Source organism: Pempheris klunzingeri, chromosome 7, assembly GCF_042242105.1.
Source record: "Pempheris klunzingeri isolate RE-2024b chromosome 7, fPemKlu1.hap1, whole genome shotgun sequence".
Lineage (NCBI taxonomy): Eukaryota > Metazoa > Chordata > Actinopteri > Acropomatiformes > Pempheridae > Pempheris > Pempheris klunzingeri.
The window spans coordinates 13617655-13689743 of NC_092018.1; the positions used below are offsets into that span (position 1 = coordinate 13617655).

The following is a 72089-nucleotide window of genomic DNA, read 5'->3' on the forward strand; positions in this document are numbered from 1 at the left end:
GTGAAGTGATACACTGCATATCAGCCTATACAAACCTCTCAGATTACGCTTTTTAATCACATATCCACACCAGCAGGGCATTAGATGGTGTATCTCATTGCAATGACGAAGCAGGACTTCAGTTGCGTGGGATATTCCATCACTAAATATCCCCGCGGCTGTCCAGAGGCTCTCTCTGCTGCCGAGTTTATCATAACAGCTTGAGAGTAGATGACCCGCCAGATGTTTGTAATCTCACACCGAGAAGCTTGTGACTGGGGTCGCAATCAGATAAGGGAACATAGGAAGGGATTATAGATGGTGATAGTGGGGAAAAAGGCTATAGGTTCAACCACAATTGCTGATTGACACCGAATGTCCTCTTTCAACCCCATCAAAGGCTACTCAGTGAACAGCACCCCACTATCTGATATATATATATATGCCTGTTTATTTTTCCAGTGCATCTAAAAAACCCCCCCTTGATTATGTTGGTGCAACTGTAAATAAAGTGAGCGAATTTAGAGCTCACACACGCGCAAGCTCATTTCTTCTTGCTAGTTTGCAAAGCCCCATTGAGAGTGTATGGTTGTGTGGGCAGGTTAATGATATCAGCTTGAGAGTAGTTTTTAATCACAAACAGACTAATGAGATAGGTTGGGCTGGAGTTACTCCAGCAATAAACGGCATCATAAGCTGCTCCCTCCCTGCCTCCCGCCATTTCTCTCTTTCTTATTTTTCTTTCTGCTTTCTTCGCTGTCTAAACCCAAGAATGAAGACATGATGAATGAGTATACAATGGTGCGGATTAAAAGGAATCAGTCATATCTACAGAAGCGAACAGCAGGACAGATTCACCCTGTGGTGAGGCACGAGCAAGTTATTGGCAGGGGAGGAGGAGAATTGAGAACCAATCTTGCTGAAAAGTAGAAAAGAAAAAAGAAAACCCCCAAAAAACAAACAAATATGTCCTGAGTGCTTTTGACAGAAAGAGGTCTTTGTTTTTTATACATATCTAACAAATACATGAATAAATATTAATGATGATATTACAGGATTTAAGAGTAAAAAAAAAGTAAAGTCTCTGGTCAAATGGCTTTAAAGGAACATCATTTATTCATTGAAGTATTTGCTGTAAATCAACAGAATAAAATAGATCCACTTATGTTTTTACTGTTTTGCGACTCTACAGCCCTACATTGCTGTAGGGAACGGAAGCTCCTTTTTTTTTTTGAACTCCTTAGTACTGAAACATGTTTCACTCCATTAGAGAGTGAAAATTGGAGTCACAGAAGTGTAAAGAATTGGACATCAGTCCCCCTAAGCCCCTGAGGTACATCAAGAAATGTTGGCTTGCCAGGCTCTCTCAGTTAAGAGCATGTTCTGCCCGTGAAGATGGTTTCGCAGTAGAGAGTACATTAATGCAACATGTTACTCCATGCCGACTGAGTCCTGCTTTATATTTCATCCTGCAACTTATGGGTTTGGATGGTGGCTGATCTTGATGAAAAGGCTTACATTTTCCAATCTTGTAGTCCTATTTAAAGAGATAATCCATGGTATTTTCATATAATAAATTATCTTTTTGGTACTCTCTACCACCAACTGAGATAAGGCTTAATGATTCAACCTGTATCAGGTATATAAATGGTATTTTTTTTAAGCATCCAGTGATGGTAGTCAGTATAAGACTAACTGCAACACCAAAAGTAAATAGAAGAACTGAGTTATTGACATGAGCAACATTGCAGCTGCTTTATTTGTTCTTCTTTCCCACAGTTTAGCAGTGGACTGGCATTCTTTGGCTACAGTCAAGACAGTCCAATCTAGAATTTGAGAAAATCATCATATCCATCATTTTTAGAGAAGACACCCACAAGGTGATGGTAATCTGTTACTGTCAATCACTTATCCTCTGTTTAAATGATTGACGTCTTGAGTCTGTCACTTCATTAATGCTCCAAGTTGGGCACGTGTGACTCCTGAGGCTGCATTTGTTGCAAATTTTATCAGGCATCAATGTTTTTGTCTAAATTAATGATTAATGTATGTTGAGAGTGGTTTTGTAACTTCATGAGCATATTGTTCTTCCAGCTGTTCCACATCTTATGTGCTTCTATCCACCTTCCTTTGTTTGGTTTTCAACTGGTTTGAATCACTGTTGATGCTAAAAAAAAAAATTGCAAACTGCATCAACACAAAGTATTGGACTGATATGGTCAACAGGAAGTGGACATTTCAGGTATGTAGGGAAGTAAACTTTGGCTTCTGTATAAGATGCAATTACCCTCACTGTGTCCTGCTGCAGAGACAATCATCATCACAGAATTATATATTGAGCTTAGTTCCTGAGCAGACAAGGAAAGGAGCCGCAACTAAAAGTGAAATCACAGTACTGGTAACATTGTCCATCCATCCATCCATTTTCTATACCGCTTATCCGTCAGGGTCGCAGGGGGAGCTGGAGCCTATCCCAGCTGACTTCGGGCGAAAGGCGGGGTACACCCTGGACTGGTCGCCAGCCAATCGCAGGGCCACATACAGACAGACAGACAGACAACCACTCACTCTCACACTCACACCTACAGGCAATTTAGAGTTACCAATTAACCTGGACCTTCTTGCTGTGAGGCAACAGTGCTAACCACAGCACCACCATGCTGCCCTGGTAACATTGTTTGAGTGACAAAATATTTTATTTGCAGTGCAAAAGCCTCTTAGCAACAACCATTTAACACCAAATATATTGCATAAGGAAAAAAAAAGAAATGAATTATAAATTCATAAATAAGTACACGAATTTGCAGATTATCACTTTGCATTCATCCCGGTTGGTTTGTGTTTGTGTGTTACATCACAATGGATTAGCTGCTCAGAGAGCTGGTGGGTGTTTTTCAGTAGGCGTGGTGTGAGTCCTGCTCACGGATTGTGGACATTTGGTTTGGAGCAGATTATGGGACTCTGCATGTGCTGTTTGCCTTGTGAGGATAACCACACATCAGCACGAATCACCGCACAAACTGGCATGGAACTGGGTAATGTGAAGGGCCCTGGGTAATGCTGTGCGTGTGTGTGTGTGTGTGAGACGGACCAACAGAAAAAGAGAGAGAGGGAGTGAGAGAGATCATGGTTATACAGTATGGGTAGCTTTATTCATTTTAATCATATTAAGTTGGATCATTAGATGGACCCATTTACACAGTGCTTTCATGAGGTGTATGGGACTAAATCCTATTGGATATCAGCCTAATCTACTGCAAAAGCTCTGCAGCTTCGGTGGGGACTCTATGTCCCTCGGCACAGGCCTGGGAATGAACATACGTGCAGCATTAATTTGTCTGAATTAGGATTGAGAACAAATTGCCACTCTACATTCCCAAATCCAGGCGTGATTGAGAAATAATGAGCAGCTCAGCCCACATAAATGGTTCACCAGATTATCCCCCTCTAAATTATACAGCTCACCTCTTTGCTGGCCAGGAAGTCAAACTCTTTCATAACATTCAGACGTATCATGAATGTGACAAGCCCAGATAAAGCCTTGGAGTCAGAGAGGACCGCCCTCATCAGGCAAAGGTCATAGGTACTGATGTCAATCTAACCATATTTTGGCTACTCTGAAATGAACCTTGTGATATTTGCAGAATGTTTTGTTGTGTCCAAAAGCATCAGATTCTGCATCATTTTCAATGTGATACAATAAATGTGAGCCCCGTAGACTCGTAGATTAGAGTCCACTCCTATCTAAAATACTCAAAGATTATCCCTTAGCAGCATTTCATGCTATGATAGCACTAATGGCAAAAATAGAATCATGATCCTCATCGTTTAAAAGAGGATCAGGATGAAGGTCCTGCTGATATGACCTTTTGAGTGGGGGCTAAAGCCAATACAGTCACAGTTCTGGAGTGGCTTCCAGAGACCACTGAAATTGGTGGTGGTTGGCAGGATTACAAGACCTGAGAATTTAGCCGCTATGTTCATAATGTGTGTGAACCACTTGCATGATGTATGAAATACATTTAAAATATAAACCACAGCAAAGGAAAAGCCCAAAAAATATATACAAAGAAAATTAAAATAATGGCTAATTTATCTGGTGCGACCACAGGGCTTGTGGTGACACTTACCATCTTGGAATAAACTCTGATCGTCACACCCTCTTACAACGAGATGTTCTCCATTCCTACCATAAGTCTTTGTCACAGGCGATTTGGCTAACAATGATACTTACAATGGCTCCTTTCTATTCAAGAGTCCCAGTAAGCCATTATTGACAATGCCAAGACCCTGAGCAGTTAAATGGATGGAATTCAGCCACAATCAATTTTATAATCTAAGCAAGTTATTTTCCTTCTGTGCCTGGTCAAAATGCCCTCAGTGGAAACAAAAACAAACTTTTTTACCAAGACGCAGTCAATGCAGCATATTTCTAAAGCTGTATTCAGAACGACAAAGTTATTGGCAAGTTGCAAGTAGGTGGGAATAGATTTGGCTCAGATCTTGTAACATGAGGCAAAGACACAAGTTTCTATTTGAGCAGCCAGGACATCGGCTGTTTGTGTGGCCTGTTTATTTGCCTCAATCAGCCCAGAGGCGAAATTTGCAAACGCTAGAATTTTTACAGATGCTTTAACCAAACATAAAGAGTTATATGGCAAAGTAACTTATTAAATGTGTATGGGTTATCAAAGTTCTTAATGAACCTTTACTTATGCTTATACGCTCTATGGATGAGATTGATACCATTCTCATGTCAAATATGTAGCAACAGCTGCAGTTTTGCAGTCGGTTATGTTCTGGATTATGTCTTGGCCAGGCACAGTAGCTTCCTGGAGTCTCTGCTGGTTGTCAGGCAAAAGCAAAGAGCAAACAAACACACTTGCTCGTAAGCCCCAAGTAAAGCAGCGAAATAATGATTTTTCAGTTTTGTATGAATCAAACAAAAGTTATAATGTGCTTTTTAGATCCTGGCAGATTTTGTTACAGCTGGACAAAGGCAGGCTAGCTGTTTCCCCCTGTTTCCAGTCTTTGTGCTAAGCTAACTGCCTGCTGGCTGAAGCCTCATATTTAAACACACCTGAGAATGGTATCAATCATCTCATCTAACTCTCTCCGCCAGACAGCAAATTAGCAAAAATAAGCCAAAATGTCAAACGTGTGCTGTAAATAACTTTAGTGAGAAAGTCTAGCATAGCGTGATATATTTTTTAAGAATTATTTTATTTGTTTTACAGTTTGAATTAATGACTCACTTAAAACACTTAACTATTAGATTATAATTATACTTTTTCAACTTTTCTGACCTCCTTGGTTTAATTTTCATGCAGTGTTTACAAACGCTGCAAACTCAAACAGCCTCAAAACACATCAAACACTTGTTTGAGTGGGTGATCCTTTATAGATGTTACTCAACGAGATTTTCCAAGCATGAATTATATTATGTGTGTGCTGGTTGAGAAAGGTGAGCAAGAGGAGGAGAGGCATAGAGTGGCAGAAATAAATAGACAGAGATAGAGAGGGAATTGCGGCAAGATTTGATAGAAAGTGTTTAGTATGCAGAACGGAAGGCAAACACTTTTAGCCCTTCTGTCGAAGTCTGGGACTCCTCTGCAGTGAGCGGTCTAAACTTTCTCATATAAGCCTTTGCCTGGAGCCATGAACTCAAATATTTCAGTCACATTCACTGTAGCTAAAGAAAAAAATGCCTTATTACTTATGATCAAAGGTTGGTGTTTTCTGGAGGAGACATGGAGCGTCTGCTAGAATTTGCATTAGGAGTTGAAGGCAGGTCATTTTCAGTGAATAGAGAGACATCGAGAAAAAGGCAAGGATTCGTTGTTTTCCCCGCTTTTAAGCTCACTTCCTTAGAAAAAAGGTTACATGAGTAAACAGAGCTACATGAAATCTACATGTTACTATTAGGAATGAAATGTTGAATCTTTCTCCCAGGAAAGTCACATGACCTTGTAACCTGTTACATTTACGACTGGTGCACTCACTGTTGTCTTTTGCAAGTCTTTCTGGTCTTGTGAGAATACATAAATACAGAACTCTTGAAAAATACTTGTCCTCTCCTGGTTACATGAGCCATGCTTAGGATATGTTCTGTTGTCATGAAAAGTATGGAAGTCAAAAATGGCCAATATTACATAAACAATAAGGACATTAAATACAGATACATTATTGGAATGGAATGAACTGCAAATGTGTATTTTCATGTCAGAACATTGATTTATAAAACGACTATACATGTGATGTGTTGTTGTCAAAGTTGCAAAATTGACAAAGAAGACAAAACTAAAATGCAATTATATTATGAGGGTTAAATCCACTTGTAATAACAGGTGAGATAATGCATTCTGTGTGGTTTGGGTGGAAGTTACATATTCTGTTGATTTGGTGTTTGTTTGTTTGTGTGTGTGTGTTTCAGTCAGCCAGTTTGTCTAGATGTGCTTGAGAGTGAAAAGAAGGAGAAAAAAAAAACGAGGAATGTAAGTCTAGTGCAGGGAAAAATGAAATGGGAAATAAAATATTAATAATAGTAATACTGATGAAATAAAGACAGGCCAAGGCAGAGCAGCAGTGGTGCTGAAAACCACTGACGCTGGTTAACTGCCAGTTTAATTGTAATTACTGTTTTCTGTCATCACCATTAGCATGTCCCCCAATTCTAGAAGCATTTTTCCAATACTTCGGTTACATTATGATATTACGCATGCATGTCCAGATATAGGAATTATGACTATGGTCCATGAGGGGAAAAAAAGGGAAGACAGCTGACATTACTAAAGAGCCACAAAGTCCATATACTGAAGAGGTCAACAAAAGGTGGGACTTTGCCACAGGAAACCATTGATTGCTTCTTGTTTCCTAGAAACAGCCCACTTAAGTTTTTTATTAACCATGACCATGAATGTTCCTTAACCTAGGTTATTGCATTATTGTGACCATGATGTTGAAGGTCCCATAACTTTAGTAAAGTAATAAATTTAACCCAAATGAAGACAAAATACTTATTTCTAAATACTTATTCTAATCCAAATTTGCTCTTTTGCCAACCAAATCTAAGCCTAACCAAATGCAGGGTTTTGTAACGGTTTTGAAAGGAACTGACAGATGATGCTGCCGTAATGATAGGGGTATCAGAGTAGGAGACATGTAAATGATTTTGTGGTTCAGATTGGATGACTAGTTGAAGGAGAGAGGTGCCCTTACTGAATTTTCTCACTCCAACTGACTGCTACAGGGCTAAAGCACCAAAAAAGAGAAGGTTTAAGATGGCGCATTTTTTTTCATAGTGACATTTTGGTTCACATAGGTTCACTTTTATAACATGCCACTTTTCGTGACTTTGTTGTCACCAATCCCATCCCCTCGCCCTTCAGCCAATCATTTGCCCCCGTAGCCTGGCAGCAGCTGTCATCATATTAACTTAAATGAAAGACATCACACTCTTTTTGTTACAGTGAAGATAATAAAGAAATAACATTTCAGCTGAGCTTTAATAATTTACTAGATTATTTCATGTATTGGTTAATTTTTAAATACATTTATGTATTAATATGATTATTTCATAATGTTTTATTTATGCATTTAATATTTGCTATTTTGCTATTTTGGAGTTTCAGCAGCACTCTGGAAGTATTACTACATGGTTTTTGAGCAAGTTGCAGTGAAAAACTTTCAATTGCTGCTGACTTTATGGTATAAAAAAGTCAATCAGTATTACTCAACCTGCTTTGGAATGGGCAGTTAGTGACATTTTCTTCACCCCTGCTTAAAAAATAATTTTCATTTGTTTTTTATAGCAAATTTTGATGGAAAGCTTTAATGTGTCATGAAGTCCATCCTGTCTTAAAATGTTACGTCTGCCAGAGTTCAAATGCTGGGAAGAAAACAGATTCTGTTAGAATGGTTAGTTGGATGAGATTGAATAGCTTCTTCTGTCCAAAAATAATAACATCCAACCCATTACAGTCAAGTTATGGATTAACTTACAATTGTTGAGCTATAGTTACACTATAAGTATACTTAGCTGTAGCTAAGTACAACACATGTCTGTTGGTGTATGTTGAAGGCACGATTCACAGAGATACCAGCTGCAGAGTGCAGGATAACAGCTAAACGCAATATTTTTCTGTGCTGATTATTTTCCTTTACCACAGTTTCTTCCATGGCCCTTAGTTATTTTGATTCCTTGCCAAGATGCTAATCCATGTTGCATCCGGACCCTCACTGCAGATGGAGTGCCCATAATTAGCTTCATTTCCCTTCATCAGTGCAAGAGGTGGGTAAAGCTGTTACTGAGACCAAGAAATGCACTCTTACTGAGGGGTGGGTTTCGGCTGATGAGAAAGTTTTTGACGTCCAGCAGGAGCCTGCCGGCTTAGGTCACCATGTTTCTAGGCACAGTTAAATGGAGCTGTGGCCCCAGCATGGCTCTGCTGTCAGACCTCACAGCCTCTGCCGACAACTTAGGGGTTTGTAAAGAGGCCAGTGCTGATGGGTTTTTAGTCTCCTTGGGTGGCCAGCTGGAAGAAAATTGGAATGATCCCGTGGTGTGAGTGTGTGTGTGTGTGTGTGTGTGTGTGTGTGTGTGTGTGTGGCAGCGAGACACACTTATCAACTTTGAAGGTCCAGAAATAAGAACGTATATATACTTCCCTCTGGCTTGGTTGGGAATCCCAGCTAACACAACTGTCAACATTTACTATTGGGAAGCAAGTGAGGGGTCATGTCCATGTAGCTGTATGATTTGAAATTGTTAGCAAACCTGAAGGGAGAAACAAGGGAAGAATAGTCGAAGCTCCATGTGCATTACACCGTTTTCATATCAAAAGAATTGCTGTATTAAAAGGAAGCTGATTTAGTGTGGGTTGTCGATACAGGTAGTGGGCAGAGGACACAATGTATAATCTAGAAAGTTCAGTGTTGACATGGAAAGAAGAATTTGAGTTACAATTTCAGTAACAGTCAGACAATTGAAAGGAATCACACAGGAAAATCCACAGAAAGCTGCATGAAACCCAGGAATCTGTTGAGAGAAAAAAGATGTCTGAGGGAGGTTGAGAGACACCATAGAAATTATCATTACATATGTGAATGTAAACTGAAAGTATACTCCAATGTGTCAATGAAATGTGATGTACTCATAAGGCCAGATCCTTGTATTTTGCCAAATGTTCCAAATGTTATTCATGCCAGGAGGAACTCTAGCTCCCTCTCAGCGTGTGTCTCTTTTTCAAAGTCTCAAATCCACAGTCCTAATGTTTGCCAGCATGGAAATGCTTCTGATGATCAAGCTAATTTAAAAGTGTACTCTTGAAGTCCAGACAGTACATAATATTTTTAGCAGAGAAGTGCCTTTTAAGTAATAATCCAGGACAAGGACTTCTTTCATGAAACACAGTTGTGATTCCTCCCAGTGCATGTTTGCAACAGCATCAGCAGTGATTTATATTAAATGAAAAACAGCTGCAGTGATTTATTCAAAATAATCAGAAGAATATATATGGTAGCATAAGCAGTGATGGCAACCATAGCCACACCCCCGTCGCTCTGAGGGGAAAGGGGGAAGCTTTCTGAGGCCCAGTTGCAAGGGGAACCTATGTCGGTCAGCATTAACCTTGTTCATCTTTAATACAAGTAATTATACATTTTATTTTGAACCAAGATAATAACCATTACTCATTAAAACAACACAATAAACATTTTATTCATTGTTGCTTTAGTAATATATTGCCTGCTTCATTAAACCTCATCTGAAATGGTACATTTGTTTTGTATGCAACATCAAAGATCAAAAATCCACTGCGGTCGATCAGCCAAATGATTCGAGAAATTCAGCAATGGAAATATGTATGTCTTGATTTGTGCAGTACAATGCATCTGAGATGTATTCTAAATTGTGTCAATATAACATTGTATGAAATAGGAGTGAATTTTAACAAATTAAAGGTTCACTTGCCAGCTTTTTTCTAGAGCTTTTAACCACATCTTAAATGTCTGTCATCTGCTACATCAGGCCAGGTTTCGTGTGATAGGGACAGAGCAGAGGACAAAAAATCCTTCTGAAGGTATGCAGGCATACCAAGGAGTGTGCATTAAAAAATGCTGTTGAATTTAAGATCAATATCTTAAATTCAGCAAACATTGAAACACATTGAAAAAAGTCATTTTTCTCGTTTTTTTTTTCATTTATCACAGCTTTACCAGACCTGTTGAACTCTTTTACACATTACAGTAGAAGTAGTTGTCATTGTAGAGTAGGGGAGTAGCAGGCCTTTATGCACATGACAGTCATTTTATCATATGAATGGGACTCACATAGGGAGCGCTTTTTATGATTTCTTACACAGGAGAGGTTAGACTGAGTAAGACACAATTACTGGCATTCTCTCTGGCTGCAGCTGCTTGTATATCAGCAGAGGGCAGTGGGACTGTTGGAGGAGCCTTGTTGATTTTCCCTGTTGATTCCTACTCAAGATCAATATCTTTTGAGGTCCCCCTTAGTCCTCTTACTTTCCAGGGTTAATCGACGACACTGGAAAACCCCAGGGGTTTGTGGAGACCCTGCCTCCTAATCCTTTCACTTTGTGCGAGATACATTGAGGGCTGTTGACAAGATCTTGACTTAATTTGGTACAAAATATAAGTCTCAACATTATCCTGGCTTGTGGACACACCAGCAGAGACCCACCACAGGCAACTCACCTCAGTAGAACTGTATGACAAGGTGACATTCAGAGGCTTAAATTGTTCTGTAATTAAATGTTTCATATTGTATTTTCCATGTCAAGAAAGTAAAACAGTACTTAATATGATGCCTCGAGGGTTTCTTCTGATCTGCAAGTGAAGGTTGTGATGTCACTTTTTGAATATTCCTACAGCACTGTTTAATAATTCACTTAAAATTATAGGAAATGTGTCAGTGTTTGTAATATACATAACTAGATCCAATCGTATGCTGAATTTGTTAGGCCCGGGGCATTTCATTCCAAATCATCACGCTGCATGTGCAGCAGTCACTTCAGACATTCAAATATATTGCATGGTTGGATGCTGTTGTTGACCTTGTTTTGAATTACATATTATATCATAATTATTGATTTGTTTGATCTTTCAGAAAGCCTTAGGAGACTGGCCCAAGAACAGAAAGTTACAGCTAATAAAGATCAAACAGAGGCTGTAGATGTTTGTCGTTTTTTGAACAAGCACCACTATGTGGTCATATCTGCATTACTGGGAACGACAAAATGAGAGGCTTATTAGTGTACTGGAACACAAATCCTCAATAAATATGGGGATAATAATGAGGATGATAGGATTTTGTATGCTATGTCAAGACTATTATATATGGGTGCAAATTTGCTTATTTTTGTCTATACGCCATCCCAACATGAACAACAATCAGTTTAACAATCTTAATGCATCTTCAGGATTTCTGCTTAGTGCATACATGAACTCTTTTGTTAACTTGACATTAAAATAATCTGTTTATTGCTCCATGTCCACCCAGTTACCAGCATCTGAAGATTTTCAGAACTTTTTGTCAGCACTTGGTATAACAGACGTATAATGCGCTATAAATCCCAGATATAAACAATGCATTTTGTAGAAGTGAAGACTTATTTAACTAAATGTCCTCTTCATTTTATAGATTTAGATCCAGGCTATGTGGATGACCACAGCTTTTTATGAGCTGTATTAGAGAGTTAATCACATTTTCATTTCAAATTGATAGAAGTAGACTTAGCAAGTCACATACTAACTGTAGAACAGCTCTGACAAGAACTGAATTGAAATCGTTGTTAAGGCATGGAGCAGAGATCTTAATGCAGAGGACCAGGGAGAATATATTATTTTAAAGGAACCGGACCATCTTTCAGCTTAAAGACTGAAAAACCACAACAGATATCTAAATATCATGGTATTTAAAGTCCTCTTCATATTTCGATCTACTGTTGTGAAATCATCACTAAATTTGAAACTTTTTATTCTGTCCCCTATGAATTACAAATCACACTCCATACAGTTGCATATAGCATTTTCCTCAAGGACTCAATCTGGCCTCTCTATGTGATAATGAACTGGAGTCACTCAGTAACCCCATTTTCCTTGAAGAGTTAAGGATAAATAGAGAGTTAATGATATAGTTTGCTTTTGGGGGTGAACTGGGCCTATCACTGTTGCATATGATTAATGCATTTTATTGACAAGAATGTATTCAACATAAGTGCTAAAACAGCCATTATCACATTGTTTCCTGAATACAGCTCTGACTCAGTGTGGTAAATATAGATCTCTCTCCCTTCTAAATGGGGAGGTTAAATTATTCACTTAAGTACTTGCAACCTGATTAGAGGCACATCCAATGAAACTGATACACAATGATCAAACCATTTTCATCAAAACTCATCTGGCATCTAATGTTGCTGTTGCCAGTTGCATGGCGGGTGGTATTGACTCCCCCTGCTCAGGTCTATTTCTGGATGCTGAGAAAGCATTTGAACAAGTTGAAATGGGATTATCTTCGTGCTACTTTGGATATATTTGAGCTAGTTATACAATTCATCAGCATACAAAGTCTTACATGCAAACCCCTCAGCATTGGTCAATACAGGCAACATTTACTCTGCCCAGTTTGCTCAGGGATGCCCCCTTTCACCACTGCTTTTGCGCTTTCCCTTAAACCATTACTTTTTGTAAGATCAATGGATATCATTGTATGCTGATGATAACCTTCTTTACTTAGGTGACACAGGTTCTTTCATATGATATTTGCTTTCCAATTTTGATTTGATGTGTTTATCTCCAAATTCATATGGGAAAGAGAGAGGCCTAATTTAAAACTCCAGTGAGACAAGACACAGAGAGGGCTGGCCCAAACAAATTTTAAGGTGCACATATGTTTCGTTATGCTAGCTCCTCACCCTACATAGTTCATCCCTTGTTTTTCTGTCTCTTGAAGACCAATTGAGGTCTGCTTCACAGATTGTTGGACCTAGTGTATTCCAACATAACTTTGGAAAGAGCTAAATTACATTTAGACCCTGTAATTTACTTTTTACTCACAACTTTCGGTACTGTAATGCATGTGTAGATCTTAAATGGCAGAACCGTTCTCTGATTTTGAACATTTTTTTTCTTTTTTCTGGAAATATACTTTTCTCATTCCCACACTGGAAGAATAGGGGAGTACGGTTAATGTTCTAAAGGACTTGTATGGTGATAGTGGCTAACACTTTGAATGATTTTCACATTCACATATGTGGTCTGGGCCACTTATGATCATATTCTTCTAGCAGTGTGTACACACATGTAAGCCCATTTGAACTTTAACCAATTTACTGTTGGAACTAAGATTCTATGAACATAATCTCTAGACTCTGCACCCTACTGTTCATTTAGAAATGCTTCTGGTGGAGTGGCATGTCTGCCCACAGAAGCCCATTAATCTGCACGTTGTATAAGTGCATCTTAACTCCGTAATGCCACATTTCCATGGATCTGACATCCCACATTGTTCTCCATATGCCTGCTCAAAGAAAACCTTGCTCTGCACTTCATAACAGCGAGTAATATTATGGATGTGACTTGGATTGTGATATCAAATATTAGAAAATTAAACGGAACATTGTTTTCTGTGACAATGTTGCACTTAACACTGACACACAGACTTTTAAAAGGGAGCCATTGCTTGAATACAGCAGAGATAGCTTTTACATAGATGTGTTCAATGTCTACATACTTTAAATAAAATGTTCACAGTCCTTTATAAATGTTTGTACAAATGATTTGCTTAGAGGGCAGGGAATAGATAGGGAAAAGGTAAATTCTAATGTCAGGTGTGAAGTGATGTACTTAGATCTGTCTATTTGTGATCAGATCATCCAGGGTGCATGGTAATGCCATGGCAAGAGATACAATCTATGGGGTGGTTTCTCTGTAGCCAAGAAAATGTTGGCTCTGAGGAGGCAACTGCCACATTCTTTGACTTGGCAAAAGTGGGGGCAAAAATACAGGGGATTAGTTTTGGAACAATTATCAACTACAGTGTATATACAATAAATCCCAGGAGATTTTCTTATTACAAACACAACCCTAGTTTGTATGTGTGTGTCTGGGGGAAATGTCTGTACAGTGTTTATTTTTTTCAATAACAAAAGATTTCAAAAAGATCTAACAGAGATCTAATTTGATTTCAATTAGTTATTCTTAGCCCAATAGTTCATTGACCAATATGGTCAAAGTTAAAAAAAAAAAAGTGGATATATGAAACAAAAAGTAGAGTTGGAGAGTTCAGAATGCATATCAATGAAAGGGTAATTTATGTTGTCTCTTTATTTTGTTTGTTTCACAGCAACCAAGCTCACACAGGTCACCTCTGGAGTATTTGAAGCACTGCAATGCCAATGTCTTGAAAAGGCTGAGAAGAAAAACAAAATCTGGACGCCTGAGGTTTGAGAGGAGGCCGGATTTGACAAAGCAGTCGGTCATCACTCTCCCAACAATCCTGAAAACAATGAATATGCCGCAGTGGGCCCACCATCTGTTTAGGAGGAGGAATGCTGTTTGGCTCTCAATATGGTTAGTGAAACATATTATGAGCTGCTGTTATTGCTACATTCAAATGCATTTTGTAAATTCAAATGCCTTTTGGTACTCATTTAGAACAGTTTTGCTGACACAATCTTAGAATACAGTCCCCTCTAATGAAGCTTTTCTTCAACTCATTAAAACAGTACACCAGCAATTGACCACAAAATAACCTCATGAGCTATGAGTATTAAGTACAAAAAGTACAGTAACTGACGTTAGTATTTTTATCAAATAATCTATTGATTGCTTTTGAGATTATTTAGTCAATGAAAACAAAACAATTTTTTTTCATAATAACCCAAGTTAATGTCTTCAATGTTCTTGTTTTTTGTCCAACCACCTATTTAAAACCTATAACTTAATTGTAATTTTTATAAATCTGTGTGTTTATAAAACTGTGCTGTAATACTGGAAAATACCACACAATATCAAAAGAGCTACGAAATAAGAACTTTTATTCATAATATATTCATACTTGTACACAAGTAAAATAAAATGCATATCTATGGTTCATTGCAATCTCCATAAACAAACTGACAGCATTCTTTTGGTAAATGCTACCCATATAGCCTTTCAGTCATGAAAATAGAACTAAAATTGGGGGAGGTAAAACATTTGTTTTTATAAACATAAAAAAACATAACATTACCCAACAAATGCATCACTTTGAATAAATAATGGGGGAAGATCATTTATCTTCATTAAACTGACCAAACATTCTTCATGTGCGCTCTGTCACGTATTTCCTGTATTTGTTTTTTGTTTTTGTCTTTTTTTATTCTTCCAGTGGTCTGTCTAAGCAGTAAAAGCTTTTGAGAGGGAAAAAGGGAGGAGTCTCCGAAGTGTAACTTAGACACAGTACAGTTAAGTACATAGAGAACAAACAATTTTGGGCACCGATTCATTATATACATTAGATCTGTAGTGTTCTGTAAAGGCATCCATTTTGTTAAATGTACTCTAATGTCCTCATCATTGTTTGTCCTCACCCATTTTGGGTCAACACAACTCCTTGCTTTTCAGTCACTGTCTGTTATAGATGTCACTGCATCTTCTGTTATCATTGTCATGAGCATCAACAATCTTGTGTCCTGTGTTCAGAATGAGATCATGAGTCCTAAGACATGGCTAGAGATATCCAGATCATGGGGATAAGGAGAAAGCGCAGCACTTGCAAAGTAGAACCCCGGCCTTTGATGCAGTGGGTGTCTGATTTGGGCTTTTTGGAACACTTCTTTTTCTTTTTGTTTGATGCTGTAGATGATTCCATATTGTCTATAAGCTCAGGGTTTAGATTCTCCAAAGACTTATCCAGGGTGTTGGACAAGGTTCCCAGTGGTCCATCGTTCTGCTTGTTCTGGGTCTCGTTTTTCGTTCGTTCTGGCTCTTTATATTTAGTTTTCGACATGTTCTCCTTTTCCTTAAGGGGGTTGTTAGTGATTTGGCGGCTCTTGCCAGACAGGATGGAGGACTTGTCGTTATCTCCAAGACAACACCTGGGAATGGTGTCTCCGAGAGGATTTTCAGTGGAATGGAATTTCCCAGATTGTGCCTTCGAGCTGAATAGATTGGTCTGGATTTGAGGAGTTTCCACACACCCCTCTAAGTCTTCACTTTTCAGTCGTATCAGGTCCTTTCCTGCCAGGAACTCTGGAACATTGCACTCCAACTCGGAGCTGGAACCTTTGAATCGTTTGAACCAGTCCCACAAGGTCCTCGCCCGGCAGTCACAGATCCACTGGTTCCCATTTAAACGCAAATACTGGAGAGACACCAGTGGGTCCATGGTCTCTCCTGTCAAGACAGTTAGATTGTTGAAAAACAAGAACAAGGATTTCAGCTTACCAAGATCACTAAAAGCCCTTGGTTGGACATAGATAACCCGGTTCTGGTGTAGTAGCAGCCGGTCCAGATTGATTAAGCCTCGAAACATGTTGTCCGTTACTATCTTGATCTTGTTATTGTGCAGGTAGAGATAGGTGAGGTTGGCAAGGTCCAGAAAAGTGTCATCATGCAGGGTTAGAATGTTGTTATCCTGCAGGTAAAGGTACTGTAGGGAGAACATTCCACGGAAAACCCCAACGGGTAGCTCTGACAGGCCACACCTGTGCAAGTGGAGGGTGTGCAGCTTTGTTAAGCCCCGGAAGGCTGTAGGGCTGATGGTGCGGAGGTTGCTGTTGTCTCCAATGTCCAGTTCCTCCAGTTTTTCCAAGCCGTAGAAGGCTCCAGCCTCAATGTAGCTGATGTTGTTGGAGTAGAGCCAGAGAACAGTGAGATTGTGGCACGAGCTGAAGCTGGTGGACCTAACCACCGTTAGCTTGTTGCTCTGGAGGAATATCCTCTGGCTCCGCACAGGGATCTCAGTAGGGATGGAAAATAGTCCTTGTTGTTGGCAGGCCACAGTGGGCTTGGGCTCACTGTAGCACACACACTTGGCAGGGCAGCTGTCAGTTTGAGGCACAAGGTTCAGCCACATCACCAAAAACAGGAGTCGCCCCCCTGCGGAAACAGAAAATACATCATCAGTGGATTAGCAAATGATATATGTAAATATTAAAAGTCACAGTTCTAATATAGTTTCAGAAATCTGTAGAAATAGACAAATTCAGGTCAGAATGTAACATGCATAAACCCTTGAAAGAACACCCAACATTTTAATCAGTCAATGTAATTGGAGAATCAGTCTGATAAAGAGCATGAGGGTATATTTAAGTGTAGATAAAATACATGTGTAGTTTGGTTTTTTTCTTATATTCAGATGCCTGAAAATACATTTAAAAAAAAAAAAGTCATTATGCCACTGCATGAGCAATATTCAATTTGCACAATTTAAGCCAATGACACTAAAAACACCGTCAAATTACATAACCATCAAAATTCAAAACATTTTCTTGCCTAAAGTGTTCAGCTTATTACTACAGAATAGGGAATCCTCTTCATAACAGTGATTCAGCATGTATTTTAACAGTGATGTTATTTCGATCTGGGGACACATCTCCTCCCTGCTGCCTCTGCTGACTTGGAGACCTAAACAGCTGAAGGTGTCCTGTGAAGGAAGACTCATTTAAAATTGGGTGGGTGGCTTTCATGTGGAATTATCTAGCTCTAATAGGGTGGACATAACTAATGGTGTTTCAGTGTTCTTGACGTTGACATTTAGCCTGACGCTGGGAGATAAGCTTTCATGCCAGGCTAAGAGATTGATGCCTGGGGCCAAGGTGGAAAGAGGGCTACAGAGGCCCTTGCTAGAGTTTCCACTGCATAGCCATGACTGAAGCATTTTTTTCTTTGTGCAGCATGAAGATGAGATATAGAAGAGGTGTGGTGGCACCCGGAGCAAGGCTTGTAAAGATTCTTGTATGTATTTGCCCTGAAGGCATCCATGTTTGAAATAAGGCATATTCTGCATTTGCTTGCATTAATTATTTCTGCCTCTCTTCTGCCATGGTTCGGACCAGATTAGCGAAATGGCCGGATTACTACAAGTGAATAATCTCTTGAGATATTATACTGTTGTAGGTACAGCTGAGGGAAAAATGAAGTGCATCTATTGGGGCTCACTTATTCCTTCATGTAGAGATGATGGTGTCTAAGTGTCACAGACTAGTGACAAGTCTAGTATCAGAATATAATGACAGACACTCCAAATCTCTGAATCCTCTTCAGCTCCTGTCCTTGCTGAGGATTTCCAATCTCTGCTCCCATGCACATGTGAGGAATCCCAGGCTTGCAGTCATGACAGGTAGTGAGGCTCTGGAAAAATGCATGAGCCTTACTCAGCCCTCCCTCCATCCCCACTCTCCCTCTTCTCATTCCCTTGCAATGTGTTGTGGTGCAGCTCATCTCTGGACCTTGTTAAACGGAGCTCTGGTGTGGCCTGACAGCAGCCCTCTGCTGCACTTTCCTTCCAATCTCCCTGCTCAGCCGTCAGACTGCCACCGGAAAGCTGTCAAGACTTTCCACTCTTTCTGCATCGCAGCACTTTTCCCTCAGTACTGCCTAACAATAGCAATATTTTATCGCACAGCACGCTTCGTGTATCTCCTCTGCCATCTTCATTTTTTCCCCCTCTGCCGGCTATTCATTAACAGGCTATTTCCACCCACGCGTTGCATGTCAAAGCGTGGTTTCCTCAGCTCTCGGCATAATATGTCTTGTCTTTGTTAGCATTTGTTGAATGACAGCATAAGCCCCACAATGTCATCAACTCCATCCCAATTATTTTTTGCTCACTAACAGCGTCTTCACATCTGCACCGCACTGATTGCATTACCATATGTTCTAAGCATACATCTGAGAGTCATGGCTTCCTGACACCTTTCTGCTATTTCACTCTTTTCATAATCATACTTTAGGATAACCTCTGCATGACTTCACAATCAGAGATCTCACCTTCCACTCTAGAGACTTGTATGTTGTGTTCACACTATTGATCGGTCAACAATACTGGTCTTTCCCCTTTTATTTTTATCACTACTTTTTTGTCTTTGCTTCAGATCTAAACTGCAGCAAAGATTACATAAAAAAGAACTTATGTTTAGCCGTTTGTCCTCACAGCTGTTGCTGAGCTGTTGACACAAACTTAGTAATATCTTAAAATACAGTACCATGGTTGTGGGTGAAAAAAAATCCATTCCTTATCGTTTTCTGCCAGCTTTGGTTTAAACACTTAATCTTCCCCTATCTGCTGTGTCAAAACAAGGCCCCAGGCACCGCCTTCCTGTTTCAGACCCTGCCAGTGGCCTCTTTTCTCGAGAGCTATATTATTGCACACTAGCAATCATCGCTCTATTTAAGAGGAGAAGAGCCTCTTTGTTTCTTGACTGACACTGTAGCCCTTCCAGCTTTGACTAAAGTACATCACTTCACCCTTGCCCTCTCCTTCAAGACACGAACTTGGATTTACATTTGCAGTCTAACAGTATATGGCAGATTAAAGGATTGAGAGCGAACAGTGTTCTTTGGTGATACAGCTTCATTGCTTGACTAATTAAATTGTCTATCAAAACAAAATCTCCAATCCAATCTCAAAATTGTGTGATGTTGCTGCGGACACCCTGGTAAGGGCATTAAATTGGGATGATATTGGTTTCCAACCGAAGATTTGATATTGGCCTCTGAATGTCCCATGCTTGTATTGGGAAGGTGAAGATATTGTTTTATTTAGCCAGCTTCAGGCATGACAATCTGAAAGTCCTGCAACAAAACCTACTCTGTCCTTCCTGAGCGACCCACCTAAAAGAATTTCATTAGTATGGATTTTAGGATAGTTTTGCCCAATGGTGAAATAGAAAAATAACCACTGAGAAAAATGGGGCATGAAGGTGATGTAGTTAAATAATAACAGCTAACTGAAACTTCAGTCCAAAAACCCTGGCATCAGTGCAGCTCGAGCAGCAGCTACAGGACATTACATTCGGTAGCGAAACTGAGAGATGCCCACAGGAGAGGTATGAGTCGGCACAGAAAGCTTTGTCCACTTATGAGTTCACCCTTTGGCTAGACTCTTCACTCATTTGCATGTGTGCCTGGCATGATTGGAGGTCTAAACAAACTCCCAGCACTCCTTTGTCTTATTGTGAATATACAACACACATTTAAACCCTTCCTCATGCTCTGAAATCCACAATGAATACAGAGGGCATGTCGGGACAGCACATTCAGAGGGCCTCCGATTCATCACGGTGGCTTTACTTTGAAGGGCTGGGGATTGGGCAGGGACGGCTAACATGACAGTCTTATCCCCTTGGCCCAGAGTGGAAGTGATGTCTCTGTCAGAGATGAATCACAGTTGCTCTCCAGAGGGACCTCCTGGCCTGTTTCTGAAATCATACATTATTGTGTTGCTCAGAGGCAGGCCTGCATTTAATGTAGTCATGATCCCTCGCTCTAAGGTCATGTATCTTGTGTGAATCCATCCATGCATACATAAATTGTTTTTATATAATGGTGAAAAGAATAACTACAGAGACTACATTGGATATGACAGTTGTATGCAGCCCAATTTTAGCACAGCCACGGCAGCTATAAATGAATTTTCTTGAGCTGAGAGTAATAAAGGGCAATAACTCAGCGCAGCATGGACTCACAAACACAAAGTTATTATGAGAAGTGCACAACAAAATGCGAAGATTACATTTCTCCACTAAGAAAAGATTATGTTTTGATTTTTTTCCTTTAGAAAAGAGAATTTTGATGTTTTGTTTTTTTTTCCCAAATTTGGCATTTATACCTTAGTTAGACAGGCAGGTGACTGGTACTATTACACTTTTGTATCAGGTATTAAAACGGTGTTGTTGAATAATCGTTTCAGTTTTCTCTCTCAAGCTGTTCTGCTTGCTTCGGCTCTCCCTTCTGGTTCTCATTGCTATTTTTCGTGGAAAAACAAATATGACATATGGCCAGACTGGCCATCTAACCATATTAAACCATTTTAAATGGTGCATAAAGCAGGTGTTTTATGCACAATGTTCTGTAAACACACTCACAGAACACATCAGCAATTTCATTTCAATTTCGAGTTCAGGGCCCTTAAAGATTATAATTGGTTAATGATTGGTTTCGTTTGAGGGATGCTGTCCCAGATGTAAAGCAACTAATTAAATGTTACTTTAAATGAATTCCTTTTTGTCTCCTTAAACTTTTCATATTTGAAAGTAGTTCTTCTACTTTCACTCATGTAGAGCTTTTGATAAAGTGCTAGTTTTGGAAAGGCGAGATTTACAGTGTAGCCTACAGTTACACTGTCATGGCAGACCAGGAGAATATTCCATTTAGGTTTGCTTTGAACCTCTTTCCCCTCATAAGCCTGTGAGAAAGTTTTATTATAGAGAAGAAATGGTTTTCACTTTCAAGAGAATCACTGAATTGCAGAGGGATTGGTTGGTAGGGCATATTCATATGGAAAAGGTTATGATTAGAGGGCCACATTGGCCCTTTTTTGGCTACCATATTTACCATGTCAGTGAAATAATAGTATTCAAAAGGGCTATTTTTCTGCTTTTTACGCCGTTTTCAACACAACTATTCCCACTTTTAGGTCAAGTATGTTCCGTCTCGTGTACATTCCAGTACTTTTTCAACCTTGATGCTTAATGCTAATTTTGCTTCCTGGTGTCTTTGCTACTACAATGTGATTCTGGTTGTAATGAAGAGTGCATAACCATGTACCTTTGACTTAAATAATAAGTGGGTTTAAGATTTATTATTGAAAATGTTTCTATATTTCCAAATCCAAATCATGATTCATCCTCAACACACTCTGTAGAAGAACACTAACACACACAACGAGCACACAGACAAGCACACAAAGACAGATTTGTGCTTGCCCTTACAACATTGATGAACCAGATGCTACGATCTTAAATAAAGATGCATGCATCAGATTAAACAGGTTATTTAGGACATGATGGACCAGACAGTCGAGCTGGAGTCCCTTGGCTAACCATGGAGTGTTGCAGGGACATCAGTGGTGGCTTTAGCATGCAGACGAGGACACAATTACAAGATGAACAGGGGGGACAGATGAGGTCCTGTTTGACACACATCTGACACAGTACTTGCCCAAGCAGATGGCTCATGAATAACTGAGGGAACCGGAGGTCGGCAGGCAGAAGGAGAAACAGAGCCAGGCAACAGTGTGTGTATGGAAAAGGAGGGTCTATATAGATCTGTGTGTGCGCATACAAGGAAGTATCTTCTTGTCTACGAGAAAAAAAAAATCAATAGCAATGCATATGTACAGTAAATACTTCTGGTTCGGCATATCTGCAGTTGGCAGATTGTTGTCATGTCATACTACTAAGAAGTGGCAACAGTAAGAATACGGAGTGGGCTGGCAATGTCCTGAGAGTGAGAGAAGGAGCTCGCAATGAGAGGACTGTCGGATCGAATCCCTGTATGACTTGCAAACAAAAAATGGACAGATAAAGTGGAAGCGAGGAGCTCTCCCTCTTTCCACAACTGCCATTAAATTAAAATCGACCCTTGAGTGAAGCACTGACCTCCCAGCCGCTCAGATCCTCACTCAGCAGGATATCAGTCAAGACCGTGTTAAGCTCAACATTTATAAACTGTCGTTGCTCTATACAGTAGTGGAAAGTAACTTGATAAAGTAAGTTTATTCAAGTGCTATATTTTAATAAAAAATAATTTGTACTTACATTTTATGCCACTTTTGAATTCTACTTAAAAACATTTCATAGCCGAATATTGATCTTTTTACTCCACTACGTTCATTATACATTACATACAAACTGTATCATCTGCTTATAGAATGTAAAGCATTGTTAAGGACCAAATACCTAATATAATAGGTTAAAGCAAAGTTCAGTTTAGCTCTACATTAACTAGCTGCATCAATAAAATGTTGCTGGAACACTAATTCCTCAGGAATGGTAATTTAACTTGTCAGTCTGCATACTTTTAATAGTGTTACTTTTTAAGAAAGATTTGGGTTTCAGGAATTTTACTTGTGATGGAGAATTTTACATTGTGGTATGACCACTTTAAGATTTAAGATTGCACTGATTTTGTATTGCACCATCAACATATATACATAGATATCATGGGGATTGAGATAGACTTTTTTTTTTTTAAATTGATGCAGCAGAAGCTGAGATATTCTAAGTTTTAGTCTATACATCAAGCTCCAGAAAGGATTGATCCCACAACTTCTCCTGCAAATCAATAACCATCTTTTATTTGTCCTTCGTGGTTGTTAAATGCCCATGTCTTTCAGACCCCATGGCAGTTTGTATCGAAGCCTTTCTATTACAAATTTGTAGTCTACAAGTCAAGATTGAGATACTTAAGTGTTGTTACCTGAGTCATTTTCTCAGACTTGACAAAGCTCCTCCAGAGCCACAGAAAACATTGTTCAACCGTTTTCGCAGAGGTTGTAGTACTCCTCATGACTATTAAATAGCCTGTGACATGTGCAATTGGTAAAATGTCCCTTTAAGTAAAGAATGGATGCTGTACCTCTTACACTAATGATTGTATATATGGGTAGCGGCCGTGTCACTATCAATCAACTTAGTTGCTAAATTGGCAATGCTTTTTCTTCTATATTGCATTTAAAGATCATTGAAATAGAGTTAGGTATGCTTAAATGCCATCACAATGGATTAATTTTAGTGTGGTGGCATAGCACCACTGGATTAGGGGGCAAAAATGGCACATTCCTTACAACTGTATTGTGTAGTTGGCAGCAAATCAAGTCGCCCTTAGTCCTGCTACAGCTCACTATGAAATGTTCCAAAGAAGGCGTTGGGAGTCAAGTCTACCCGTGAGGTTTTGCAGAATGGCTCAAATCCAGCTTTGTGCCCGCCTCCACATGTCACAGACATGGGCAATTTTCACATGTGAAACCATGTAAAATGCATAATTCAAGTAATGTAAGCTGAAAATAATGCAGGCATCCACCGAGTCTGAGTGAGTGGGGGAGTCCAGATGCACACTTCGAGCCACAGAGGAGCAAAAATTCGGGATGCCCTACTTTGGGTTTTGTGTCATGCGGTCTGCCGGTAGTGCAGCCAAGCATTTTTGCTTAACAGAGTGTATAAGGCTTTATCTTATCTACACATGGCTGGAGAGAAAATAAATGAGGGTAGCTGCTACAGTACATGCCCCATGTGTCTTTGTGTTACTTAGCTCTCAGGCAGACTTTAGCACAGGTGTTAACAACATTTTAAGAGGCATCCTTTTTTTGTTTAAAGCAGTATGTGTCATCCTCCTCAAGTACTAAGAGGATTTGTGAGAAAGCCTATCCTGCAAGACATACAAAACAATGAGGAAGCAGCAGTATATCAGACTTGAACTCAAACCCAGTGCTTTAATTGAACTCTAAGCTATATTTCATTATGTATTTTGTATGTATGTAGTTTATGTGTTTTTCTCTATGGATGCTAGTTTTTTTTTTAGCCATGACAAAGGCCAAAATAGGCTTGTTTTTAGCCCAGCCGATTTCTAAGCCAGTTGTTATTACTTGCAATCACTACTAGCTGATTAAAAGGAATGAAGAGTCGGCGGTCAATAATATAAAACAGTAAACAGATTAGGTTTTTCAAAACTTTTCAATCACTGCAAAACTGAGAGGTTGTTAAGCAGACCGACTTTAATGTGCACAAAATATAAGGCTGACTGGTCCAGTATTTTTTTTTAGATTAGCCACAGACCGACAGATACACAAACACATGCACCAAATGCATGATCTGCCTGGTGGAGATAATTAATATTGACACAAGCTAATTTTGATGGATTTTTAGGAGTTTTGTCATTACAGTTCCCAAAATGCTTTGTGTGATGCAAATAGAAAGTCCTTGAATGGTGTAGGTTGCTCCCGAGAAAATCTGAGATTTATTGTTGACAAACATGAATGGATTTCTCTGGATTTAATAAATGGTGATTCGAGCAGCATGTGTATCATGAGCGCGCATTCCCAATTGGAGAAAGTTGTGACTCTGAGAAGAAGGGGTGTATCATATTTTGAGTGAGGTCCTTACATTTCAGGTATTTTACAAAAGCATAATTCACTGCTCCCAAAACTGGTCTCTCATGCAGTTCTGGGCTCTCATGTCAACAACCTCAAATTGGTGTGGATTGCGAGCCCTCACAGTTAATGCCAATGCAGTTAACTGCACTGGCATGGGAGAAAATCATGTGCAATCACTGCTGTATTATCTAAAAAGGATAACAGCGCCAGTAAATATTGGATGATAACTTCAGATAATACTGACACCTCCTCATGTGAAGTGTCAGCTGTAGAGGAAAAGAGCTGTGACAGCGCCCTCTAGCAGACTTGTATATTTGAGATTGTGAAGATAAGAAAACACATAGAGGTGGTCTAAGCAGAGAACATGCTGTAATGAGTGGTTACACCATGCTCGTTTGAGGTCATTATAGCCTGTTTTTGCTGTAGGCATAGTTGAGCTCTTAAAGAATGGCCTATTCTGTTTTCAAGGCATGGAAGTGGAGAGAGTGCAAACATTATACACTCCACATCTTCCTGACAGCTTCATTACTACAAAATTCCTGTGTTTGGCAGCGGCACTCCTAGACTGGCACTTGTTGTTCTTGTTGAGGAGAAAGTAGCTCTGCATGAAGTGTTGTGTTTTGTGTGAGTTACAATTGGGCAAAAAATACATCAAACAAACACTTAATCTTTGACCAGTCTCGACTAAACCAAAGTCATTCTGTGAGTAATCTGTTTGGTTGGTTTGGAGACTTTCTGTGTAGGAAAGTGTAGCTGTAAGGGAAACAAGACAGGATTTCTAAATTGCCAGCACCTCCGCTGCTTCGTTCTTTACATGGACACCCTACTTAACCTTGCAAAGCCCTTGTGCCCAGGATAGAAACAACTGCAAGCACACACGTTAGTCATCCAAGGTTATGCATAGATGAATGTACTGTACAGCACAGAGAGGTATTTCAAGTAGGCAGATTTCTCATTCATGTGAGAATGCAGCGATTGACACAGGTAGATCCACTGCCTGAGGCAAATAGTGGTGAAAATGAGGACGAGAATGCTTCACAAGACAAACCATTATTGACACCCTTTTTACTGCCATAATGTGTCATCTAACCTTTCTCAGTCCTCTCCAGTTTCGCAATATTGCACTCTGCTGGATTGGCCAGCTGACTATGCAGACTGGCTGCAAATGTGTCATCTGCAATCACCTCAGGCTGACTGAGACTAGGCAAGCCCTGAAAGACATGCTTTAACTGGTGAGTGTGGCTTCAAAGAACAGCGAACATCACTGAACTCATCTTTACTGAAGTAGATACAATGCGTACTATGCCCATATGTTGTAGCACGCAAAAACACACACGTGCACATGTGCACGGATTCATACGGTTCAAGAGACTTTAACATGCCGTTGCATCTGTTACCCCTGTGTCCATGCAATTTAACATCCATGTTTTCCTGACATTTTTGAATTTATCTGAGTAAAAGAAAGTTGAATGGCAGCCGATTTAAGCAAAAAAAAAGACTCTAAAACCAATTGTTCAGCTCCCATGTGGGGCTGGGCGGACAGTGTAAGAAGGTAGCAACTAGATGGTGGACATAGCAGCAGAAGAAACAGATTTCCCCCTCAAGGGTTGGGTTGAGAGCAAAAAAAAAGATCAAAACGGAGAGCGACTATTGGATTTACATTCATCAGCTTGCCAGAGACATGACTCCAAAAGAATGCTAATGTGGCTGCATATCTGCTGAATGTGTAAAAAGGGAACCGTTTGCTAACAAGTTCACCAAATGAGAGTTGTTAAATATGTCAAAGGTGCGCTTACAGCTTGTTTCTGCTGCCCTAAAGGGGCAAAAATACAAGTTATCGCAGGTTTAGGTGACAAGAATTGCAAATGTTGTCTGCTCTTGATGCAACCAACATGTTTTGGCACAATGTCTTCATTCAGTTGTTTGTGAGGATGAATATGATTTCAGCATTTAGCATTCAGCATAATTTTTCATATTTAGTTAATGAAATAATGTTTTACAAACTTTGTATTTAAAGGGTTTTTTATATTAATGTTCCTCTTCCTCTTTCTGTGACTATCCTGTGACTGTCTGGCAGTTTTATCAATTATATCAAATTTTGTTGTAGACTATGATTGAAATTTCTCTGACGAAACTGGCCATCTGTGTGTGTGTGTGGTCCTCATTGGATAGCTTATAAACAATTAATTAAAGCACACTGTGTAAAAACACGTTTGGTGAATACATGCAGACTCTTCCAGTCACTTTGCTATTTTGACACACTGAAAACACTGACAGACTGCAACAACTGACCAACAAAATGACATAGCTCATCATGAGATGACATGTCATACAGCACGGGGCTCATCAAGCTATTTGTGATGCTAGTCACAAAGCAGCTCGGCTGAAGCGGTGACATATGGGAAAGCGTTCAGTTGAAAGACATGAAAAGGAAATCACGCGGGGTGAACAGCCCATACCTTCTATGAGACCAGGACATTTTAATGACATGTGAATGACTGTATTGCGGTCTAAGAAAGGGAGGTCGATGAGATCTCAAGAGGAAGAGAATAAATGAGGCAGGTAACCGAGATGAGGCGGGCGCTCTGTTTTGCAGTCTATGGTAGCTGGTTGTTGTTGTTTTGTAGTATTTGAATAGTCTATTTCATCCCATCAGAATATCAGCATATTTTATCTCTCAACTCGTATTTACAGACATTATTCAATGGCTCCATCTCACACGACACAGGCTCTCAGGCACCATCTCATAAAGCAGCCATTAGTTATCCATTATCTCAAACAATGACTGTTTTTGGCCTCTATGCATGACTCATCAGACATGCAGTGGAAGGAATAAAGAGGCACACTGTGCCCACAAGCATCCATAAGAAATTGCCAGAGGAAGAAAGACATCCTGAGACTAGCAGAAAATGAAAAGAATGAATTAAATAAATAAATTAGGTAGATCATTGTGCAAGCGTTAACTAATTCTGGCCAGCTTTCTTGTAGATCCATCTATTTTGGATGTGTAGGCAGCCCTGGAGGCATGTTGACCTGAAAAAGACAAACCTCTCCCTTCCTTTCATCTTTTGAGTCAGTTCCTGCAAGCAAATGTATTAGGGCCAATAACACGAGGCCTACTTCTGCTGTTCTGCCCTGTAACAAGAGCTGTGTTCTCAGCAATGCTTTGCTCCCATCACATTGGATTTTTTTTCAGGTCTTTCTTTCTAAAATAGTGCTGTCAGAGGGATATGTTGAGATTTGTTGCGCAATGAAAACTATTGAAAATCCGGTAAATATTTGTGGAGGCTGCAATACTATCTGTGAGTGTACGTAGGTGGATTTTTGACATTAGAGAGGTATAGGATCTTATATCTCCCCCTGCCTCCGCATACATCTGATTCATTCTCTATCCTAGACCTTTCTCTTAAAACCAAAGCATGTGGCAACTGCAGCTTTGAAACCAAATTTGGCTGCCTCTGTAGACTCAAACAGTATTTACTGTATATATTAAAGCACAGCGGAGAACAGGGACCTTCAAGCACACTAGAAGGTCTCTATTCTCTGCTCTGCTCCGAAGAGAAATGACAACCATTGAATAATCTTGACTGAAAATGAAACACCACTGGAGCAGAGTTACAGAGCTGGGTGACGAACAAAAACTCTTTATTTGTAGAGCAAATGGGAAAAAAGTAGACAAAATTAAAAATGAAACAAGGTAAAAGAAAATCCATGATGATGCTCTGAAGAAGAGGGAGGAAAAGCCAGAATGGGACATGCCAGAGTAAGTGTCAGCATGCTCATATCAGGAAAGATGTGCGAGCTTTGAACACGAAACTTTTCAAAAATCATTGGTTTGAATCCTGTCCATCTTCTCTTCTTTTTCATATTTTCTTTTCTAAACATCACAAACCAAAATTTACAGTCCGTACTCTCACCTTTCGGCAAGGGATTAGGCACAACCTGACTGCAGGATCTCTGCACTGCACCATAGCAAAGGCACACTTAGTGACTTAGGGAGCTCTATGCATCTCCCATTTGGATTCCTCTTCAATGGGTAGGAGAGAGGGATAATGGGCCCTTGCAGCAGATATTTTCTTTAGGGACCGTCTCACTTTTACTTCACCCCGCACCCCAAAAAAGGAATAGAAACAGCCGCTGCCTGGCTGGTTTAATAAGCCCCCTTCTGAGAGGGTCTTATAGTGAGCACTCCCTTCTTTGGAAGAATTGTTGAAGACTTGTGCATTATTTACCACCCGCCTCGCTACCACCGCACCCTGCACAGACAAAGCGGCCTATTGCAGGAAAATGGATTTTTCTGCAGAGGAGCTCAGATAAGAAGGATAGAGGGAGGAAAGGATAGATAAAAGAAAAAGAGGAGATGAAGACGGAAAGACATTTGGAACATTACCACCTAGCCAAGCCCAGAATCAGTTGAATTTCTTCACACCAGTCTGTCTGTTATCTCCTCCTCTTCCTCCCTGTTGGCCTGATAAGGGCAATATTTTACATCAGAGCCCTCCACGGATCAGTCACCTTTTTTACTGGGAAAGGTCGAGCGCTGGCCCAAAGCGCAGCTCAAGCTGGGAAGTCATCATTCCTGCTCTTTATCTCCCAGGTGAGGGATGATCCAAGGCTGAGTGCCATGCCAGTCTGCCCCCAATATGCCCTCTAACCCCTTCAACATCTCCCTCACACCTCCTTGGGCTGCATCCAGAGAGATAGGAGGAGAGCTGGTGACGTGTGAGCACCGGTTTCGCTACACCTCGAGGCAAAGTGGCCATCAGATAAGACCCGAGTAAAGATCCAATAGTGGCAAGTCGTCACGGTGGCACGGCAGTATCTGAGCGATGGGTTGGTCAGGCTATCTCCCAACACCAGTCACTTCCGAACAAGCGAACCACAAGATGAGAATAAAGGATAAACAAGTCCGCATATGTCAGCCACCTGAGACTTTACCCAACCTCCCAGAAAACAAAAATCTCCTGCAATCTGCACACATCGCCTCCCTGGATTCCAACACAAGTGTGTTTGTGTTCAAGTGAAGTTGTGTACAAGTGTATGTGTGTATTGCTGTTGTTGTCACAGTCCCCAAACTACTGTAGCTCTGTAAGTGATGCGCTGGCGCAATTTGCGTGTAACTGTACTGTGGGACGACCCAACTGACAAGGCTTCCTGCTTTGCTGCCTGGGTAATGAGTCATTCCAGCCCTGGAGAAAAACAATCTGGTATTTTTAAACTGCATCCTTCAGCTGTTCCTTTCTCCCTGGGGCTCGAGCTTGTAAGCTCTTGGTGGCTTGTAATATGAATGCAATTTCTAGTGCTCGTGCTAATGGGCCTGATATGTCTGAATAATACAAATGCATTACCGTGGTCTTAATGGTACTTTTGGACCATCTATGCCCTGCTGATTAGCACTTAATGCTCTGCACAGTGCAACAAAATACCCTATACATGTAAGTTCAACAACTTAACAGCAGACTGGTGCTAATACTGTTGTCAGGTTATAACATGCAAGTGTTTCAAATGCTGAAAAAGAGGGGGACACTATGAGTATGCTAGTATTAGTATACTTAACAGCTAAGCTTGACAGCTTTATATACTTAACATTACAAGACAAACGTGAGTATTATGAGATTCATAGAACAAATGTGGGCAAAAATGAAAGATATAGATGAATGGATTCTGTCCCTACATTACACAACAGCACACATATGTAAGTTCAGAATGCTAACAGGCTGGAATTTTGATCTTTAAATGAATATGTCGTGCGAAAAGAGGCTTGCATGGTTCAACTTCCACATTTTTAATGGTTCTTGCTATGTTATCTTGATTGTCCACATATCTTTGTCTATGCCAATACCTCCAACATACTGCTCACTCAGCAAGAACAGATCCAAGGGACAAGTTGTAGGAAGCTTTTTTTCAAGTTTGTCCATTTTTCTAATTTACATGCTTTGACTGATTGTTTGTGTTAACATATATGGCAGATTGTGTACTTCTCTGTCCACGTGATGCTTTTGCATTTCCCGGTGGTTTGTACACGTACCTCTTCAAATTATGCATATGTTAGCAGGCTGGATGTTGCATGCGCCATTGACAAGAAACACAAAAAAATACACCACAGGACAAAATCCCTCTTGATCTCCTCTCATACGAAAATCTCTTAAGTCTTCTCTCTCCGTCTGCATTCTGCTTAGAGAGGCGCTAGCGTTGTACCGCATCACCTGAGCAGCCATCACCTGACAGCAGGGATTTCAATCATTCTGCTGAGCTCGTAACCCCATCTCCACCACTGCCTCCCCCTTACTCCCAACGCAGCCACCCGCCACTGTCATGCTAATTTACTAGTGCACACTGATGTGAGCACTCACATTTTAGAGCTTTCTCATAGACCCCATCATGGGCTGGCAATTAAAGTTATGCATGATTTGAAACAGGAGCACAAAAGGCAATAATTCTACTCTCCCTTGGGGAAAATCTGCTCAATCAAAGGTCATAAGACAACAAATGCATGGTTACACATGTTTTCCAAAGGGGAAAATAGTGCAGAAGCAGATAATACAGAAAGCAGGGAGAGTTAGCAGCACATGGAGCTTCACAGGTATACCGTATCAGTGCATTTCTACAGGGCATCTAGAAATAACTGTGCAGCAACTGAAGTGGTTAACAATAGATTATGTTTGCTCTTCCACTTTTGTTGGCTATATCTATGGTAAACCGCCTCTGGTAATGTAGAGTAAACAAGAAAATAGAGGCCCTGTGCCTGCTCTGAGCAACAAATCAAGCTCCCACAGATTATCATTAGTCTCACCAGCCAGCAGAAAACAAGACAAGAGGCTTGTGCCGCAATGAAATGAACACAAATTTGATCATAAAAGAGAGCAACAAGTCACAGCGTGTTTGTATTACCTTTTTGTATGAGTCCAAGTTAACTAATAGAACATATTCTTAGGATAATCTTCATATGATATCCACAAGGATCTGCATGGGATTTTTGAAAACAAAGCACCATGTACTTTGAGTGATCATCCGGAGCTTATGGAGCCTCCACACTTTCTCATGAACATGACATGCCGTTTATGATTAATGGCATCACCAGCTGGGCCAAGATAAGAGCTCAATTAGCTGTGTGGGCAAGGACCTTGACTCTATCTCCAATGACTAATTCTGTGGCTTTTGTTATGATTAGCAAGAGCAGAGTTTTAATCTTGGCTTCTGAGTGCCTGGCATTGGCCCAAACACAACTGATTCATTAGCAGTTAAAAATGCACTTCATCTTTGAGTGGCACAATTCAGCTCTGTATGGTGGTAGCTGCATGGAAGCTTTTACTACCCAATCTACCAATTTCTGCCGTTCATGTGTTTTGTCAATATCACTGACAAAACTCATTACACGGAATTAAATTAGGTCTTTTAAGTGAAATTAATTCATCCACCTTGTTAATATTTTAGCAAGAGAAGCCTCTTGAGAGTTATCATCCGTACTAACCCACTCATCCTCCTGGGGGGCATGTCCTGCCTACATGCTTGAACTTAAGCTAGTTCCCCACAAATATATTTCTCGCTACAAAAACCTTGCCAAGGGAGTTTTGCAAAAGCCCATATTCTATACAGAAACTCTCAAACGACTGTGGATCTCAGAACACAACAACACAAAGAGGTCCCCTAACGAAGCTCTTAATAATTCACCAGTTATCCGGTGAAAACAGTCAAGAACAATCCTTCCAATCTTACAGCTTTAATTTGGCATGGAAACTTTTAGTGAGGCATTATTGGGATCCGTGATTAAATATTTAGCAAAAAAAGTAATATGTGAATAAATAAAAACAAGCGAATGCTACAGTATGCAAGGAGGTATACAGGGAAATGGGAATGATATAGTAGTATTTGTCTGTGCTGATAGCATGCACAAAGTATAAGAAATCTACTGTGGTAGCTGTTTCTGCAGTAAAATCCATCTTGCATGATGCTGCACTTTGTAGCACTCACAGAGAGAAACGTAGCGCACCATCTGTTCTCCGATCCCCAGCAACAAAACAACAGACAGACCAACACAGCAGACAGACCAGCAGACACAGGCGGGCACCACTCCCGCACCAGCAAAGCATTGTGGGAAGCAGGGAAGCAGCTACACAGATGCAAGGCAGCTAAATGTGGGATGAAAGCAGTCATCAGCTGCTAGGATTTGATCAGGAGGCCTGAGCTGACACCGCACACCAAGGAATGATGCAAATTGAGGCAGACACTGCAAAAGAGCCGCCGTGCAATGAGAGAGACTCTGAATAGTGAGGAAGCGGGAAAAAGGGAGACGATGGGTTGGGGCAAGAGACGACGGAGGAAGAGAAAGAAAGAGAATGTGGCCGCCGTACAATGAGAGAGCCTCAACACAGAGTATGAAAGCAGTAGAGATTAGAGAAAGAGAGAAAGGCTAGTTTACTCTAAGAGACCGTCTGTAACAACAGAGACTTGACAGTGTGTGTAGGGGCTGCAGAGAGAGAGAAAGAAAGAGGGAGGGGAAGAAAAGCAGAGAATGTTTTAGGGTTACAATCCATTTTTAATCCGAGGTGTCAGAAGTCCAAACAACTTGCATCAATCAGAATAGTAAATAGCCAAATAATTATATTTTTGGATTAAGATTAATGTGGTTGGCTCACCACAAGTAAGCCCACACCCAAACAAATATTAACAAATATGTGAGTTCACACACATACATATGTGCGCACACACACACACACATACACACACAAACAATCTAAAGTGTTAAAGGATGGGAGAGGCGAGAGGAGATCTAATTGCCTAAATATGCAATGGACATGTGAGAAAGGCTTAAGCTTGCCCCCTAGTGTTCATCCTAGTCCCCAATGGCAGCAGAACAACACAGTGCAAAGAAATCTCCATCTTAACAAGGTATTATGTCTGTTATCCTGTCGTAAAATCAAGCTGCAGTGGGAACATGAGGAAATTATCTGGTGTTGGCTTGCTTTTAATGGTTAAGGATCATTTTAATTAAAGCCATTAATGTTTTCACTGTTGTTTGTATCTGATAAAGCAGCACTGGCTGTATTATAATATAGTTGCTGTACTGGCACGAGAATACATGCAAAAGTTGGACTTCCCACCCTTTTCGATAGATAGATAGATAGATAGATAGATAGATAGATAGATAGATAGATAGATAGATAGATAGATAGATTTTTTCTGTAGCTGGGTTTACAAGTATGTTGATGAACAATAAAGCAGTCTGGCATCAGAAACCATGAAAAAAACTGTCTCCTTAAGTGAAAAGAAAACACGCAATACATTGAGAAGTAGACAGCTTTGTAACTAATGGTGTACACGCCTGTGGATTGACATCAAAGTCAGCACTACATTAATAGAAAGATTCATTATTTGAAAGATAAAAAAGAATGTGAGGCATTAACTAGACCTTCTTCCGCTCTGCTCTCGCAATTCTCCATTTTGTATCGCCAGCAGCAGATTTGATTTAATAATGTACAATGATTCAACACTGAAATGCCAGCACAAGGCAAGGCAAATGAGGAAAACACAGAAAACTATTTACATTCAACATGCCTGGGCAAGAGAAATGACATGAATAAAAACGAAATTGGATTGAGATACTGTATGAGTAACATGACTCAACTACCATTATCATAGAGTTCATGAAACACAGTCCAGCACTAAATTAGAAAGTACAGAGATTAATTCATACAACGTATGACACTTGTCACTTGTCAGAATAAACTATCATCATCTCTTGTACAGAGATACGGATGCAATGCTCTTTGGTTTTATGCAACATCTTGTATCAGCAACCTTATCTCATTCTTAACATATCAAATACAGCAGGTTGGCGAGTGGCCCTACACTTTAGATTATGATGCTGTAGATGCCCCTCATGCGTACCCCACTTTCTAGTGTCAAGGTGTCATAAGGCTCAAGTTTCATGGCATAAAAAACGAGAAAAGTCCACGCAGTGAGGGCGTAGAGGTGGAGACAGGAGACAGCTGTTTTTTTTTTTTCCCTTTATACACAAATTAAGTTATACAACATAACTTACATAACTAATTTTAACCCCAAACCTAACCAAGCAGTTTTGGTGCCTAAACCTAACAAAAATTAAAATTAAAAAAAGAATTTTACCACGTGTTTATTATACAGTGAAAGTTGCCTGGTTATAATGTTAGCATGATGGCAGTCACCTGACTTTGTCCTTTCCTGCACGCCCACAACTGTGAAATGTATTTCAGGAAACTTTATTTTGAAAGTTGTATATTTATTAACGCTAACTTGACTGTGGAGTCCTGTGTGCACAAGACTGACAAGTGTCATAGTCTGAAACATGGGGCCACTGACCAAGCAGTGGAAGTGAGAATATGTTTGTATGGGAAAAGGCATATTCATGAGAAATGTCTTTCTGCCCATGCTGTTCATCAGAGAAATATTCTAAAATGTTTTTTGTTTTGCTCTTTGTTTTGAGCTAAGCTTAGCAATTTGTCGACTCAAATCCCAATAGCCAAAAGGCAAACCACAGCAAAGTGACTGTAGCAGCTTAGATGTCATCAGCTTAACGTGATTATCAATGGTGTTTTTAAAAATATCAGTTAACGATGTCAATAGCCCTAATCAAAGTAAATTGCTATTATCTTGTGAAAAAAAGTATTTATCCTCCGATGAGGTGATTATATTGGCAGACAAGAGGACAAAACCCAGATCAATAGTCCATTTGCAAACAAAACAGTTACTTGAAACAGTAAGCCCAGCCGTGAGATGGCCTGGATATTATTCATTTTCCAAATGTGTTGCCTCACATGAAAGTGCTATGTGAAGGCTGCACTGAAATATTTCTGGTGTAAGAACCAAAATTAAAGCATTTTGGTTCAATTGTTAAACACAAAGGACAATTACAATGTTGGCAAGAACTTTATCAAGTAAAAATTAGACTTTGTTGACTATGGGCCAATACAGAGATTACATTCATTCCTGATTATTCTGTTGATTCATTGTTTTAAATAGGTGATACATTGCTTTGTGTAAAATGTCAAAAAAATAAGAAATAAATGGAGAAAAATGCATCAAGAGCTAATTTAATTAGATCACTTGTTTTGTTAGACTAACAGTTCAAAATCCAAAGAGGTTCTAAATCCAGGTTATAAATGGTAAATGGTTGCATTTGTATAGCACTTTTATCCAAACTACTTTATAATTTACTCACACATTCGCTCACACACTGACAGCAAGCAAGTTACTTTGCAGTGTCCTTGTCTTTTTGGAAAAAAGAAACAGTTTCAGTGTCTTGCCCAAGGACACGGATAGGAGGAGCTGAGGATCAAACCACCAACACTGATTATTTGACGACCCGCTCTAAATCCTGAGCTACATCTTAGAAAATGAAAAAAGGACCAAATCCTCACATTTAAGAAGGTGGAACCAGAGAATTTTGGCATATCTCCTTGATAAATGACTCAAGCAATTCATTTTCTGTCGATAAACCAATTACTCCAATTTTTGTTAAAGCGCTAGACCAATGTACACGACGAGAGTATCATATTTCTATTATATACTACTCTATAGTAACACTTATGCGTTTGGGCCTGAATGACGCAATGTTGTTTCTCTGTTACTGTGTGCTGTTTTTATTTCCAAGACTTTGCAGTCTGGGAATCCTAACACTGGAAATCCTGACTGTCTACGATACTGGCTTCCAGTCAAAATTCTTGCTTGTCGAGGGCCAATTCTTCATCGGGGCAGGAAACGCCTACACGCAACAACAGTCTGTAGAAAAACAAGCTGCTTATTTTGGTTGTGTGATTTAACAATTAAAATTTTACTATTCAAATCTTGTTAGACAAAATACCAGAGTGTAAAACATTCTTTAACGAGTCTACCAGAAAACCAGTGTCATAAGGACAGGAAGGAATATGACAGACAACCATGGTAACAGCAGAAAACAGACATCTTGGGTAGCATAATGTGGTAGAGGGTGATGACTGAGTAAATCCTAATCAAAAGTTGCTAACTGATTTCTACCTCACTCTTTTAACTTTTAGTCTTGTTTCTTGTCTTGTCTTCTCATTATGATTTAACAGGGCATAGAAAAACAACACTGACAACCCCCTAATACTTAGGCCTATTATCTAAGCATTTCTGCTTCCCTTAGTGGAACAAATTGGTTGTCTTAACCACGACTCCCTTACACAGTGCAAGATACAAAAGGGGAAAGGGCCACGGTAAGAAAAGCCCATGTTTCTCACAAACAAAAGCATCTAATTCAGTGGATTTTTTCCACAGCATTTCCTCTGGCTTTTCACTTGAGAACTTATCCCCCACTAGAGATGGTCAGTAGACACAGTACAGGACATGAAGGTTATGATCTAATGTCTGTACAACAGATCTGTTTGACCAAAGGATCCTACATGGACAAGATAAGCACCTGCCCTTTATAACTGAAGTAGCTTATTACACAGGGTTGTCCAATCTCCTCTGTGAAGGCTGCCCTCTGATACAGCTAGCAGAGCTTAAGAGTGAAAATGCAAAGCCATCATCTTATTGCAAGGAAAGAGAGACTTTGTGGATTACAGTTTTTAAAAAAAAAAATTCTCCCTAAACTGAATATCACAGCACAAAGAAGGGATAAGCAAACAACAGCAGGAAATCTGCTTGTACGTTTACATGTACAACCAGGCCTGTTTGTGTTTGAAATAGTTTCTTGGTTGGAATTTCCATATGTGTGCATACACAAAGGGATTCATTTCTCTGAGAAGCTTGTGGGATTGCGAGACATTATTGGCAGCAGAATGGAGCCAATAGTCTGGGTGCAAAAAGACTCCAGATCACACGCAAACATCAATGGACTGTTGTCACCATCGCTAATGCCATTATTCAAACTCCAGAATTTCCTGTTCTGTCAATAGGATCTGGCACGGAGCACTAACAGTCTGTTGATTCCTGCCCTTTCCTCAACACTGATACCCTACCAGGAGAACTTATCTGATGGGACCTCACACTTAAATCGACACTTTGAAGATCAGGGCCGAGGTCACCATTTGGAGTCTATCCCCTAAAAGAGCTTATACTTTCTTGTGAGCAGCGAGAATAGACACACTCCCCAAAACTGAGTCGATAAAGTATCTGCTCATCAGGAGAGCGTGACAGCCTGAGAGATGAGACCACATCAATCATGTGGACCGCAATAGCCGCTCTGTGGCTCAGATAAAATGGGGAGCGCAGACTGGCAGCCCCTTAAATAGACACCTAAGGAGCCAACTACAGACCTTCTCCATCTTTCTTTTTTAGAGAGAGGTCAGGAGGTCATTATACCCTCTTCGGGGAACTTTGGGGTTTTTCACTGCCGTGTTGATTGAGAAGAAAATGAGTTCTCCTTCTTTTTGTGCTTCATTTTTCATGACTAACACTAAAGCCAAGCTAATTTTTTCTGAAGTGGTTGCTTTAAGCAAGGCTTGTCCATATCTTTGGTAAAGAAATCAAAAACTTCTGCTTTCCTTCAGCCTTTTCATTGCCATGTCTCATTTCTGCCACAACAAACCTTGCTGAAATGCAAAACGGGATGTGTGATGAACCCAAACCAGCTCTGGCATCAGGCTCCCCAGGGCAACTTCAGAGCAGGCGACTCAGAGCAGAAGCAGCTGTTGTGTTCTGGCACCTGTTGACTACGGATGTCACCCGAAATCTGAACACGTGTCTGTGAGCTAGTTAGGAGCTCACTGTCTTTACATTGCTGGGGAAGCCTTGAAGTTGTTTCGGGGTGTTGTGCTGATGGTGAGAATGTATTTAGACAGAGGTCCCATGCCGACTTGTGACCTACTTTCTCTTTCAGAACTGTATTTTGACATTTTCTGTCCAACATCGAACATCAGCAGTTAAACATTGCCATTTGGTATTTTACACGAGTCAAGTCGAATCTTTTCATACTGCACGTTTGCTTTAAAAATACCATCCTACTATTGTGTGCCCCATTCTTTCAAGCTTCAAAAGGCCAAGAATTTTAAAGTGAGCAAACAGTTGCCAGATATACAGAATAAGAATTGGTATTTACTCATATCTCATTCTTGTGAGTCCAACAGTGCTACAGACAGTGTGTCAAAGAACAGTAAGCTTTTCTAGACTGAAATGGGCTCTCTTCTTTTGTTTTGTTTTGTAAGGATTTGTTTTATTGAAAGATGCCCAATTTACAGTGCAAGTGCAATATGGTAAATCCACATACACATAACAAGCTTAACTATATATTTGAGTCAAATAGTGATAATGACATTTATAACCCCAACCTACTGTAAAACATGCACTCTCCTAATTTAACTTGTGATTTTCGGTTTAAGCACCACAAGGAGAATTATTCAGCCTGTAAAAACAGGTGAATAATGTCTAATGAAAGGAAACATGCCAGTCGAAGACAAAAAAAAAACCCCACATGATGTCAATATCATAATAATAGCCTCATCTTTTCTGCCACACAGGTTTGGCTGACCTACAGGTATGTTTAAATCCTGTAGAGGTATCTGAACGCACAAGTGTCTCTTGCCTCATCTGACATTTTATCCCTTGATCGCAGGAATTAATTTGGTGCAATGTCATTATTAAAGACAAGATTGGTGGCAAAACTGAATTAAATTGAAATTTCCATTTTTGTAGTGCATCTCAACATGTGCATAAGGCTGCGTGGCCATATGGGCCTTTCAATATCACCCCTTATATCTCTGCCCCTCCTCCATGCTGAGAAAATGCCAGCATCAGTCACTTTCATCTGTTTTCATCACCTCTTCTAAGACAGATAACCCACTTGAACACCTCCTCAGGTATTCACCGTGGTACAGTATGCAGCTAATGACACAAATATACTGCAGACACCTTGCCATTTATCTTCTTACTACCATCATTTCTAAGTCAATTAGCCCAGTCAATATGCTGTGTCAGTTATTACCCACAATATAGCACAGGTAAATTACTTCTGTGGAGTGCAGACACCTCTATCGGGTTGCCACAGAGATAAAGGCAGTTGGAGGGAAATCTGGATGACAGATTGATGGCACAGCATGGGAACAACTTCAGTGGTGAAGTTATACGGAAAAAGGAATATTGTGTAGGAGGCATCATTACATGAAGATAGAATTCTGAAGTTGCAGTAAAGACCCCTATGCAAAGTAGTGAAAAGAGAGACAAGAATATAGAGGGCGGCATTAGTATGCATGCTTCCCTTCTCCTTCTCTTTCTTTCTCAGTTCCCAGAGTTTCCTACTGCAGTCTGATCTTCTGTGCCATCACCAGCCCTGCTACATCATCTTCCAAGATCCCCTATTCCCTGTTTTATCTTAAACATGCTATGTCTGTGACAGCCCCGTCGCATGGGGAAAGAGCAGCTGAAATCTTCTTTTAAGAAGCTCAGGAAGCAGTTGTGACACTCGATCTCTAACATTATGCTGCCAGTTGGCTCCGCTGAGATGGAAGAAGGATGTATACTCCTGCCGAGGGGGCATGGTTAAAATTTACTACAACTTTTGAGATGCAAACACAGCAAGCAGAGAAACTTTCAAAGACACGCAAGGCCGATGAAATAGATATGGAGCTGGGGTGACAGAGAGAGAAGGGGATTTGTCTTATAGCCACACTACTGGATGTATGTTTTGTTTTGTGGTGGCAGTCGATCCAGAATAGGCTATTTTCCTTTCCCTGCTCATCTGAACAGCCTCTAGGAAGCCTATGCTAACTTAGAAAACTTCTATTTGGTATTCAGAACAAGTTGCACTCGGCTTAACTCCTTTTAATTTCCACACCACATTTGGGAGGCAGCATTGCCTCATCAAAAGCTCATTTTTTTGAACAGAGTAGGGAACAGCTGCAAGTCTGGAGTTTTTGTTACCGACATGGAAAACAGTCATTAAAGCACTTGCGTGGAGTGTTTGTGGATGCCATCTTGCCTACCAATGAAACAGTCACCAGGAAATGCAGGGAATTCACAGACCCGTTCGCCAGTTGTAAATATTGACATTCAGCGTCATTACGCTTATTTCTTAATGCAATAGCCTAAACATTCAAATAATAATTTCTCTGAGCAAATATGAGAATAAGAATACAGTACCAAGTGTCCCATTTAGCAAGGCTCAAATTTCATGCACTAATGGTATTATAGCTAAATATTAATGAACTTTACAGTTCTGTAATTGAATTATTAAACCTGCAGCTAACTTGTATGATCTCAATCTATCTGCTCTCAAATTTTCCGTTAGTTTTTCATACTTATTGGGACATCGGCACACGTGATTTGGTTTGTTGCAGTAAAATGTGGAAAAGTACAAGACAGATTGATGGGAAAATATGACATGAGATGGTGAAGTTAATGAGATGTTTTTTTACTTTCAGATCAATATTTCCAACCTGCATGTCTTTTGTTTTTTGTATTTTCCTTCCTTTGCTCCTTCCTTTGTGTCTCTGATATTTTAGGTTCATTTCAGTCACATTGCATTTTAATTTGGGCTGGCATCCTTGAAATTAAAGGGAGATAAAAGGGAAACTGGTGCTATGTTAATATCTCTTTGAAGATGGAGTCAATCTGGCAACAGAATGCCTACCCCTTATTTTCCCTTCCCTTTCCCCTCTTCCTGTATTCAGCACAGTGGATAAGAGATAACTGCAGACTCAGCTTAGCAACAGCTTACCTTAGGTGGAGGAACTCTCACAGCCCTCTGCTTTCATCTCGCTTCTTGTGGCAGACACCAGGCTTTGTTTTGTCTTTTTCATCTACATCTGGACACTGAATATTTATCTCTGTAATTTCTGCTTATTCCTACATCCTTCCCTGCTGAGAGACACGGGCTGGTACCTCGTACCTGTCTCGCAGCATTTTCAAAGGTATAGACAATATTTCAGATCTTTTACTTAAGCAAAAATAACAGTCCCTCGTGGTATAAGTCCTCCATTACAAGTAAAAGTCCAACTTTTAAAATCTTAATCAAGTAAAAGTACAGAAGTATTTGTAGCAATATGTACTTCAAGTATCAGAAAATAGAAATACTTAAGTAAAGTACTTGGGTAATGTCACTTTCCACCTCAGGGTATAGATTAACCTCCTTCACGGCATGTACCCTACAAAATGTGTGTATATTAAGAAGGGGGAAGTAAAACACTTTCGACTCAGGCTGCAGGCTGTTGTCAACTGCTGTTTCTGGAGTAACGACCGTGTGTGCAGTCGGAGCCATTATGCAAGTCCTTTATGCATTTAACCTGCATAATCCTCCATTAGAATTGCAGATAATGAAAATGTTATAAAGCAGAAACAACTTGGTACATTGCAGCACAAAACTCAGTTAATCGTCAGACAATTTTATGTAAATTTTGATGATGTAACCTATAATTTTTCCCAAGAGTTACACTTGAGAATTGCTCCAAAGTGAGACAGTATTTCAGCAAATACTGCAATACAAATGAGAGTCTACAAAAGCAGCATCTGTAGTCTGTAGCTGGAAACAGCCTTTTTTATCACTTCCTCAAACACTTTTACCTGCTGCACATTTTATATTTATATCTTAACAGATTCTTATTATTACAGTCCTGTAAAGTATAACTACTGTATGAATGAATGTCTTTGGATGTTGATCCACCATTTAAATAAAAAAATCTGCGTTCTACTCAGCTAATACTCTCATTAGCAAAACATTCGATGCACATCTCATTACAGGCATTATTTTGTTTCTGAGGATCCTCAAGGAGAGCTTTGGGACTAAAAAGCATGAAGTGTGACAAGCAATCCGCCAGAGTTTTGACGACACCCGTATCAGGACTCTGCACCCGAGCCTCCATCTTGTCTCGTCAAAGAGCTGGCTAGACGTCATGCTGCGACTTTAATACCCAGTTAATTACTCTCATCTTGACCTGCCGGTAAAATGAGCCCGGCTGCCATTGCCGCCCATGTTTCTGTTATCTGTGCAAAAATGCATTAGCGTGTGCCCCCTTTAATGGCTTTAATTAGTCGTAAATGGAGCTGATTCTCCTGTTAAGTGGATAAGGAGTCGATACTGTAATACAGTCCTAATATGCACAGCTCCAGCTCTATCGTAGAGAGAGGGTGGTGCACAGGAGGATAGTTTGCACTGCGATGGCAGAGGGCAGGCTGGATAGACCCATTCAGTAATAAAGGAGGTATCACATACTCCAGAACCCGTTCAGGCCGTACTCTCTCACTGTTCTGATATAAAAGGACATAATTTGAGTGCTGCTGTATTGACAAAAGAATCCTTATAGAGGGGCTGTTTCAATGTCAGTTACATAATGTTGAATAAGTTGGAGGAGGAGACGGAACATCAGCGGGGCCCATTGTCAGCAGAGGGTAGGGGACTTTATTATGACATCTCCCTGTCATTGTAGAGTAAACATATCCTTGAAATGAGAGGAAAGACAAAGTATATGGGTACAGCTAAATTGGAAAAAAGCGACAATTCAAGCCAGTTTTTGTAGTCTTTCAGGAGTGAAAGCTGTCTGAAATGATACTTCTAACACAAACACATCGATGTTATTTCAGCTTTAGTCGACAATGTGTGCCCAGTAAACACTTAGCCAATAAAAACTCTGCAGATTCAGTAAATGAGGCTGCTTTGAGCAAGAGAGACCCATAAAGTCTATGTCAGTAAACCATATCTTCTTTCATCCACTCATCTCCAATAAAGTTTCCAGTCTCCAGTCCCACCATTTGCTGAGTAATGCCTTGCCTGGCCGGTAGTGAGGTGCAATGCTTTCACACAGGAGGATGCTAATGGCTGTTTATGGTTTCTAATGCATGATGCTATAGCTTCTGAAATAACAGGTCTCTATTACGACACTGGGTGCAGATGGAATCCATTGACGGGAAAAACTGTTGCCACAAGTGACCTACTAGAATTACTGAAAGTGTACATCTTGACCTATTTAACCAAGCATTTTTAATGGGACAGTACTTCTATATGAAATCTGGCTGGGTAGAAAAGCTTACCAGCCCCAGCTAAAAAGTTACTACTTATTTGGTGGCTAGTACAACGACAACCTGTTATGATATAGACCGACCTCTACATGAAGAAAGAATAATAGATTAAGACCTGCGGATGTCAGTTGTAGTACAAAGCAAAATTTTGGCAAATCACACTTCAAAATATTTTAAATGTGCAACATTCAAATCATGTTTTAGCTGTCAGTATTTTCTACTTTCAGATGGCAAGGTGAGTTTTTTTTGTATAGCACATTTCAACAACAAAGCAATTCAAAGTACTCTAGATAAAGCATAGAGGCATTGAGACAAAGTGCAAAAGACACACATTGTGAAAGGAAACTTCAATACAATAACATGCTGAAACAATAGAAAATAAAAACAAGGTAACATAGACGGGTATAAAATTCCGGGAATAAAAGTTACAGTGCAGTGCAAGAAATTAATAAATTAACTGATTTAATGAAAAGCAGCGGCAAACATAAAAGTCTTCGGCCTTGATCTAAAAGAGCTGAGATTCTAAGTGGACCTGCATTTTTCTGGAAGATCGTTCCAGATATGTGGTGCATAAAAACTAAACGCTGCCTCTCCATGTTCAATTTTGACTCTGGGGGCAGAAAGCAGATGGTTCATAGCAAAGGAGAAGATCGGAAATTTATTTTGGCCCTAAACAATTCAGTACTTTGCAAAATAACTAGTATTTTGCCATTTGAAGCTGAGTGCTCACTTTAAACTGTCCTCCCCTGGCTCCAAAAATAATTATTATATTAGAAGACAAAATGGAGGAATAAAATCTTCCTGAATAGTGAATAGGTCTTAATAGTGAGGTCTTTGGATAATCCTACGTGACCGGAGCAACAGCAGCATTGTTTTGGGGAGGACACTGTTTTTCAGTTGCAGTTGTTTTCTTTTTTTTTCTTCTTTGAGCTCCAAAAATAAAATTCCATTTACTTCCATTGTATAAGGGTGGAGACAGAAATCTCAACAGCAGATATTTCAATCTTAAGACTGCATGGCCTCTCTGGAAAAGCATTATTGTATTCATTTTTTTTTTTGCATCCAGATATTTTCTGCTGTCTAACTTTTATCCTGATTTTCTATTTGATTAATTCATTCATTTACTTAAAGGGTAATTGAAGCACACAGTTTTTAGCTCATTAACTGCTTAACTTTATTAAGTGTGTGTTTATGTGTGATGCCTCCTTTTATTGTTATTCAGCTTTTTAAATGTATGCATTTGTTGCTATACTCTAATCTTTCTGTGATATCTGCTGGTTCATAGAATTACTACTGTAGACATATGGATGTTAGAGGGCTTTTTTTGATCTCTCTATATATTCTACTTACATATATTCATGTTGATTGCTCTGCCTGAGCAGTTCTGATGGAAGTATGGCTTCACGTTGTATGTGATATTTGCACATTAACATCAACTGATGAATAAGGTTGACAGATTGCTGTTGACAGTATGACACTTTGGTATCGATATTTGGAGCAAAAGTACTCCAACACTTTGATTTCTGTGTTTGCAGTAATCCAATAGTTGAATTCCTAGGTGTTAATCTTACAGCTGATAAGATTCTGTGGAGTTTCCAGCCCTAATTTCAGTTTCATGGTAGAGTAAGCAACAATAAACGAGGGGAAAACCAGGGGAGGCTCAGGTGTCTTTAAATTGGAGGGGAAGGTGTACCTATTTCGTGGCTGTTTCGCTGGAGTTAACTGTGGGAGATGGGAATGTAACATGTACTTCCCACCCCTCCTGGAAAAACGGTCCGCCTCTTAAACCTTGTGTGAGTCAGCAAGCAGCAGGGGGTTCTAGCAGCCGGTGTGTGTGTGTGTGTGTGTGTGTGTGTGTGTGTGTGTGTGCGCGCGTGTGCTTGCATGTCGAGCTCATCCCGCTGAAGTGTGTATGAGCTGAGAGGAAAAATGGAGGAAGAGTATTCTCTCTCTCTCCTGTCTCATATTTCTCTGTGGTATAATGTGCCACCTATTCATGCAATGCCTTTTAAAGGCATGGTGGGAATCGCCTCACAGTCAGGCACGAAACTCAATATGATAATGCCTTCCAAGGGAGCGATGGAGGGAGAGAAAACATAACCTGTCAATTACCGGCGGCAAAACCACTGAAAGATTTATTGAAAACCACCAGAAATTTCCACAAGACAAAGGAGCTAAAATATGCAATAGATCAAAACACAAGGCACCAGTTGTTTGACTTATTACAAACTCATGTTGGTAAAATGAACCCCCTCTGACTTAACGGTATCTAGTTTAATTAAATTACCTTTAAGGGTGCATATGGCGGCGGTATCTCCATCAATTACCTCTTGAAAGTTCTAGGTGGATATTTCAAAATTTCATAAATGAAATAAATCAAATTTCTTTGATTTATGCTCACAGAGAAAAAAAGCTGGATCTGTCAAAACTCATTATCCAAACAAGTGGAGCGGAGTCTGTCCTTTTGATGAGAGATGCAAAATGGGTAAATACAGCTTGGGAAAACAAAAAAAGCACAGATTACACCATACATCTGGGGGGCACTGCTCTAACAGCCAGCTACCTTCCAGTGGCAGCACAGTTTCACCCCCATGGATATCTGCCGGCTGAGGACCCAAGAAGTCACAGCGGGACCATCAAAATTGGTTTCAGATTATTTTGTTTCTCACACAGACATCATCAAGACCCCTCAGCATAATTTGTTTACAGCTTGGAGATGGAGTGTTGGCAGTGCTCATCTCCCTCACTGGAATAATTGCTGTGATGATAGGCTTTGCTGGGAACACGTACAGGCATGTGAAAACAAGCACCATTTCTGATTAGAGGTTTTGGAAACTGAGCCAAGCGACAGCGACATATCCCCAGTACAATCTTTTCGCTCATCAGATCAATTCTTCCTTTGTGCTCTCCGATCCTGAATGTCAAAGGGATTCCATGGGAAATTTTTTACACAGGTCTCCCGCCAGCTCTAATGCGTTGAGAGTTGTGTCGAAATGCTGCACTGCAGGATCTAAACGCTGCTGTTTTCAGATGGTGCACAGAGCCCTGATGTAATCATCCACAATGCTTTCAAATGAATTCATTTCCATTCTGAGACTGATAATGTATTAGAAAGAAAAAAAACATCTATATTTGCTTTTCCTAACACCCAGTGTATAACTTCCATGGAAAAAAAATCACCTGGGAGCTGAATGTGATGCAGTTTGTGATTCTAACTACAGGACTGGTTGGAATAAAGATAAAAAAAAAACAGGTAGCTATCATGATCACTGATTGTTGCCATATGGCTGAACAGACAAAGATGATCAAACAATGAAACTGCTACATTTTAACAGAAATGACCAGGAATAAGATGTCGAACCACCATTTATCGCGCAGTGGAACAGCAACTGCATTGCTTTGCACAAAAGATGAAGTCAAAAAGTGGGGAAAAAAGGCTAAAATAAAGGGGGAAAGCAGCCTTTTCACTAACTCACCATATTGTATGAAATAGTTCATGACCTCAGCTTTTGATGTCGGCTCACCCTTAGATGGTATTCTGGTTCATGGAACTTGAACCCATGGATGGCATTCGGTCCTGAAGTCCATGCAAACCTCATCAGTGGAGGAAAATCCATGTCCACACTGCTCTGCCAGTTACCAGATACACACTGAATCCCCCCTCCATCATCGCTCTATCTTCCCACCCCTCCCCACTGCTTCCCCTGAGCCCTGCAGATTACAGATATCATTATAATGGACGTCCTGGCAAGCTAGCTGCGGTCACATTTAATTTGCCGTGGCCTGATATCTACACAAGATAATCAGCATTTACACCTGAGAGTGAAGACCGAAAGATGAGCGACAGTGTGTATGTGAGTGAGACAGTAATAGAATTAGAAAGAGAAGAATGACCAACACAATGCGAGTGGAGTAACAAAAAGTAAAAGTGAAGGAAAGATTGTATAGAATTGGAAGGAATAAGCATTTGGCACACAATCCACAGGGACAAAAGGAGAGTACTGATGAAGCACACTTGTCAGATTTGCATTTTAATAAGAATGACCTACTTTGGGCCCCTGAGATGACTGAGAGGAAAACCTGATGCACGCAGACATTACATCTTAGCTGGGAAGGAGTTACCTTTTTCCTCGTACTGTATTTTGGTTTGCGGGGGCAGCTCCGTCCAATTACATGTCGATAAACAATAGTGTTGTTCTTTCAAAGTGGAGGAGGTTACAAGGCACTCTTATTGCAGCAGACGATCTTCATTGATTCCGCTTTTATACTTATGAATGTGTTTAAAAAGTCTAACTCTGCTCCTGCAGCAGTTGCAGGATTATGCATTTCCTGCCCAACAAATCCTTTTTCCTCTCATCTGCTGTTGAGGACACTGATTTGTGTATGAAAGAAAGAAAGAAAGCTGCCACGTAAAATTTGTGGAATTCTTGTATAAAACCACCAGAACAGGTATATATGTTTAGAACCTACGGAATGAGCTTTCACATCTATAACAGATCAATTTCCCCTGAGCCATGGAATGACGACCTATTTCCTTTGAAGGGCTCCCCATACATATTTCAGCTGTGAACTACCAACCAAGCTCACAGGGAGACATATTATTGTTGTGTGACTGTATGAAAGCACAATCTGTCACTAAACTTCTGAAAGGCTTTGTTCTACCTCAATTTCCAATGTCTGTCTATCTATCTATCCATCTATCCATCTATCTATCTATCTATCTATCTATCTATCTATCTATCTATCTATCTATCTCACTCACCGAGTATTTACGGTGTGCTGTGAAAAATATCCATCTTAAATGTCACTTTGACTCAAATTGTTTTCCAAAGCAAGCCCAGTACATCTTTCCTTCTTTAAAGTTATAATCTTTAAGCTTTTAATGGAATCAGCCTCCATTTTTGATACTATTTATGGTCATCATTTTTCTCCCACAGCCGTATGTATGTATTTACATGCAGTAATGGTCTCTCTGCATGGTAGTTTATTGGTAGTGGCAGAGTCCGCTATTACCATGCTGGGAGGTGAATTTCCTCATGCTTAGACAGGCATGAGAGAATCTCGGAAATCCTTGGAAGTATAGCATGCATGCAATTTTATCTAATTGATAACAGCCTCAACGTTCACCGTTTACTCTCTTTACACCATGTCAGAGCTGTATTGGGTCACATTAATGCAAATGGGACACGCTGCTGCAGCCAGAGTTTGTCACAGTGGTCAGTGAATCGTGCAAGAATCAAAAATGTGTCTACAAAACATGACAGTGGCTGTTTCGCGCATTTTTCGTCATCGTCATTTGTCATTTTCACATGGGACTGATGGAAGAAGAGGGAGCATCCGTCAGTGAGCTGTTGGATAAAGAGCTCCAGCTAAACATTATCTACTTCTCAGCAAAGCTAACCAACTATACGGTGCCACGTGTAAAATTTCTTGCACCGTGTGCAGCAGAATATCAGATTCCATTTGCAATTACTACTGACTGACTTCTCTTACCGGCAAGATTTTTCTGTTTGCATGTATTTCTCGCAAAATAGCATCTCAAATTGCGCTTTCTGTAGTATCAAACCACACCTGCTGTTACCATGGAAACAATGAGTATTAGCAAATCAATCAGATAAAGATTCTAAAGGAAATTTATAAAAAAAAATAAGCATCTACATCTTTGAACAAGACAGGGATTGAAAATGAGTCAAATAAACCACATTGGAAGACTTTTTTTATACCATACATTAGATCAACTACATTATGTATAGAAAAGCCATCTTTTCTGTCATTAGTGGGTTCCACCATCCCAAGGTGCTTTTTTCTTTCACCCCATGCTGTAGAACTACCCTTTGAAAGCTTGCCAAAATATACGGTTGCTCTGAATTCAGCACACTGTATTTGTCCTTCACATAAAAACACCCATATACGCAGCTATTTATGCAAATAGTCCAAGAGGCCTTCTGAAGTGGTCCTTTAGAACTTCGCCTTGAATGAAGATAAATAATGACAAGAAAAGGTTCCAGCAAAGCACACAGTAGAGAAAGGTGACCCCCTCGGCTTAAACGGCTCAACGGAGTGGTGCAAGGAATTGAGTACGATGCCGCATCAAAAACACCCGCTCCCATCTGTCAAGTCTGCAAACTAGTCATAACAACAGGCAGACTCACACAGGATGATCAGGAGGTTTGGTAGGGAGTTCATTTCGCGTCACTAACGCTAATGAGATCAACATGGCAAAAAATACCACAGAATATTTATGGAAAAAAAAACTCAGGCTCTTCCTCAGGATATCCTCCCTTTAAAATATTCATTTGAACATTTGAGAGTCCTGCTCATAAAAGTGCAGCAGCCAACGTGGACAGACTTTCAATCAGGTCGTATGTCAGCAAAATGTGCCTAATTATATCAAAATGTCCTCCATGGTTACTGATGCCAAGTATTAATGGACCTGCCTGTAGGCTATCATCAAGGTCTCTGCTGTATCTATGAGAACGTTTTTTTTTTTTTTAAGATAAGAGCCAACGGTTATTGTTACACATACTGTACACTGTATATCTGGGTGTGACAGATTGGACAGGAGACTCTATTTCTGATGTTTTTGTATTCATTTTTCCTCTCTTGGTTGGAATATGAGAATTTTTATGACCTTTGCTTATTATATCGTCAGTACCTGTCAATCTATGTGTGTTTTGCGGTTGATCGGTTATGCTAACCCTCCTCTTAACACCGTGATCAATGACATTGCTCTTGTACTCACATCTTGGATCAGCCAGCCTCTTTATCTATCTGAGTGGCACTGCAGCCTGTGAGAAGAGGAGTGGAGCAGGGTTGACTTATAGGGCTGACAACGGCTCCATTCACGCGTCTAATTTAAGAGCGGCTTCTGCTCTGTCTAATTAACAATTTACTAGGCCATCAGTCAGCCTCCCCATTGTGGTATAATCAGCGTCACCAACGTTCAGCCAGCTCGGTGCACACTTTTGCATCTGCAATGGGATTACAACAACCATGCAACTTTCATGGATACACGGACAGAAAAGTGGGCACAGTGTGTTCCAAGGACACAACGAGAACAACTTTGAAACCCCAGATTGAAAGATGACACTGTACAGTGGAATGAGATGGGCAACATGTTCGACAAATTAGCCAGCTCTGTTTGTGCATGCTAGGAGCTGCAGCCGTATAATGTTATTGCAAAAAGGAATCAACAGATGCATATTCCCTCCCCTCGGAGGGGGGGGGGGGGGGGGGGGGGGGGGGGGGGGGGGCATTCGTGTTGCTTGCTGGCTCAGCCGGTCGGCATGTATCACGACTCTGGTGTGAACGCAGCTCTGATGTGACTGCATATTGTGTGCAAATTTCTCTTGTCTTTTATTTAAGGGTCGGGCTTAAGAACATTGGAGGTTTTGATCTGCTCTGTCGTGCGTAGGCACCTTTAAGGGATTATGATACAGTGTCAGAGTGGATTTTTGTAAAAAAAGACACAAATAAATCCCCCAATAAAGACTCCACCCGCCTCACCACCCTAAAGTTGCATAACACTAATTCTTCTGCCCACCCTCCTCAAGACAAGAGCCAACTGTTATAGTTATGTTTTGTTTTTTCAATTTTATTTTAGTAGAAGAGTGAAGGGAGTGAGGGGTTAGCGTCTACACTGTGATTTTGTCCCTCCAAATATTCTGACAGTAAAATAATAACCCACAGAGAGGATTAAGGACTGGTAATCTGGGGGAATAGTGTTTTCCATTTCTACTGCTTTCTGCACATTTTCGCCCCTTAGCTTCTTCTGTATAAACAAATAGAATTTTACTCGTTTATCCACTTAGTTCCTCTGTCTTGCTGATTAGCAGTGAAAGGCTGGGAGGCTGGGATAACCTAGAGCGCATGGTTCCAAGGATATCTCAGGCCAGCATGCCTGTGTGTGTGTGTGTGTGTGTGTGTGTGTGTGTGTGTGTGTGTGTGTGTGTGTGTGTGTGTCTATCAGTGGGAATCTGTGTGTGTGCATGTACTGTATAAACAAATGCAGTTCTACTTGAAGGGCGCGGCCAATTAAAAGAGGCCCCTGAAGGAGCGCGCTCATCAGGATGCAGTGAACATAGCAGATCCACTTTCAGATAGCCTGCTGCAGTCTGTCACTGTAACTAAGGCATTAATAGTGCCAAGCCTATGTAGCACAAATATTGACATCTTCATTCTTTAAACATTGAGCAGTCGATAACAGATATGAATACAATGGCTCATGGGATCGCGTGTGTGAGGAATCAAAAATATTTCATGTATGAATCACATTTTAATGCAAAATCTTGTATCTTGTTGGTGTATAATGCAAATACAGTCCCAGTTGAGTTGGATATGAATAATCTAGCAATAGTAAGTTAAAAGGTGCCAAACACATTACAGTCTAATAGAATGTCCATAAATTGTGATATCTGGTATTTTATATTGCTGATGTAGAGCGCTACCACATGCGCTGTCATGCATCACATAAAACTTCTGTTACTGAGCCTACATGTAAAAAAAACTAGATCTTCTTATTTGAATTCAACCTAAACTCTACAGAGCATGTCATTATATCACCCAGTAGTGCATTACATTAAGAGAACAATTTGTAATTTTTTTTCAATTTTTTGAAAGTTTTAAATACCTTTATCACACTGTGATTGTTGCTATGGCTGAAGAGGTGAATAAGTAACTGGATGGGATTATTGACTTGAGAGAAACAAGGAGATTCTGTTGAGTTCGAACAAAAAATAAGATAAGAAAAAGACAAGTGGAACCAAGGCTGGACGTCTGCACTGGAGCCAATAACCCTTTCATTACCTTCTGTATTTACCCCCAGTGGCAACCCAGAAGACAGTATGGACGCACACAACTGAATTGCAAAGCCAAACCTTCTGTTTATCTTCCTCAGTGTGATTTGGCCTTGAGCTGTAGCCAAACCACATGATGCACTCAACAAGACTGTGTTGCCTCCTATTGACCCCCAAAACTTCATCACAAGGGGGCAATAACCAATCTGTGACCTTTATCGACCTCTATTGGCGAACAGGATGAATTGCAACAACATTAGCAGAACTTTAGATCTCCCCTTTTTGGAGCTGCTCAGATCTCTGGCACAGGTAAAGAGGCTTATTAGTCTTCATAGCTGAAGGGTCTTGCTCAGAGAACCATCCTCAATTGTTAAAGACTTGGAAAAAGTGAATAAATGAGACCGGGGAGGTTGGGAGTATCTTGAAATCCAGGTCGAAAAAACTAGAAATGAAAGCTAGAAATCTCAGCACCTGACAGAGAAATGAATTAGTCAGTTGTATTGATCAACAACGTCCAAAGCTACACATATATTATGGCCATTTTGCACTATGGGGAGTCAAATATTTCATATTTCCCCTTGAATACCTCAAGAGAAGAGTTGGGCTTTTATTGGCCTCATTGCTGACCTCAATCGGGGGGGGGGGGCTGATGATACTATAAAAAATTCCTCTTGGATGGAGTCAATGTTAAAGAAACACGCAGAGCTGCTAATTCTTTTTCTCTCACTTTGCTGCAGCATTCACGTGATTGAAATACTGACGTGATGAAAACACATGGTGGCAAGTCACACAAACAACAGGCACGATAAGTCGCATAACCGTATCAATTTCACATGTATTTTCTCTTCTCTTCTTCCTGGCTTTCTTTCACTTCACTTTCTCGTCCCTCCTCATACCCCCTCACCCCTCATACACTCATAGAACACTACAACCACACACACATTATTCTCTCCAGCCCTCCCCCTGTGCTCTCATATACACCCTTGCAAACACAATGATGGATCAATTTCACATTCCCTTTCAGGATGCTTAGGATGCTGTATCTCATTGTCAGTTTATGGCATCATGTTTGATCCCACCTAATACCACTATGCAAATTAGCTATTGTTATTCTCTCTTTTTTTTTTTGCATGCCATCTTTTTCTTTACAGCTTGATACGTTCTAAACAATTATCTCGTCCCCTCAGATGTTGCATCTTGTGGCCTATTTTTTAAAAATAGGGCAGAGTTTTTGGCAAGGCACCGCCAAAACAATAACAAAGTTAACTAACTGAAGAAATGCCCTCATTGTGTAGCGCTTTAAAACTCCTTAAGAGAAAGCTTTCAGTTCCACCATAATGGTTTTATCCATTCATTTGGGCTTTATTGGCTTTGCTTGGCAGTAGACAGGGAGCAACGGCACCCCCAAGCAACAGCTTTCCCACAGAGTCATTTGATCATATGCTGACTGGATGAAAAACATTGCAAATTAAAGTCCCTCCTCACTCTGACAACTTAAACACAAGACACGACAGGCCATATTTTCTCTGCAAAATCAGGAGCCTGAAAGATGGATACCAATTAAAATTGCTGCAGAGGGAAAAAAAAAAAATCAGACATAGGTATGTGTCAGGAACTTGGTGCTAAATCACACCAGCAGCTGGATGATGAAAACCTGCCTGAAGGGTCTGTGGAACCCAAAGCCATTCTGTGCCAATGAAGGCGTGTGCACTTGAATTTGCATCACCCTGTGACATATCAAAGAGAATGCACAAGTGGATGTGCCTCTTTGATTTTACTCGTTGTGAAATGCAAAGTTATACTGTAGGCCCACAATAATCTGCAGCTTTCTTGCCATAATCCTGCAGTTTTAGCCAAGTAATGAACAACGTGAGGAAGCGGGAGTGTGTACAGCATGTTGCATAAGCACTCTGCGTGTGTGAGTGTGTGAGTGTGTGTGTGTGTGTGTGTGTGTGTGCTGAGGCAGTGGGAGCAGGGGTGGGGCAGGGTGGAGATGAGGCTTTTCCACAAGCTCCTGATGGAACAAATTGGATGTTACATACATGCACTTATCTCATCGCGGCGCTGCTTATCAAGCATCACACGCCACATCAGTCTTCTTCTCTCTGCACTGCATTAAACATATTTACACAAAACCGGCGCGGGTACAATCGGGCATGACGGAACACACGCACTGACATGCCAGGTGCTTCCTCCCCCCCGCCCGCCTCTCCTCCCTCCACCTATCCGTGCACGCACACACGCACGCACGCACGGACGCGCGCACAAACAAACGCGCAGACAGCCTACGGCATGCTCCTGCCCAAAAACGCAATTCTTAGCCTTTTCCGGCGGGAATGTAAAAGCATTCCCATCCTCATTATCATGTCCAGTCGGTTAAAGCTACAAGGCCCAATTTCCTGTCTCTTTGGCGGCACCCTAAGTGGGACGATGCCACAAAAACACCAATTATAAGCCAAGGAGCTGGAGAGTAAAGCGGTGCTATTGGGCCGCCAAGCGGACCATCTGCAGACTTCATCAAAAGCTCAGCCTACAGTGTCCAGACGGTGCTGATCGGATGCCCGGGTTAAGTTGCGATATCATGCAGAGCATATTGACCGCCACAAACACTACATGGCCTCTCGCTCTCTCACGCGCGCTCCCCCCCCCCCCCCCCCCCCCCGCGCACAGACACACGCACACACAAAGAGAAGAAGAAGAAGAAGAAGAAGAAGAAGAAAGGGGCACGCACACAAATTTGCTCAGAATTATGACTCAATTAACAGCCAGTGAGTCAAGGTCATTTACAGCCGCAATATCCATAAGTGGTACTGATGCTGCTTGTTAGTCCGTCTGAAAATAAAATAAAGAGTTGTTACTGTGCAGATTAGAGGTGTTTTTACGCATGTATGTACCAGTTAAAGCAAAGCCCGGAGGAGCCAGCAGAGTAAACTCCAATTAGGACATCTGATTTATATTTGGTTGTGTCTGTTCTCCACAGAGCAGTGACACTACCCGATGTGGGTTTTATCATTGCGCAGTGACCCAGTGGGATCCTCATGTCTGCTTTATGTGAAAAACTTTACAAAGATGTCCTAATGTGTCTAATGTGTACTCACCATCGATAATAACGGTCTTCATGATTTAGATGGGAGTGAAACCCGGTGGCTGTATAAATCCAAGTCGAATGGATCCCAGCGTGTGCAGAGACAGAGAGGATATCCACTGTTTATTGCAATTTACGGGTGATTGCAAATCCAGTGCGCTGTGGGAGACGTTCAGCCTAAAGCACCCCTGCACCCTTCAAACTTTAGCCGTAGGTCTTCCCGAGTGGGGAGCCACGTCTCCGGCTGCACCCGAGCTCAGTCATTTGGACGGGAAATGGAAGAAAAAAAAAAAAAAAGTAGTCAGCAATAAACATCCAAACTGGGATCAGTAGACTCGACACACCAGTCGACACCTCCCCAAAATATAGGACGCGCAAACAGCTCAAAGTGTCTACGCGGAAGTGGAGAATCAGCGACACAGGCGAAAAATCAGTATTGGATCCATGGTTTTGAAATCGCAGCACACATCCAGTCCGATCACTTGCCCCGCTGTATATTTCCCAAGTACACGGAGAAAAAGTGTGGTGGATGCGCACGGATCTCGACCGCACTGGTGAGCGTCAGCGTGCGCTTACCGCGGGGAGGTGGAGAGGGAGGGCGGGGCGGCGAGGTGCGTTTGGCGGAAAGAAAGAGGAGGAGAGAGAGAATGAATGTTTTATGGAAATGTATCACGCTGCAAAAAAAAAAACATTCCTCTTAAATCTCAGAGCGAAGTTTTCATGTCGATCAAGGCAAAGCAAGAGATATTACATGTGTTTTCTGCCTGGTCTCAGTACAGTTGCTTCTAGAATGTCTGTGTACAAAACAATAATGTGCTGGATAAATCAGTTATTTCACGTAACTGATGCGGTTTGAAGATTTTTAAGAGTGAATCTGAGACTTAATGACTTATTCAGCGAGACATTTCTTGCAGCGCAGGGCTGCGCTCTAATGAATGTTTTATGTGCGAGGGGCGGTGGGTGGGTGGTTGGGTGGGTGGCTATGAAGGTGACGTGAGGCGAATCTATTTGGATCGGACACGGCCAGGCACGCACATGCATACGAAAACACCCCCAAAAAGACAGGCGAAGGGCCAGGCCTGCTGCTGGGACCCACTTCCTCCAGGGGACTGGACAATTTGGCTGCTCTCATGTTGTAGGCAGGGTTGTTAGAACCGACAGAAAAAAACCAAACAAAGATATCTGTTCTGCTTGGTTAACCGGACAGACAGAGACACATTTTAGAACCTCAGACACAAATGTTGTCCTGATTTTCTTTTTTTTTTTTTTTTTTTTCTTTTTTTACTAACTGGTAAAAAAGATTGAATTTGCCTGAGTTTATTTCCAATATAATTTCTTGTTCATACTTTGAAATTGTCAAGGAAATATTTTGTATTATTATTGTTATTATTATTATTATTTCTCAACTAAGGCAGGCATTTTTTCCTGTTTTTTTTCCGTATGGAAAATCAAAGTGGCTGCAGGCACAGCATGTCCTTGAAGAGAATTCGACATTAGACATTCCGTTTCCACGCATTTGATATGATAATGGTTGCTTTTACAAAGTGATTAGACTGTCGAGCAGCATAGATGCACTCTGGCAATGCTGATTTGACCGAAGACCAGTTTTACGGTCGCTCTCAGTCTGCAGCTATGCCTGGTTTCCTGAAAGCCAGGAGGACTGGATTCACAGCAGCGGGGCTATTATCTTTAGGTACCACACGCCCCCTACCGGCTCACATAAAAATAGATGTTCAGCACCATTGACAGAGATGCAGAGTCCTCGTGTGTGGAAGACGATTCCCTGCTCGCCCTACCAGACAGCAAGGAGTCATACTGTGTATGTGTTTGTAAGATCTGACAGATAAATGTATAAATACGCAGTGGAGATGATGTGGTGCATATTCATTATATTTCTTATAAGGGAATGTGGAATATTTCCATCTGCTGGCATGTATATTCATAATGAAATATGGGACACTTTCCAAATTGCACACTCAATCTTTCACTTAAAATAACAGCTTAGCTGTTCAATTGTGACACATACACAAAACAGCATGTGTGTATTATGGGATACGCTGGCACAGGATCAAATGCTTGGGTTGATTGCAATATAGTGTGTGGACTGAGAGAAAAAAGCAGATTACCATCAGGAGCAGGTGAATGGAAACCACAGCCAGGTGGGTGGTGTAGTCGAGTGAAATGGAGGTATGTGCAGCAGGCTAATCCCTAGCTTACAACTACCACCAATATTGAATCACACCATCAGAATATGTTAGTGAGCCACTCGCCTGGTATTTGCTCACAGTGGAGACCGGCAGGGCCAGATGGCCAGTAGAGACACAGTCCAAAGCCGCCTGAGCGACCCGCTGGGAACGAGGTCACCCTGCGAGAATAGGAAATGCTGTCACCTTTCACAGTTGTCTGTGTCTCTGCTGCTTTATCTGAATGCATCCGTGAGGGCAAACACATGTGTGTGCATTATCCTGTCATGCATTTGTGCGCTGTGTGTTTGTGTGCCCTGGAGTGTACTGCAACATGCAGAGAGGCTCTTCTCGTGCTGAATTTTTATAAGAGAAAACAATAACAATTATGAGCTGTTATCACCACTACTCACAAGGATTGGGGGACAGACAGAATACACATTAATTTCCTAAACCAACATTCATATATTTGCTGTAATCTACATAGAGAGTTTTAGCCTATACAAAATGGACTCTGAAGTGACCCAGTTATGCAGACATGTTTACGTACTTGCTGTGAAAGAACTTTTTGTTTTGGAGTGAGTAATTCGTAGCTTAAAACGAAAACACCATTAAAAAGACAAGAACGTAACTTGCATATAAAAAAGGATCTTAATTGAGTCAGTGTGTACAGTGTTGACATGATCATAAAAACTGGCCAGAACAAGACATTCCCAGAGTATAACCCTTCCTAAATATATCCCCAGCTAGAAAAACATCAATTTGGAAAAATGGGTGTTATATCTACTTGTACCAGCAAGTGAAAGGTGTACTGTAACTGATTACTATCCTCCCCCACCTCATTATACAACATGCCCACTCACTCCCGAGTCCTTCGCTCATTCTATTATAGTATATCACAATGATATGCGCCAGCAAGTGAAAAGGACACAGGTAAATTGTCATGGGAGCTTTGAGGCTGGAGGCATTGCACAAGGAGCGACTGTAAATTAACTAAGGGTGGATCATTGCCATGCGAATGGGGAAAAAAAGGAGATTGGGGATCTTTAATTCATGACAGTAATGAAATGAGTCAAGCTGTTGAGTCTCAAAGGCAGCGGATCCCTTGGCGGAACCTCTACTATTCTTTTCATCACAAGTCTGACAGATCAAAAGGAGTAGGGGGCATAAATGACTTCCTTTGGTAATGGGAAAGTTACTTGTGTCCCACTGCCACAGGAGCTACAGTAGGACCAGTGTTAATTAGTCTATGAATGAAAGCTACAGCTGAATCACTCTAGATTAGTGATGGAAAAGGTAAAACGTAAGGTTGGGGGTTCATGTTATGTGTATGTCAAATGTCGTCAATCCATCATACATTGACAGAAAGCATGACTGTCGCATATTCATTTTTGGTCTTGACTAAGCATTCCTCTTCTCTTTAATAGTCCTCCAAAACATGTGAATATTCAAGAGCGGTACAAGAGATGCAAACGTTTGCCTTCATAACACATTCTCTGCTGCATTTGGCCATTTCTAGGCCATAACTGAGCTGGAATAGTACATTTGTCACTTTAGGCAATACCACTCTTTCTACAACTGCCCCCCCCCAAACCCACAGCAGGGGGCTACTAGGATAAAAAATGTTTGAATTTAATAAAAGGAACAAAAAACTAAAATAAAATAAAAAAAATTTGCACAAAGACTGGGAGAAGAAGATGCAAATCCTCCTCGGGGAGGGAATCCCTGCAGGCTGAGTTTCACAGTACAGTATGTGTTTGTGAAATATGATAGGTAAAACCAGTTCAGAGCAATACTGTTATCTTTTACAATGATCGTTGTAATAAGAGTTGTTTTTATTGGTCTCATAGCTCTGCACATTATAAAGAAATTGGTGAACTGTTCCTGTAGGCCACAATAAGCAAACATGCACACACATGCACACACACACACACACACACACACACACACACACGCACTTTCTTCTTTTAAATACATCAGAATATACAAAAGCAGTGAAACTCATTTTAAGAATATCTTTGTACAGATTGGTGGAAGTGATGTAAAATTAAACCAACAGAAATGTAGACATGTGTGCTATTGTCAATTAGCCCTCCTGCTCTGTTGATATAACTTTTCCATAATTTGGGTCCTTTTAGGATCTTTTTTCCTTCCTTCTAGTCTCATTAAAACCCAATATAAATAAAAAAATATTGAAGTGGTAACCCTTCGCTTTGCCACAAACTGGTCTTTAATATTTGACGAATGATCTTACTGCTTTGGTATTACACCAGTAAAAGATATATTTAATGATTCACAGGCAAACAAAAAGTCTAGTGTGTTACCATATTTAGTAATTTGGTGATTTTTTTTTCTTTTCTTTTTTTGTGTTTATGATCAGTGAGACCACAGAGAAGACCTCTATAAAACTCAGATGACAGAAATCCCAACAAACTTATTTGGGATTTGAGTGAGGTAGTGCTGCATAGGCACCACTGTCAACATCTAAAACAGATGTAGAGCAAATGAAATCTTTTATATTTAAAATGGTGTTTATAAGAAGTTATCATAAAATCAGGAAAAGCCATTAAGTATCGAGCTAATAAAACAACACAAGTATATTTAAATAGCTCATTATTTCCTATTACATATCTGTTAAAAAGGGGCCGAGAATCTCTATCTCTACATATTGACGGTAGATTATGGTCTGGACACATCGACACTCAGCATTTTTACCCGGTTTGTATATTATGCATGCAAAAAAGCATATTTGCGCTAGTATTGCACTGATGGGGTGCTATAAATTTAGAAATAATGTGCTCTAATTTATTTTATGTATAATGTCAACTGTTGAATTATGTATACTTTGTGTAGATTTTATGTCATAACATGAAGGAATGTTGTTTCAAAGCCCTCTACGCACTGCCAAGAATACAACTGTGGTTGAGAAACACTCAATCCTTGATTTTAGTTGGCCTAAAAAGTTGTCAAATTTGAATACACTGCATCTAAAAGCATGTAAAATACAACATTGTATGAATATGCATCATGTATAACTGACACTGACTGTGGGATAGGAGGTGCTGGTGCTAGACTCCAATGGTAATCAACTGCATTACAACCACTACTTAATTATGTCTTTGTATATGGTCTTGTAGCGTAAAGTGAAGCACTTTGAAAATGTAGCTAATTTTCCTATCGTCACGCTGATAATGCATCTCTGAACTGAAATTGCCCTTGAGGAGCAGAATCCAATCACAGCAATATATTCCCTCACAAGTGCCATTACTCTCTGTGCCATCCATTTCTTATTTTTATTATTTTTTTTTGCTTTTTTTCCCCCCTTTCTTCTTCAAACTTGCAGGACAAAGAGTTCGCTCTGCTCTCCCAGCTCGTGCTCATTAGGCCTGGGAGTCAGATATTAATTCTGGCCTGGGTGAAAACCCTGTCGCCATTAAGATCGGGTGACAGCTCATTTTCCTTGGTGGCCTGTAGAAGACAATAGCAGTGATGGAATTGTTTTTTCCAGTCTGTAACCTCATTAACTCATTGGAATAAAGACAATGTGGAGTTGTTTGCATTAAGCTGTAATTATGCTGATTCCCTCACTTTCTCTCTCACTCACTCACTCTCTCCTTCGCTTCCCATTTGCCATTTTAATTAGATTCTCCTCTACTCAAACATTGACAGTGTGGACTTGCTTTTGATTCATGAATTAAGCACTGACCCACCCATCACTTCCTATATGGATCGGAATGCCACGTGTGAGAGGAGAGAGAAAGGTGAGAGGGAAGTGAAGCTGGATGGTAACGAAGGGCCCCATGTAAACATGCCATATGTCTTCACTAGTCATACATTACCTGGCTTGACAAGGCTACATTCCTTGAGACTGTCAGTGGGTCGGAAAGGACAAGCATGTGGAAATTTATTCTCCTGCAAATTCACGTGCTGGGTGGCCTGACCTTGATTTTCCTGTCCTTTTCAAGTGAGAGCCAGAGAGGAGAAAAAAGACAGATAGAGAGACAGAGAGAAAGAGCGATGCTTGGATGAACACAGGCTCTGTGCATCTGTCTCGTAGATTTGATTTGGTCTTGTCTGCTTGGTGATAGGGGCACAGATAGCGGATGTCAGCCATGACTTCTTCCTGCTGCCCTTCTCAGTCCACAGCAGTGTGCGCTCATAATCCTCACATGAAGCGGGAGAGGTGAATGGATTATGTGAACAAAAAATCTCAACTTTTTGCAGAATCGATTCATGAACATGCTATGATGTGATTTTAAGGAATGTTTTTCAGCTGATTGAGAAATGATGGGATTGTATTTGATGACAATTTATTACCTGGAGCAAGAGAATCATGATCCTACCTTTTAGACAAGTGTGGTTGCCTGTCTGCCAGCAAGAAATCTTAAAATTCTGTGAAAACTGGCACACAAATTCAACCTGTGGGTTCAGGAGCATTTAATCAGATCTCTTACTTCCACAGCTCTTAAATAAACCTTTGATTCCAAACTCGAAAATCCATCAAGTCAAACAGAAAACAGCTGATTTAAATCTGTGCAAATTTGAAAATCAAATCTCCAGTAGAGAATAATTCACTCTTGGGAGATATTTGTAGTCTCTGGGTGGCTTTTAGTCAGTAAACAATTATCTCTGCCAGGTAAAAGCCTGGAGGGGATCATGCACTTTGTTCTGTTTGTTTGTATGTGTACCTGTCTCACAGCTAACCTTGCATACTACTGGACCAATAAGTCAATAAATATTTTTTGCGCACTTTTATGGTTGCGGTGATTCACAAGTTTTGAAAAACCTATTTTACTGGCTTTTATAATACCGTCATTAACAGCTGACTCCTCACTCCTCTTAACCTGTCAGTGCTTCAATTTTGAAATCATAGAACAAAAGTTATTAATTGCCAAAGCTAAAAACAAGTCTTGTGTTTTTTTCATGCTGATCTGTTGCAGGCCACATTTTGGCCTTTGTCGTGGCTCAAATGATATTTCAATCTGGAACAAAGTGGTGGATCAGTCGACAGCACCATCTCAAGCAAGCACGGCCAAAAATTGAAATGTTGGCTTCACGGCGGCTCTTTAAAGCCATGATCAGCTGTCAAAAGGTCTATCCATTTTCCCAGTAGCAGTCGAGACAGTTTGGTCTGGGTTGACGTACTGTAATCCTCATTTTGCACCATCTTTTGTTTCAATGAAGACAGAAACAGGAGTGCTCTTTTTGCTCTTTTAATCTTGTTAACAGTGGCAGAGAATCCATAACCAAACATTTCATACTGTGTCACTCTGAGGTGATCACTGTAGAGTCGCACAATTTCATAGTTGCAAAACCTCCTTAGGCCCCCTTTTGTGGCAGGGCAATAATTCAACAACATTTTGTAAGGGATTAATCTGCAGCCCTTAGATGTCCAATTTTACACATATCTTTGTCTTCTTTGTCTGAGCGCTTTGTCACTTGAAAGGCTTTCTTGAATTCAAAATAATTTATTCATAAAGGACAAGGCTTTATTGGTTTTTACTTAGTAGCGTGTGGTCATTGCTTTATAAAAACAAGCTCCTCAACCACCATAAGATCAAAAACTTGTCTTTTATGTGCTTTGTGTTCCTGTGTAATAGCTGCGCATGAGAACAATTTGTCCTGACTTGCTCCGACCAAAGAAACAAGTCAGAACAATGGAGTCTCACATTAAGGAAGCCATATTGTGCACCGTTGGATCTCAGGTCAATGCAGGTCAGATTAGAAGTCTACAGAGTGAGCTGACAAGAATAGCTCAAGAACTGTTCTCTCGGTTCCTTATTTCTTAAATCCCTCTCATTCCAGATTATGTAGGGGTCTAATACCATCTCCACAGTAGATAAAGCCGATTACACACCATCTCTAAATGGAATTAGGTAATTTGCCTCACCTCATTCAGTGTAATCTCCACTGCCAACCTCACTTCAACTGCTCCCTCTCTTGATGTGATCTTTTTCCTTATTAACAAATTTATAACCTGAAAAACTGCTTAGGATATGCCTAAAGCTTGGTACGGTTCTCTTTTGAATATAGAAGTCATGCTCAGTACATACCACAGCTGGTCCAAAGGAATGGTTCCCCCAGTCCCACCTATCAAATTAAGGGAGTTATGGATTTGCCACCAAATTCCAGGCTATTTTGAGGCTTCTGTTGTTCACAAACTGAGTGATGGCAGATCTCATTGTAGTTCTGAATCAGATTGGATTACGAGCTTAGTCTATTTTTTTTCGGCTCTCCCATTGTATTAGTCTCGGGAAGGCATCACAAGCAGTGCAATGATGCAGAGCTTTTCCCCAGCACAATCAGATTTGTTGTATTCCTCAAGACAATTACTGTCTAAAGTCGTTGCTTCTCAGTAAATGTAACATGGTACGCAACAAAGTTATTTCAGAGAGCTTTATCAATTGATGATCTTTCAATCCACTGGAGTCTAATATTAAAATTCAAATTCAATCCCTGGCCACAGTTACTGAGTTTATGATTTTGTGAAATCATATAATGAGATCTTCTTATTCCCTAGATATATAGATGGTATCATATTATGACTTTAATACTGTGTGGCATACATGTATTGCACAACGATAGACCTAGATGGATACAGTCAGATGGCATGTCCACGTTCGAATTTAAATGTGGTCTGCTGTTAAATCTTTTAGAATAATATGGCTTCCAGTGAGATACCATGATTCTGTGAAAATGTACAATCAATCTAGCATAGAACTGAAATCTTTTTATTCTAATCTTACAAAAGGCGATAAGGCGTGAGCATCAAGATTAAATGCCTGTGGTCACTAAAAGAATGAAGCCCGCGTATGATTAACCACAAAAAAAACATGCTATATTTCTAACATAGTAATCTGCTAGTCTGTATTGCACAATTGTTCATTTTCTTTAAAAACTCCTCTTTTCCAGCCAAAACCTCCTGTAAAAGCTTCTTACCAGAACATATGTATATATATATATATATATATATATATATCGTTTCCTTGAAATAGTGTGTAAATCTTCCTTGTCCATTTCACATGTACTCCACCCAGATGAATTACAGATGAGGCAGTCTATTTGATTTAAGGAACTTGTCCATGTATAAGGGGCTGCAAAGTTGCCCTGAGCAGAAAGTGAAAGACGAAGATGGGTAGCCCCGAGCCTGGCAGGGTGTATCTGCTTACTTTCCCAGCTTTGCCTATGAAATTGACAGAAAATCACAAGAGGTTTAGCCCGTGGATTCTCTTCTTAGATATCCAGGAAACAGGACGATGGTAAATCCAAGGTCTTTATTCATATTCAATTTTGGTTTTAAAAAAGAAGCTTACTAATGTTGGCTACTCTAGTTTGCATCTCACAACAGGCAGAACGTGTGTCTTTCCCAGCAGGAAAGGCATAAGCTATTTACATTTAAGCCAATACATGATCCACTCCAACTGAAATAATGACTCCTCCACATGTTGGCATGATCTGTCAAGGAGAACACATTGTTCTATCATCTGAACGCAAGGCACTTATGAGCTCAGCATGAGCATGTGTGGACAAGTTCAAGGAATGTACCACTTCACTACAGAAAATAAGGACACATAATGGAAATATTCAAGGGTCAGCTAGAAGTCTACTGCCAACTCTACTTGTCCAAAACATGTCTGAAAAATTCTCCAGTGATTGATGGCTCACATGTCATTCTGTGACACCCTTTACTCCGCCTGCAGTCACAGATCTGACTCTTGGACCTGCCATCTGCAGAGCCGGGAACCACACTGGGATGGACCATTAGTTAGCATTTTGTGGCTCTGTTGGGCATTTATACTAGCATTTTGACTCAGTGGCATCAGTATTAGTAAAAGTGCAGAGTACATGCCGAATCAAGGCAGCTAAATCCTCGTTTTTTTACTTGTTTTGATTTGTAAAATATATTAGATAAAATCATTGCATGCCTTTTTATCACAGATGAGAGCAAAAATTCAAATATTTTAACTTTTAACTAAGCAAAGCTGACTAATGTTACTGTTGCCGGTATTCAGGTGACAGGTCTCACTTAATTTTACTGTCCTGCTCTCATCCACTTAACTGATATCTGGATTTCTGTCCATTTGCCTGAATCCGTGTGACTGCGGCATGAAGTATATTTTTCTCTGTGCTCAAAGCACATTACTTGAAATGATAATAGTGATAATGTCCTGCATTAATAAATAAAACATGACAAATGAATCGGGCTCCAATTCCTAATGGAATACTGCACATTGATTGGCCAGCTCGTGGTTAGTAAAGCTTGTGACTGGGGGGTTTCACTGGTTTAAAGCGGGGAAACAGTGGGTGGGCGACGTTTATGAGTACACACCCTCTCTTCTTTAACATGTCTCACACTGAAACCCATACTGTGACATTTGTCAGTGGTCACCAGGGATATAGTGGGAGCCCCGCTGTTGTGAATGTGCAGAACCGCATGGATAAGAGGTAATGCATTACTGCTTGTTTGCCCGGTTGAAATTAATCAAAAAAATAAAAAATAATGCTACCATTTAGTCTTGGAGTTATCATATATGTCATGGGATGATCACAGGTAGGGTGGTATCAGACCTGATATCCTGAACTCAAGAGTTTGTCCCTTGCTAGAGTTGAAGTTCTGGGCAGCTGCCTCCACACAATCCCATGGCTAACAGCTCTCACTTTGTCTCTCTGCAGGCGTCTGGCCCTGGGCAACTGGCTATCTCCGCAAAAAGGTCAGTGGGAACCCTCTGGGCTCATAAAGACAGGCCAATTAACACACCCGTGCTTGGAAACCTGCATTATTTATTCAGATCCCTCCTTAGGACGAGAATGGGAATGAGGGAGGAGGCAGGGAGGATGTAGGAAGAGATGAAGGAGATCAATGGAAATGTGGAGTTTAATTACCATCAGCACGGCAGGCCATCTTCACGGGACTAAATCCTTGGCAGGGGTTGGTGGAAACAGGCCGACAGCACCTGGAGCCAGTATCTATGTTTCTGACACATTTCACTATCCACAGTGGTGCTGTGTTTAACAGCACTTAGATCAGGGTGAGAGCAGTCCTACTTGACAAGGCCGACACGCTTTATGATGAATAATGAAAGAAGTGTTTTCGTCAAAAGCCCTTAATTGGCTTAAAGGAGAAAAGCATTTGGGTGGAGTTTGAAAAAACCTCCCTTCTTGTCAGGATGTAATTGAACGTCCTCTGTAGATAACTTTCCAGTCATAATGCACTCACAGCATCACTAAACATAAATGTGTTAGCCCGGCTAAAGGATAAACACTTAGTTTCACACCAAGTGAAGGAAATGTGATTAAGTCCCTACATCTACACACGAAGCGATAAACATCATTAGATGGAAACCGCCCCGTCTAATTTGTTGTGATGTGCCTGTGATGTCATGATTGGATGTGCTCCTCTAAATGAGAGAGAGGCAATTCCAACCGGTTCGGAAAAACACTTTGATTAATCATGCCATGTTCTTGACTGCAATTATGCTGTGACAATGAAACAGGTTATTTCAGGCGTGATTCACATCAGCTGAACAAAGAAATGAACAGCTTTAAATGTGCCGTGCTCATAAATGACATAACACTGTGATGTTTTAGCGGCAATCTTTTGCTCAAAAACACGGTGGCTACTGAGCATGTCATGGTAGCACTTTTAATGTGACGCATGTTTTCGTACATTTAAGCTGTCATGCCACAGATCCCATAATTGCATACATCTTTTATGTAAAATAATGTGTTCACTTTATATTCACATAAGCGATGTTATTTCCTCTGATATTGTGCAAAATAGCAATTTACATCCACTTTGAACATATGGAGGAGGCAAATTTCCATCTAGTTGTTAAGGCTAGTAAGCAGCAGTCAAAGCTTTGTGGTCTATTTTCGTGACATCAAAGAAGGAAATATGTTAACAGGGATTTTTCGCAGGTATGGCTGCATCATCTTAAATGTTTGCACACAGTGTGTCACAGAGAATGCAATTAATTGCGAATCATATTCCTTAGACTGCATTTAATTTGTACAATGTAATGTAAGATTGTTACGGCAGAGTTTGTGCTAGAGCATTTTATTGTGTAATTAATTAGCTGTAATTAATGAATACGAGTGTGTGAGTTTAAACTATTTGGGGAACCTTTTTTAGACTGACAACTTCAAAAGACACTGAAGATAGATTATATTACTTTGCTCATTGATATTCTTCTACAACACATGTTTTAAATAGAGTTCAGGGCAGACTATAAACATAATAGCAAGTCAGATGAGCAAATGCATCTTTTTTTTTATCACCCTCTCTTCAAGTTGCACTTCTCAAATGGATTCATGCTTAGCTAAACTGAATTTATAATGTGAGAGTCAGATCAAATAGCTGCCAAATTCAACCTGCTCACCTGCATGTGGGCTCACTCCACCAGGACCACCGCTAAGGAAACTGGGTTTCTCTCATTTGCTCATGATAGACAGACATACCCATGACCTAAGGGCAGAAACACAAAGCTAAGGATGTAGGTAGGAGGGCAGGTTCTCTCGCCTTTGCCCCCCCCCCCCCCGTGTATCGACCGCCCATAACACAGCCAGTGGTCAATACACTCAGACCCAATTAAAGGTTTCTCACTGAAAACAGTCATTGTAATTTCATTGCCTTCTCAGAAGGATTTCACATAACTGACATAAAAGCTGTATTATATGTAAGTGCATATGTGCAGATATGTTCTTTCATACACTCAGTTATTACATTTACTTATTACATTCAACAGATGAGCAATCTGAGAACACAGCTTTCCCAGCATTAATACTTTATAAACAGTTTTCAGTCTGGAAGGATGTCCAATGTGAAAAACATTCAACGGCTGAAAAAAATTAGAATACATTGTTAGATTTTATTGTGAGTCTGGATACAGTAGAACAATGACTCTGGACAGTCTGTTTTTCTGGGCCATCATATGCTGTTTAAGGCTTTGACGTGTAAGAGTTTGGAGACAGCTGTTAAGCATTTCACTTTATAAGCTGACCAGAAAACAATATTTGGTTACTGGAATGTTTAAGGAACTTTTTTAGATTTGGAGAATACGATTACAAATTATCATGGCCTCTGCCCTTTAGTCATTTTCATGTTCCCATTGTGGTTTTTAAAAAGATGGTCTTTAGAACATTGCTTTATGAACGTTGAGTCCAGGGGATCAATTTTCTATAGATTCTGTAGAGATGTCTTTTTCTTCTATTTCTTCAGGGCAGCCTCACTATGAGCCAGGCTCTCTTTTATTGGTGTGGTACATTTTGCTCACATTCACAGCTGGAAGCTGCCCAGTGCAAACACAGTTTAATCAGCTGTGCAGCTCCACTGAAACTGTCAGAGGTTAAAGGGTCATTTAGGATTTTTTGAAGTGGGGTCGTATTAGGCACATATTTGTATTACTTACAGTGGATGGTGGCCACCATGCCCCTAGTTTGGAGAGGCAGCCGCGAGTACGGGCATGGAAGCAATGGGGCGGTAGCCACTTGAAAAATGGTTTTGGTGTTCAACATATTTAGAATAATTTTGAAATAAAATAATAGAACCCCACATAAAAAAATCAAAAGTAACAAACTTGGAAAACAGAAGAGACAAAGTTACTGGAAGATTTTAAGTACAAACGCATTTGATAAGCACTGTCACCACCCAAGTGTAGCCTGCTGGTCTGGGGATCGAACTGTGACCTTCCAGTCAAAAGCCTCTAGTTTTTTTAACCTTTAATGGGGAACACTCTCACATAGTGTTTACATAACTATGATGAAATCAATGTAGAGTCATTGCTGCATGTATTAAATGCATAAAATACAGATTTATGCACTAAAATGACTGTAGCTCAGATGGTAGAGTGCGTTGGAGTCTATAATTTAGTACGGTTGCTGGAGGCACACACGCTGAAGTGTCCTTGAAGCAGACAATGAAACCTAAATTGCTCCCCGTGATTTTACATTGCATTGAACAAACACATCTGCTAAACACAATAAATCTAAACATAAGAACATGAATGGTTAGTAGATTTGAGTTAAATGCCAGGTACTGTGCATGTTTGACCAAAACTATAAGTTCCCACTCTAGTAATGCCACTGTTATAGTTTTGCTTTTTCAATTGATATCTATATTATATAACCTTAGACATTCTTGCCTAAGTACCCTCTTCTTTTCCAGTGCCCATGCCTGCCATATTTCCAGTATACAACATAGCAATGTGCATTAGTGCACCATATCCATTGAACTGAAGTGGCTACTGTGTAATTTAGACCAAGCAAGTGGGTGTTAGTCATTAGTCACTGCTGGGGTTGCTGTTGATTTTCTCTGTGTGTGGGTAGGGGATATATATTATGAGATTACTGCGCTGATCCTCACATCCTCACAGTTATAATTAATGCAGGACTGCAGGTTGGCTGAAAGCTTGCTGGTTTTTAGTCCATGCAAACTCTCTAATGTACCCTTGAACAAGGTACTTTATTATCCTTGTTCTTCAGCAGATGTGCATCCTGAAGTTTGTGATTTGATGTCTTAAAAGGAAAGTAGTGGACTCCTGTACTCAGTAAAGTGCGTCAGAGCTAAAGTTATTACAGAAGCTACGTTTTGCTCATAAACCACCATCAGCATTTAAAGGTGATTCAATACTGTGGAATTCATATCCATAAGTGAACAATATGCATCAGTGAAGTAAAGTGCAAGGGACACTTCCTTCCACCAAGTACATTTCATGCACGTCACGTATCATATACCTAAGTATCAGCATCACGGTGCAACTGACAGGTTTCGTCAGACTCATACTGTTGTGCTAGAGGAATATGGCCCAAAATAGGCCATGTTTTGCTTTGCATACCAAGACAGATATCCTGTAGATATATGTGGGGAAGTACTTTTTTTGTTAAATTCTACATTATTACAATCTGGTTCTTATTCACATAGTTTTGGCCATCATTTCAATAGGTTATGAAAAGAAAGTTCTCACCAAGGTAATTGCTGACATTTTGGAACATGGAGATCGAGAAAACAAAGTCATAGTGACCACATTTACAGACAGGTTGACAACAAACTGACATCTAAACCAGTGATTCCCAAACTTTTTTTGTTAACCCTTAAAACAAAGCAGTGTCTTTGCCTATGAATTTTTGCAAAGATACTCATGGTCTTCAGATGATGAATCCTAATGACTTTGGTAATCCCCTATGTTTTCCTCTATCATCACCTAGCTAACTTTGTCACAGTGAGAATGTTGGCAAGTTGATGTTAGCATTTAGCTCAAGTATTGTCTCATCGAGCTAGCAGAGCAGGGCTGTAGACTTCAACTTGTTTCATTTGAAAGATTTTTGGAGCCCTGAAGACGAAAAAGTAACCAGTATTTCACAGAAAATAAATAGATAAAGAAGAAGTCAAAATTCATCTCTTCTTCTCATCTGGCCTATCATCTAATGACCCCTGCAGATCTAGACCACTTCATCTGTGGGATAAACCTAGACTAAGTTCACCCAAAGTGTTGGTAATAATGCGTTATTGCGCCAAAACTACGAAAATGAGACCCAGATTGTGTACAACTGAAAGTTCCCTTCAGTGTGTAAGCATAGGATCCCGCATACAACATTGACTTGAATCTTAAGATCAAGAAATGCCAGGCTTCTTCAACGCAGCTATAGTGGCTTTGAGACCAGACTCCAGAGCCAGTACAGTCACAGATTAAAGGTAAGAGGCATGGAGCCAATCATGCCTCTTACCTTTATCACTTTTCTCAGCTTCAGCCCAACCAGGTGTGTGTCGTGTCAAAGCAAATGATGCACATAAGTTTCACAAGAGAACGCCACATTAGAAAACTGACAGAAACTTGCAACACACTCGTGTCCGGTTTAAAGTGACCTTGTCCATCAAAATGACACATGCTACACAATCATAAAACTTCTTCATGGTCCAGAGACAGTAATGCGCTTTGACCTGGCTATGGCTCTACTGCCTTTACTTTTATTATTTTTCAAACTTGAGCCATATATGACTTGCAATG

The 72089-nt window shown here is 40.4% G+C and overlaps 1 protein-coding gene across 1 annotated transcript; it reads right to left on the reverse strand.

Annotated features, from left to right (window-relative positions):
* Positions 1–15190: 15190 nt before the first annotated feature.
* On the reverse strand, positions 15191–56085 carry rtn4r (reticulon 4 receptor). Its single transcript, XM_070834049.1, has 2 exons — positions 55917–56085; positions 15191–17082 (listed from the first exon to the last, which is right to left on the reverse strand). Exons 1-2 carry the CDS (start codon positions 55936–55938, stop codon positions 15701–15703), a joined length of 1404 nt encoding a protein of 467 aa, XP_070690150.1. The 5' UTR covers positions 55939–56085; the 3' UTR covers positions 15191–15700.
* Between the last annotated feature and the right edge of the window lie 16004 nt (positions 56086–72089).

Bases quoted from the DNA above. Each gene is read 5' to 3' on its own strand.
- rtn4r (XM_070834049.1), bottom strand. From the start codon at position 55,938: ATGAAGACCGTTATTATCGATG. The intron at 17,083-55,916 runs GTGAGTACACAT...CTGTTTCCGCAG, and splicing joins GAAGACCGTTATTATCGATG to GGGGGCGACTCCTGTTTTTG.